General features: G+C 42.7%; 4 protein-coding genes across 8 annotated transcripts; all 4 read right to left on the bottom strand.

The window, feature by feature from the left end:
- Positions 1–270: 270 nt before the first annotated feature.
- LOC139066163 (uncharacterized) lies at positions 271–5,953 on the bottom strand. Of its 2 annotated transcripts, none has more exons than XM_070548286.1 (5): positions 4,131–5,953; positions 3,842–4,051; positions 3,604–3,695; positions 1,295–3,411; positions 271–938 (listed from the first exon to the last, which is right to left on the bottom strand). In XM_070548286.1, the coding sequence occupies exon 4, from the start codon at positions 3,280–3,282 to the stop codon at positions 1,900–1,902; it is 1,383 nt and encodes a 460-aa protein (XP_070404387.1). In that variant the 5' UTR covers positions 3,283–3,411; positions 3,604–3,695; positions 3,842–4,051; positions 4,131–5,953; the 3' UTR covers positions 271–938; positions 1,295–1,899. The 2 variants fall into 2 exon arrangements, with proteins under 2 accessions (XP_070404387.1, XP_070404388.1); XM_070548287.1 differs by having other exon boundaries at positions 3,604–3,688.
- A 751-nt stretch (positions 5,954–6,704) lies between these two features.
- Positions 6,705–49,538, bottom strand: LOC139066146 (zinc finger protein 585A-like). 2 transcript variants are annotated; one of them, XM_070548169.1, is made up of 4 exons: positions 49,262–49,538; positions 49,006–49,118; positions 38,832–39,320; positions 6,705–10,999 (listed from the first exon to the last, which is right to left on the bottom strand). In XM_070548169.1, exons 2-4 carry the CDS (start codon positions 49,013–49,015, stop codon positions 8,274–8,276), a joined length of 3,225 nt encoding a protein of 1,074 aa, XP_070404270.1. In that variant the 5' UTR covers positions 49,016–49,118; positions 49,262–49,538; the 3' UTR covers positions 6,705–8,273. The 2 variants fall into 2 exon arrangements, with proteins under 2 accessions (XP_070404270.1, XP_070404271.1); XM_070548170.1 differs by lacking the exons at positions 38,832–39,320; positions 49,006–49,118; positions 49,262–49,538 and adding an exon at positions 21,675–21,881.
- LOC139066186 (zinc finger MYM-type protein 5-like) lies at positions 21,969–23,074 on the bottom strand. 2 transcript variants are annotated; one of them, XM_070548374.1, is made up of 2 exons: positions 22,532–23,074; positions 21,969–22,408 (listed from the first exon to the last, which is right to left on the bottom strand). In XM_070548374.1, exons 1-2 carry the CDS (start codon positions 22,707–22,709, stop codon positions 22,200–22,202), a joined length of 387 nt encoding a protein of 128 aa, XP_070404475.1. In that variant the 5' UTR covers positions 22,710–23,074; the 3' UTR covers positions 21,969–22,199. The 2 variants fall into 2 exon arrangements, with proteins under 2 accessions (XP_070404475.1, XP_070404474.1); XM_070548373.1 differs by having other exon boundaries at positions 21,969–22,631; positions 22,704–23,074.
- LOC139066179 (E3 SUMO-protein ligase ZBED1-like) lies at positions 23,085–30,931 on the bottom strand. Of its 2 annotated transcripts, XM_070548362.1 has the most exons (3): positions 24,077–30,931; positions 23,816–23,980; positions 23,085–23,650 (listed from the first exon to the last, which is right to left on the bottom strand). In XM_070548362.1, exons 1-3 carry the CDS (start codon positions 24,245–24,247, stop codon positions 23,432–23,434), a joined length of 555 nt encoding a protein of 184 aa, XP_070404463.1. In that variant the 5' UTR covers positions 24,248–30,931; the 3' UTR covers positions 23,085–23,431. The 2 variants fall into 2 exon arrangements, with proteins under 2 accessions (XP_070404463.1, XP_070404462.1); XM_070548361.1 differs by having other exon boundaries at positions 23,816–30,931.
- Positions 49,539–54,471: the final 4,933 nt, after the last annotated feature.

The raw sequence follows: 54,471 nt of genomic DNA, 5'->3' as shown, positions 1-54,471 counted from the left end.
TTTTTTGCTCTTTTGTTGTGTGTGTGAAAGGATTTTTTTTTTACTATTTGACTTGAAGTTGGTTTAAGAAGATGCATATTCTTTGTGATATGAAAACATGGGAAACAAATGATCATTTAGCCATTTATTTATGGCGTGAAATTGCAAAATTATTATAAGTAACAAAGGTAGTTTTCTTAAACAGAAAACTGTTATGCTCAACTTTTTGTGCAAAATGACAAAAAATAAATAAATAAAGCAGGTCTCTTTCTTAAACGGTAGCCTGTTATGCTTTACTTTTTAGAATATAAATAGCTCTCTTTAAAACAACTCTGTTCTGCTTAACTTAAAATTGTATAAATTAATAGAAAACAACAGAAAGAGCAACGCTGTAACTGCACATTGAGTGCAATTAGAAAAGTGCAAACAGAAAGTCTGTGGAGAAGCTGTAAACATATTTGTTCCTCAAAGGCCTTGACTGTAGCCTACGGTTGAAGTAAAAAAAAAAAGTCCAAACTCATGAACTCAAAAGCTCAATGCTACATTATGTGAAAACAGACGATTTTCTCCATTTGTATTTCTTTTCAGATCTTGCTGCATTTAGGAGTTGTCTTTCAGTACTGCAGAGTAAAACTCTGAGCAAGATATGTCACATTTTAGAGTGACAATGAGCTCACATCTAATTATTTCAGTAGAACATTTGTTCCGCACATCAGTCCACTTATTCTTCATGAGAGAAAATCCTCTCTGCAAACCCAGTGGAAGATGGGATGCTGAGTACAAAGGATACAACAGGCTGGATGTTGGAGAGGTCAGCTGCCTGAAGAATTTCTATACACTTCTCTGCTGTTCCCTTGGACTGCCACTTTTCCTTCTCCTGAGGTCCTTTGGTGAGGTGCTCCAGAAGGCTGGCTGCAGTGACACACTCGTCATAAAGCTCATCCATAGAGATGTTTAACCTGCCAATGGAGATAAGAAGTAAACCTGGGTTATAAGCACCACATAGAACACTTACAGTGGTAAATAAATGGAAAACATTTATTGTATATTTATTGCATTGTATAGCGTTTATACAATACAATAGTTCACTTTATTTATTATGTATTTATCCATCCTTTTAGTTTAAAATTATCCAAACAACATGTAAACCAAGACAAGGCTACATCGAAACTAAACACCCAAGTTGAAAAAAAAAATAGAAAAACTAATGACAAAACAGAAACAGACAACAAAAATAATAGTAAACAAGCCCCAACACAGTAGTTTTTTTTCCTTCACTTTAACCAGAGGGTTTTAAAAAGCAATGTTTACTTACCATATCTGCTTCTGCCGTGGCCTTGTGGACGACAAACGGATCGAGGGTTCCCCGTGCTTTCACGTCCTTTATGTTTTTCATGTGGCTACTACTAGAAGCATGTTGCTTGAGGTCAGTCAGTCCACCATGCCCTATGGAAAAACTGCGCCGGTACACGGTGCAGTGCGCTTTATAGGTGTTATCGCGCAGTTTTTCCAGCCAGGAGTTTTCCTTTTCCCATTCCTCCCTGTATTTTTGAAGCCTTTTTTTCTTCTTTCTCGGAGGGGTACTGTCGTCCGAGACTTGTACAGCAGTGTCGGCGTTAGTTTCCCTGTTGGCCGTGCTGTTTGCTGTCGTCTGTTTTCTTCCGGTATCTTCTCCCCAAGCGACCGTTCCTCGACCAATGAAATAAGCGGTAATCTGTATCGTCATATTCGTGTGTAAGCATGCGGTCAGTTCATTGGTCACAGAGCAGGCGAAGGGCTGGCTTTCAAACAAAGCGTTAACTCCGGTAATAGACTACAGACTAATTTTGATCCATACTATATTACGGGACAAAGCGCGTCCCTTTTGAGTTCAATACGGGACGTGCACTTTTGTTTCTAAATACGGGACGATTCCGTTTTTCAAGGGATGGTTGGCAACCCTACTAATATCTCATGCCATGCCTGCATGTCATGACATGTGCTACATTTATCATTAGCATCAACATCCGTCTCCAAATAGTATAACTTGTCATGCACATGGATGTTAAAATTAGTACCATCTTTGTGGGTCAACATGTCCTGCCCTTGTTTAAAAGTGACTGTTGCTCCCAATGTGGTGGCTGACTTAACAGAGAAAATATTTTGGGGGTAGGATGGGATAAACAATGCGCCTCTCAGCGTAGCTTTACGTTGCTGGCCTGTGTCATCCACCAAGATCACCTCTGCATTTCCTCTCCGTTGAGCAATGCCTCTGCACATGGTGCCGTCTGCCAGTTCTACACAGTGTGTTTCCGGACTGAATGTGTCATCAAAACTCTTGAACCTTGTCATGTCGTTGATGATGTGCGAAGTAGCGCCGGTGTCAACCAACAGACCTCTCTCCTTAAGGTTGTGTGCTGGCTGCTGACCTCCGATGTCCGCGTCCTCCACCCTGAAAGCATAATCCTCTTCCTTTGCTGCATGTCCTCTTCCGCTTTCTTCTGCGACCTTATTTCCGCCATCTTGTTTAGCTCTGTGTCTGCACGTGGCCTCACAGTGAGTGCTGCTCTGGCAGTGACCACACCACGTCTTTCGCCTGCAAGCTTTTGCTCGGTGGCCCTTTATTCCACATTTGAAACAAACGATGTCCACATCACACTTGTCTCTGGCTCGTGTAATTGACCTGGTGTGCCTCTGCTCAGCCCCAGCATCAATTTTCATGACATTGTCGCTGGATTCAGCTACAGCAAACTTTTCAGTGTCTTCAAAACTTCGTAGCTTTGTTTTAAACTCTGTAAACGTGACATCATCTTTGTCGAGTGTCACATGTATTGCAAATGGTTTAAAATTTTCCAGCAGTCCCTTTAAAATCATAGCAATCAATAGGCCATCACTCAAAGTCTCACCCGCGTTGCGTAGAGCTGTAATGGCTGCCTCCGCCCTGATGATATATTCTGTGACCGTCTCTTCTCTCCTTTTCTGGAGCGATGTCAGCGTGGTGTACAGGGTGATAATTCGGGGCTTTCCTCTCCCCGCGTAGTAATCCCTCAGGATCTTTAATGCTCTCCTCCCGTTATCCGGGGCATCTCTCATAATCAATGAAAGGCTTTTATCGTCCAAAAATTGGATCATCTCAGCGTAGGCGTCTGCATTTTTCTTACCGTCTGCGGCTACTTCAGCCTCTCCGTTCGGTTCCCTCAGAATGGTGTTTTTCAATCCCAGTAAGTGCAGATGTCCTAGCACTTTTGTTTCCCAAAGCTCGTATTTGGTCTCGTCTCTGTCGAACATAAGTCGAGGCAGCCCGCTTGCTCCTCGCTGATCCATGTTGCTACTTTAGCCGTTAGCTCTCCGTCTCAACAAGCCTTTCTGGATCCTAATCAGACAAGAAAACAAAACGGCCCCTCCTCGAGCTGCTCCTGGGCCGATAACCTGTTGAGCGTTGCAGCATCAATTCTAAAACACAAAGGTTTCAGGTAAATCAAACCTTTCTGTGTTTTAAAAAGAACTAAAAGATGGAATTAGAATTTCAACACAGCAAGAATACACCAAAGATGATAAAACAACAATAACAACAATAAAGTCTCATTATTATTATTGGTATTCACAAATATTTGAAACAATAACATCCATCGTTATTAATCCTACCACATGAAGTTTCTTGGTCAGATTTTTGGCTGCATGCCAGACATCCAAGGAATGTATTATAGCTTTCTCTTTGTATCTTCCTTTTCTTGGATCTGCAATAAATAAGCACTTAGTAAGGTTTAATCATAGTATTCTTCAATTATGTTATTAAAATGTTGCCTTTTGTTCATTTATAAACTGTGGCATGCTCCATAATGTGGAACATAAAGTGTTGCAATCCTTATAAAGACATATTTACCCAACAGTGCAGAAATCTGCATGTGCGCATCTGTGACAATCTCAGTGATGTTCAGGTCCGCCAAAAGGTTGTCAAACGTTTGAATGAAGGCATGCTTCTCCATCATCACACTGCTGCGATTGGTTTGTCGTTTGTCAACAGTGACAACACTTATTATGTCCTTGGAGTCGTTCTCCATGGTCGTATAAGTGCAGAACTGGGCAGTGTGGCCTGTTACAATTTAAAAATTATTTTAGGTTGCATAAAACCTGTCAACAAAAATAAACGATTAGAAAATAATTAATATTACCTGGAGAGTCCATCCTTCCATCAGCTGAAACAGAGAAATGCAAGTATATGACATTCGAACCTGAACTCTTGGCTAGTAGCATACAGACGCAATCTGTCAAGAGTGTTTACCTCACCCAGTATCAGGAGACCCTCTTCTGGATCCAAGATGTCAGGTGGAGATGATGTCCTCCAGGCAAGAGGTTGGTAGAAGGGCCTTAGTGCGACCAAATTGGTCCTGAGATGTCTCCGTGGGTCACTCGACTGGTGAAACTATTTGCATCTCAAAATCAATAACTCTGAAGGAGTTTTGCGTCCGCTGGAAACAGATGCGTTTATTCGAAGCAAATCAATCGGCGTGACAGAATGCTTAGTAGAGATTCGGGTGGCCGTCCCTCTTCTCCTGGTATGGTTCAAGAACTGAACTTTTTGCTGCGGGATTCGGTTTTAACAAAACCCTCAGAACACGCCTGTTATGGCACAGAGCCATTTGGGTTTTTCCCTGTGTGTGTGTGTGTGTGTGTGTGTGTGTGAGTGAGAGAGGAGATGCAGCACCTGGCTCCAATCTCACTAGACTGCCTCCCGGTTAGATTCTCTCAGCTGATCCTGATGACCAGCAGCATAAAAGTCAGCCAGCCCTCAGTTCAGGGAGCAGCAGGCTAGGGAGGTTCTCTCTGGTCTGTTGTCTCCTCAGCAGCTTTTGTTTTTGTTTTGTTAAGATTTATGTAACAACTTTGAGAGCTTAACTCTCTGTGTTTAACCGTTCGCCTTTTAGGGGTAAAGGACACTTTACCCCTTCGCTTGCTTTTATAAGACATCACTCAGTAAAAGGGAAATCGTGATGGTCTTTCGTGGTTTTTGTATTAATTTGGTTAATATGAGAGTTTAGTTGTTACTCGTTTTGCGTTGCTGCTGATGTGTCTTGTTAATCTGTGTTTTGTGTGTATATTTATGTAAATAAATGTTGTTTTGTTACTTTTACCACGTGAACATGCGTCCTCATTGTTACCCCAGGCCCCCTAGACAGCCTGGAGCGTAACAACGCCCTCTCAGCGTCAGAAAGCTTGGTCATGAAGTAAAGACATGTGATGGTTTTACCCTTTACCCTGGATCCCTTCTGAATGAGGCTGGCTAACGAGCAAGATGACCTTCTGGTTTACTGAACACACATTAGGATTATCAACCATAATCATTATTATACCCAAGCATAATAAGTCATTCCAGTAATTAAAATACATTTATACTGAATTAAGAGATTATTTATGATGGTTGTAATAACAGTAATAAAGTCAAGAGTTTATTAAAATTATTATTTAAAATAATTATTGTGAAACTTGAAGTGTCCTTCATCTTGGGACGGAACAGCAGCAGATAAAGATGGTTTCAGCTAGGGATGAGCCGGATACTCCTTTCAGACGAGTATCCGGTACGGATAAAGCGTTTTTGACGAGTACGAGCATGAAACGAGTAAAACTCGTAAATATCTGTAATCGTGCTGAAGGAAAATCCCCATTGGGTAACTGACTGTCTTCACGCTCCGTGATTGGCCAGTCAAATAGAGCGCCCGCCCCTCCCAACACACAAAACTCTGCACCGGGAGCTCAGTCCGCTTCCGGTCCATCCACGCACACACAGACAGTAACGGATCTCTCTGTGCTTGCTTCACTGTTCACGTTTCTTTAGTACTCTCCCTAGGTTTACTTCGATTTGCTTCTTTTTAAAGTTACTTGAAAGTTATTTAAAGTATCTTTTTTCGTAACGTACGTGGCGCATTTGACAAGACAGAGCTGAAAACGGCTCGTGCTATGTCAGTCAGTGCCTCCTCTCCGGTCGTTTTTTTTCCCTCCCTCCCTCCTCAGGATCCACTCCCTCTTTCATTCTCTCTCTTTCTTTACATTTTTTAATCACAATTGTCTTTTTGTCTATTTTTTGCTCATTTTAAATATATTTTAATCATTTTCTAAATTCTTTTTTCTATTTTACATGTTTTGTTTTTTTGAAGCGCCTCGTGAATTTTTGAAGCGCCTCGTGAATTTTTTATCTTGAGAGACGCCATAGAAAAGATTTTTTTGTCTCTCTCTCTCTCTCTCTTAATTCATGCACTTAAATATTAATGTTCTGATTTTATTGACAAACTTGTTCTGTAATAGTTCCTTTACTATTGTGATCAAAAACATTTAATCTCAACTCTGAGGCTGCTCTGTAAATAGTTTTCAAATAAACAATACACATAGCAACTTCTGATCAGACTTAAAATAACGTATTGATGTAAACCACACCCACTTCCGGTTAAACCACACCCACTTCTGGGTTAGGCCACGCCCACTCAGAGTACAGATACAGATAATTTGGATGGTTGAACAGATACAGATACAGATAGTGGTGTACTCGCTCATCCCTAGTTTCAGCAGACATCACGGCTCCTGGCCTGGTTAATCAGTGGGGCAAAGTTACAGTCGACCCAGCTTGACCCAGCTGGGAAAATGTGACCTTTGTCACAAATTAGAGGCCATTCATGACGCTACACATAAGATAACACTCATTCATTCAGGACTGCAGATGTGAATTAGCTTCACATTAAATCTGGTACAATGCATCAAATTTCAATATGTATGTTTAATATTGTACATGGTCCTTAAATAAACAAACATTCATCACAACTGTTGCTACATTCCTACCAGCATTATAAAGATCAATAAGCCACATAAAAGGTAACATGTGAAAGTTAAACATTTCATGACATAAACTTAACTGATAAAATTCTGCACTCACCTAAATTTCTATTTTCAGCTAAATTAATATTTATTGTAAGTATAAATAATGCTGGAATGAAGCTGAATCATTTAGTAAATAGTTGAGTGTTCAAATAAAAACAAGTGTGATTGTAATTTGTCCATCGTGTCACCAACTACAGAAACTTCTGGGACACCTGACCAACCAGGTGGATTTTCTGTGTGACGTTTCCATAACGTTATAAAAGCTGATGCAGATGATCAGATTATCTCCAATGGGTCGTTCCTCTCTACCGTCGCGGTTCGCTCCGTTTCTGTCTGTGACGCTGCAAAGCCGGTTTCCCTCTAATAGCGATTTTTGGAGTAACATGAATTACATCGTTGGAAAGCGCATTTTATGTCCATTTTGAAACCGTTGGAATTATTTTAATTTGATCAGTCATTCAGAAGTTATGAGGCAGAGAATCTAGAGTGAGATATAACGTGGTTCTTGTGTTTCTCTAGTTTCACTTCAGAAGACGTCTCTCATGTTCACTTTTCTGTCTGATATGCTAACTCTGCGCGATAATGATAAATGATAAATGACCCACACTTGTACAGCACCTCTCAGAGTAAGGACTTCAAAGCGCTTTACACTACAGTGTATCATTCATCCATTCACACACTCATTCACACATTGATGGTGATGAGCTACAATGCAGCCACAGCTGCCCTGAGGCGCACTGACAGAGGCGAGGCTGCCGAGCACAGGCGCCACCGGTCCCTCCAACCACCATCAGAAGGCAAGGTGGGTTAAGCGTCTTGCCCAAGGACACAACAGCAGAATTCTCTGTCCGCAGCCGGGATCTAACCTGCAACCTTCCCATTACTGGACAACCTGCTCAACCTGTTGAACTACTGCTGCCCAACAGGGTTGTGCTCGACACACACACACACACACACACACACACACACACACACACACACACACACACACACACACACACACACACACACACACACACACACACACACGGACTCAAATGATAATGTAAACAAAAGCTCTAAGGTTAAAATCCATCCAGCTGATGTGATGCAGGCTGAATAAAAACTTACAGGTAGATGAACGAGACTCCTGCTGACAAGCAAAACACCGGTCTGTTGTCTCCATGGCAGTGAGTTAGAGGGACAGCCAATCATACGTTAGCTTGACGTGGCAGAGCCAATCAGTGAGCTTGTGGGCAGGTCTAAGGGAAAAAAGGCTTGGGCTTGAGGAGGCTGCCTCCGCATGGTCCTAGTGCCTCTACCGTATCCAAGTACTACAGTTTTGAATGGTAAAATCTGATGGAAGACCGGAAGAAGGGCGCTTTGGGCACTTCGAACAAAAGGGGCAGGTGCTCAAGCAAAAGGCTTCTGCCCTGTGTGAACACTCATGTGTCTATTTAAATTGGTCTTTAGGCTAAATCTCTTTTCACAGAGCTCACATCAAAAGGCTTTTCTCCTGTGTGGACTCTCATGTGTGCGTTTAAATTTGCCTTTTGGGTAATACATCTGTATCCACATAGCTCACAGACAAAAGGCTTCTCTCCTCTGTGGACTCTCATGTGTGTGGTTAAACTTGCCTTTTCGGTACATCTGTATCCACAGAGCTCACAGGCAAAAGGTTTATCTCCTGTGTGGACTCCCATGTGTGTGTTTAAACTATTTTTATGGCTAAATCTTTGTCCACAGAGCTCACGAGCAAAAGGCTTTTCTCCTGTGTGGACTCTCATGTGTGTGTTTAAACTATTTTTATGGCTAAATCTTTGTCCACAGAGCTCACATGCAAAAGGCTCATCTCCTGTGTGGACTCTCATGTGTCTGTTTAAATTTGCCTTTTGGGTACATCTGTATTCACAGAGCTCACAGGCAAAAGGCTTCTCTCCTGTGTGGACTCTCATGTGATCGTTTAAACTTGCCTTTAGGGTACATCTGTATCCACAGAGCTCACAGGAAAAAGGCTTATCTCCTGTGTGAACTCTCATGTGTGTGTTTAAACTTGTCTTATGGGTACATCTGTATCCACAGACCTCACAGACAAAAGGCTTCTCTCCTCTGTGGACTCTCATGTGTGTGTTTAAACTTGCCTTTTGGGTACATCTGTATCCACAGAGCTCACAGGCAAAAGGCTTCTCTCCTCTGTGGACTCTCATGTGTATGTTTAAACTTGCCTTTTGGGTACATCTGTATCCACAGAGCTCACAGGCAAAAGGCTTATCTCCTGTGTGGACTCTCATGTGTATGTTTAAACTTGCCTTATGGGTACATCTGTATCCACAGACCTCACAGACAAAAGGCTTCTGTCCTGTGTGGACACTCATGTGTCTATTTAAATTGGTCTTTAGGCTAAATCTCTTTTCACAGAGCTCACAAGCAAAAGGCTTTTCTCCTGTGTGGACTCTCATGTGTGCATTTAAATTAGCCTTTTGGGTACATCTGTATCCACAGAGCTCACAAACAAAAGGCTTCTCTCCTCTGTGGACTCTAATGTGTGTGTTTAAACTTGCCTTTTCGGTACATCTGTATCCACAGAGCTCACAGGCAAAAGGCTTATCTCCTGTATGGACTACCATGTGTGTGTTTAAACTATTTTTATGGCTAAATCTTTGTCCACAGAGCTCACATGCAAAAGGCTTCTCTCCTGTGTGGACTCTCATGTGTTTGTTTAAATTGGTCTTTAGGCTAAATCTCTTATCACAGAGCTCACAGGCAAAAGGCTTATCTCCTGTGTGGACTCTCATGTGTTTGTTTAAATTGGTCTTTAGGCTAAATCTCTTTTCACAGAGCTCACAGGAAAAAGGCTTATCTCCTGTGTGGACTCTCATGTGTTTGTTTAAAGTTGCCTTTTGGGAACATCTGTATTCACAGAGCTCACAGGCAAAAGGCTTCTCTCCTCTGTGGACTCTCATGTGTGTGTTTAAACTTGCCTTTTCGGTAAATCTGTATCCACAGAGCTCACAGGCAAAAGGCTTATCTCCTGTGTGGACTCCCATGTGTGTGTTTAAACTATTTTTATTGCTAAATCTTTGTCCACAGAGCTCACATGCAAAGGGCTTCTCTCCTGTGTGGACTCTCACGTGTTTGTTTAAATTGGTCTTTAGGCTAAATCTCTTTTCACAGAGCTCACAGGCAAAAGGCTTATCTCCTGTGTGGACTCTCATGTGTTTGTTTAAATTGGTCTTTAGGCTAAATCTCTTTTCACAGAGCTCACAGGCAAAAGGCTTATCTCCTGTGTGGACTCTCATGTGTATGTTTAAACTTGCCTTTTGGGTACATCTGTATCCACAGAGCTCACAGGCAAAAGGCTTATCTCCTGTGTGGACTCTCAAGTGTATGTTTAAACTTGCCTTATGGGTACATCTGTATCCACAGACCTCACAGACAAAAGGCTTCTCTCCTCTGTGGACTCTCATGTGTGTGTTTAAACCTGCCTTTTGGGTAAATCTGTATCCACAGAGCTCACAGACAAAAGGCTTCTCTCCTCTGTGGGCTCTCATGTGTGTGTTTAAACTTGCCTTTTGGGCACATCTGTACCCACAGAGCTCACAGGCAAAAGACTTCTCTCCTGTGTGGACTCTCATATGACAGGTTAAATTGGACGTTCGGCTAAATCTTTTCCCACAGTCATCACAACAAAATGATTTTGGTTTTTTCTGGACTTTTCTACATGAGCCTCCATGTTGCTTCTCTTTCACACATTTTGTATTAACCGAACACTTTGAAGACTTCACTGCTGAATGACTTGTCACTCTCACATGTTGCTGAAGAGACCACTTGTGGAGGAATCGTATACCACACACAGGGCAGCTAAATGATTTGTTGACAGTCTTAAAATCTGACTCCGAAGACTTGTTCTCATTACAGCCATGGTCTCCGTTTCCAGTTTCAGGCCCAGAGTGTGAAGGCTCAGAGTCTAGATTCACATCATCTTCATCTTCTCCACCCACTTCAATCTCTGAAGAATCGGATGTCTTTTCATTAGGGTCCAGATCTAGGTTCTTGATAGTTTCTGCTCCTCCACCAACTTTTGCTGTCATCTGCCCAGCCAAGCTGCTGGTTGGGACACCTCCGTCTTTCATTTGATGGTTGTGGAAATGTAAGAGCAGAGGTTTCTCATCCGTCTCTTCTCTCTTCCTTGAAACTGCAGTGAACCAAGCAGAAACATATAAAAGAAAAATATTCAGTAAAAAGAGAAGATAAAAGACCTAGGGGTATTTTTGCAATCAGTAACATACATAACCAATGTTGGCAAACACATTACTATTTGTGGTAATGCATTACTTTAACAAATAACTATGAATCTAATGAGTTGCTTTTAAGTCCAGACATCACTATGCGATTGGTAGAAGGAAAAAAACGCTATTTCCAAATTCTGATTTACGCCTCTCAGAGCCGGTCAAACCAGCCGTCCGTCGCTGCCACTGTTTTGCCTAGAGATACCCTGACAGCAGCATCGCGTCCGCCCCTCCCTTCCTTTCCCTAACACTGTAGACGCGCAGTGGCAAAAATGTCAACAAACATATCTGCCGAACGTTTACTCCGTGAGAGTGCTGTAAAGTTTGTTTCCAACAATGAAATCACGGCGCGGAGAAAGCTCGTTAAAATGCATCAAAACAGTAAATGTAATACGTGTTTTAACAAGAAACTGTGGGTGGAAAGAGGTGAGATTGTAAGGCTCGCTGAAGAAATAAAAACACAGGGCATCAACACTCGTTTGTAACCCATAAAATAATAATGAGCATCAGGCTGCTAGTTGGGATGCTGCCCCCGCGACCCGGACCCGGATAAGCGGAGGAAGACGAGAGAGAGACGAGAGGCTGCTAAATCAGCAGCTTGTGATGACAGTTAGTTCCGCTCACAAGGTCAGCTGACCTTAATCCACAAGATTGGACATATGGCACTAGAATTCCAGATAAAGAGCTAGGAGCAAGTTCATTAAACATTTGTAGGCCAGAACCAAAATCTTAAATTCAACAAAGAACTGAACTGGAATGTAATGCAGAGAGGCAACAACTGGAGTGATAAGATCAAATCGACCAGTGCCAGTCTAAAGACGGGCTGCAGCCTAGCAATACATCCACGATCAACACCCAAGTAAAGACTATTGCAGTAGTCTAAACAAAATGCATTAAATGCATAAATAAGCTTCTCAAAACGATTCCTCATCAAACAGACTTATAAAGATTCTTTAGGTGAAAAAAGCATACTTGAACCACATTATTGACTTGAACATCAAATTTAAGCTGAAAATCATTCTTAACACCCAAATTAGACAAAACATCCTATGCATCATATGAGACTGAGTAACTACAGGGGCACCACTTGGTGCAAACATAATAAACTCAGTCTTAGACTCACTAATCTGGAGAAAATTACAACCCATTTACAATCATTAACCTCACGAAGACAACTCAGAGCTAAATCCTTAGCTTTAACAGGAGCATAGACCTAACAGTCATCAGCATAAAGATGGAAGTCAAGCTCATATTTCCTAAAGATGGCCCCAAGAGGGAGCAAATATAAAATGAAAAGCAGAGGACCTACTAAAGAGCCCTGTGGGACCCCATATTTCAGGGGAGCATACCTTGAGCAGAAGCTACCAATCTTAACAGTCACATACCTGTCAGCCAGGTAGGAACTCATCCAGAAGAGCGCTGAACCAGAGACCAAAAAAATTCTCCAGTCGATTGAGAAGTGTAACATGATCAAGAGTATCAAAAGCAGCGGTCATATCTAAGAGTAATAAAACGACTGTCACCCCACATCAGTATATTGGTAAATATCATTGAACACTCTCACAAGCGCAGTTTCAGTACTATGCTTTGTTCTAAAAGCTGATTGAAAAACTTCTTAAACTTGTTATTATCTAAATGGTCTGACAACAGCTTAAAAACGACTTTCTCAAGAACCTTAGAAAGAAATAGCAGCGTAGAAATAAGTCGATGACATCAAGACTGGGTTTCTTAAAAAGGGGTTAGGGCTGCACGATTATGGCAAAAATGATAATCACCATTATTTTGAATGAAATTGATATCTCGATTATTTAACACGATTATTCTGTAACTTTGATTGAAGTAATTTATTGAACATAACATTGACTTTTTAACATTTATCATCTGTAGCTTTACAGACATTTAGCAAAACTGACTTTTAATTCTCCCAAACTAAAAGTGTAACTTTGTGTAAAGTGCAACAACAACTGAAATGTACAAAAACACACCGTATTAAAATAGAATATATATATAAAGAACATTTTGCCATGAACTTCCACAACCTACTGAAACTACTTTCAATAGTAAAAAAAAAATGAAATGTAAAAGCTATTTATTTTAAATCATCCTTCATGAATCAAGGTCAAACATCACACGTTATTTTGAGGTATTTAAATCTTAGTGTGTGGTACCTGGAAAAAAAATCCAGTAAGGCACCACTGATTGTAAACAATACTGTATACATAAAAAAGGCCTCAAATAGTAACTTTGTCTTGAAATATAAAATATAAAGTGCAACAACAACTGAAAAGTACACAGTGTATGAAAATAGAATAAACAGTGGCGGCTGGTGAAAATTATTTTTGGTGGGGCTGTGCTATTTTTAAACAAACTTGTGTTTTCTGAGCTTTGTGCACAACTCCACTATTTCCTGAATTAAGCACAGCTCTTTTATTTCCTGTCATACATCATTGGACAAACTGATTAATCCAGGTGTGTCTGACTATTGGCACGCTGCCTTGCGGACCAAGGTTGAAAAATACTGCATTAAATTGCACATAAAATAACAAGACCATAAATGGTAAATAGGCAATGCAAGAGGCAAGTAACAAAAACATTTTGTTTAATTTCAACATTTCAGTGAACACGAAAAATTATGAGCAGGTCACTGTTACAGTAAAATGGTAGTAAACACTACTTAGACAAAATGCCAGAAATTTACAGTTAAATATTTCTGGAGTGTTGTGCTAAGGTCAACTTTATACAAAGATCAAGTGGATGCATTTGTGTGTGTGTGATACCTCATTTGTACAGAACTTTTGCCCTTCTGTCCTTCTTAGTGGCAAAGCTCTCGATGACCTTTTTATTAAAGTCAGGAATGTTTGTGACAAGCTTTTTTTCCATGGAGAGCATGGCAAGAGCATTCAGCCGATCCTGTGTCATGGAGTTCCTCAGGAAAGTCTTACTCCTCTTTAAAGTAGAAAAGCACCTCTCTGATTCGGCTGTGGTCATGGGTGTGGTGACAAGAATCTTCAAAAGAGTGATAGTCTCTGTGAACATGCTTTGAAGATTGTTCTCCATGAAAAACTGGAAGAGAGTCAGTGTACCAGTGCAAGCCCTGAACTCATGTTTCTTATAGATGAGGGATAGCTCTGTTCTGAGCTTAACATTGTTCAGCATGGGGTAGGCCTCTACAGCGGTCGCCAGTGCTGCATCTGGGAACTGCGCTGTGTGTTGCACAAACAAGTCACTTTGTAGCAGAGTGGCAGTAACGAGGTGCTTGGTAAAAGAGAATTGCTCTTTTGCATGTGTAAGGTTATGAAGTTCATTATTTTCAGCTCCACACAGCTGCCCCCTGTGCACAATAACACCGTGTAGAAAAACCAAGGTCGGGTGTTCCTCAGACTGTTTACATTCCAGGAGAAGAGTCCGAAGGAGAAGAAGAAGCTTTACTTAATCAAAGTACTTTATTTGTGATTAAAATTATTAAGCAAAACAGATGTTGATCAACAATAATCAAGTGAATGATCTGTGAAATAAATATGTCATGAATTATGTTTAATGAAACCAGGACTACGGCACAGACATACTGATCCTCATCTCCATAGAAACGCATGACACATTGTTCCAACCAATCAGAGCTTTCGGCTGCCGCAGGAGAATCTGGTGTTGACTTCAAGTGTCCAATCCACTTTACTCCAACTTATCAACAATTCAGAGATATAAAACAAGGCAACGCCATTTTAAGGCAGTTCCATTTTGACCTCAGTTCTAGTCACCGTCATCCTAAAGAAAAGCACAGCCTGGCCAGATGTGTTTTCGTCTTTAAACTAAGAACTGTGAAGTTGGAGATTTTCGTCATTTAACAACCAGACGACGTCCTTTCAAAATAAGAGCACCTGCCAACGCCGCCGAACGGTACCGGGGTCGACCCTCCAGACGGGCTTTGAAACGTTGTGATCGCTGCACCGACAGCTCCAGCGTACATCCGAGGTCTCCAGACCTGGCATTTCCTGATCTACCTGGGAGACCCCCACTGGGTACGTACATGGCAAAATAGCGGCTCATGTCATCACTTTATAAGCCTCGTGATATCTAGTCATAACAAAGACAACCAGATTCATTGACGTCAGCCTAGAGAGTCTGAACCAGACACACACACACACACGCACCAACATCCGAATCCATTTTCATCCATCACAGAGTTAGTCCTGGTAGATTGTTTAGAATTTATAATTGAGAAATTAAAGATTCTCAAACGATCCCATCTCTCTCTTTTCTTGTCTCAAAGTCAATACAGAGTGTTTAATTAAACTCCCTGATGATAAAAACAGCCTATTCTTCCGTTTATAAAAAGTGAACTACTTACAGTGAATTAAAATACAACTCTAGATAGTTACATCACTTCAATTCCGTTACATATGGCGAGCCAGCCAGATATCTGCACAGTTTATTACACTTTGTGCCGACTCTGAGACATTTTGGGATTTTTGGTTCAGTCTGTGTGTTAGAGAAAGAAAAAGCGAGCGCTTCCTCATTCAGCTCTCAGAAAGGGGGGTGCACATTCATCACCCTCCGACAGGAGGCGCTGTTTCATCAAAACACCTTAAGTGCTGACGTGTGCTGGCGGCCATTTTGAGGCCTACATCTAAGGGTAAACATTTCTCCTGTTTTATTGCATTGGAACCGTCTGTTTATTGTTTGTCGCGGTGTTTGTGACACTGTGTGCATCCATTTGTGTAATCGGAGACAGAAGACTCCGTCGGAAATTTATTTCCGTTCGAAAAGCGCAGGATCCGCGCTGTTCTTTGTCGGAATTCTCATTAGCACCTACCGTAGCTTAACTTGCTCGGTAAACGCTGTCAGTCGAGAACAACCGCAGAGCGATACTGCATCCAGATTGCGTACGCTATTGAAACCCTTTTGATCACGGAGCGAGACGCCCGTTGGTTGATCGAGGCAATTTTGAGACCCTGGTCGCTACAGGGCGTTCGCTAGCATTAGCCGACGAGCTAACTAGCCACTCTCGGTGAGAAGGCTCGGGAACGCGTCCCGCGAAGCTTTCTAGCCGTTCCGACGCAGCGGAACTGCGTCCTTTAATCCGCTAAACCTTCCGGTACGGAGTACTTTAAGGTAACGTTAGCGGTGGTTCTAATAAACGCTACGGTGTTTAGAATCGTGAGATTGCTACGGGGATCAAAGCCGGGTGTCGGACGACGCATGCGCGGCGGTCCGCCATCTTAGGTGCCCGACACGTAGCTCGACCCGCCATCTTGGACAGGTCAAATGACAATGATATTTTTGGCATTATTGAACAATTTTGCCCAAAATATTCATTCACCAGCCTAGCTTCCCTGTAACTAATTCTTTAAAAAGTCTACAGGTAAGGTTGTTTCTAAATAAACATCTAATTAGAAAGCGAAATTCGAAGAGTAAATTAGTAAATAAAACAGGAAAAGACTATTTACTATTTTGGAAAATGGACTCAGAGGTAACGATGCAATTATCATCTCAACTTCAGGCGATGCAAAACGCTTTCCTTCCAATGATGACTAACATGATGAACATGATCTGCAATCTTCAGAAAGACGTCGAGGGCGTCAAACAATTTGTGCGTGATTCTCAGGAGACCTGGTCAGAGACTCCGTGTTTGCCTGAGAAGCCGCAAAATGAGACTGAAATGCTGCAGGTTGATGTTTTCACAGGTTCTGATTCACAGGAAAACAACAACACCTCAAAGGAAAGCGACGACACCTCACTGGTCGTTCCATCCGTGGCGATGTTAGGCGACGAACCCGCAGATGACGACCCCAGTACCACTACTGCTACCGCCGTGACTGAAAAAATTTTGCTTGCACCTCTGGTCGTGAGAAAGGGATCTAATAGGCCCGCGGTGGAGGTCACTGTAAATCAGAGACATCGCTGTGTCGCATTATTAGACACAGGAGCGGACATCTCGCTCATCAGCGGAGCTCTTTACAGCAGCATGTGCGAACAAAGGGGGGAGGACTTCTCACCCCCCACACTCATTTCGGGCCCAAAGGATTTTAACGAGTTCAATGGCGCTCCATCGCCCGCGGCTGCGACGACTGAGGTCAACATCTCGATAGGAGGCATGTCCTTTAAACACCTCGTGTACATCAGCGAGGAGATGACGATGCCCATGCTCATAGGGTTGGACTGTCTCCAACGCCTTGACGCTAGAATCAGCGGTGCGTCCGGACAACTGTTTGCACGTGTGCGGAAGCCAAAACCGTACAAACCGTGGCCTGACACAGGCGGACGCCCTTCTGTGGCAAGTCTTTCGCGGGGGGACGCGATTTTGACCTCACCGCCACTCTCGAAGCCACCGGGTAGACCCCCGGAACTTATGTTACAGATTGAGAAGGTCATAGACCAAGCGGATGCTCTCACCAACGATGTCGAGCGAGACCAGCTAAGACAACTTTTGCTAAAGTACCAGGATTTTCTTTCACTTGACTCCTTGGACTGTGGTCTGACCACTATCCATGAAGTCCGGATTCCTACCAGGCCAGATGCACCGCCGTCCTTTGTGCGGCAATACAAGATTCCCCTGGCGTCCATAGAACCAGTCCAGGAAATCATTGACAGCCTCTTGGCTAACGGGGTCATTCGACCCTGCAACAGCACCTACTCGGCTCCGTTGTGGCCGGTAATGAAGCCTAATGGTAAGTGGCGACTTACCATTGACTACCGGCAACTCAACAAACAGGTCCCCTTGTCTAGGTGGCCTATGGCACGCCTGGAGCAGGAGCTTCCAAAAGTGAAAGATGCTAAGTACTTTTCCACCCTTGACATTGCATCTGGATTTTGGACGATTCCCGTCCACGAATCGGACCAACACAAACTTGCTTTCTCCTTTGCCAACCGGCAGTACACCTTCACCCGGTGTCCTTTTGGTTATTCCAACTCTCCAGCTGAGTTCAACATCTTCTTGAACAAGGCCTGCCCCGATGCTCGAGAGCGTGGGACGCTCATCTATGTCGACGACATTCTTATTCGTCGGCGTACGTTGGAGGACCACCTGGCCGAGCTGGACCATGTCATGGGTCAGCTCGCGGAGGCGGGTGCTAAGATCTCTCTCGCCAAGGGACAGTGGTGCAGGTCGCAAGTTCAGTACGTTGGCGTCCTTGTGGGACCACAGGGAGTGCAGCCTCAGCTTGGCAGGATTCAGGGTGTTGCCACCATCACACCTCCGAAGAACGTCTCCGAACTTCGCAGCTTCTTGGGGGTCTGCAACTACTCGCGTCAGTTCGTGGAACATTACGCTGAGTTGGCACGACCTCTGACTAATCTGTTGAAGAAGGATGTGGCGTTCGAGTGGGCGGAGCAGCACCAGCAGGCCATGGATGACCTGAAGGCCGCCGTGTGCTCGGCTCCGTGCTTGGCGCTCCCCGACTGTGACAAGGAGTTCCATCTTGAGGTTGGTTTCTCAGCTCACTGTTTGAGTGCTGGTCTCTACCAGATTCATGACTGCGACTGGCGTGTCGTGGCCTATGCTAGTAAGCTCATGACTGGACCTGAGTTGAAATACTCGGACTGTGAAAAGGCTTTGCTTTCCACCATGTGGGCAGTTAAGTACTTTGCGAACTACATTGGCGGACAGAAAATCATCATTGAGACACAGCACCAGCCGGTGACCTTCCTTAACAGTCAGCGCATCAGAGATGGTGTGGTGACCAATTTGCGAATCGCTTTGTGGCTGCTGGCTCTTCAAAGTTTCGACATCGAGGTGCGCTACGCCCAGAACCGACGTAGCCCTCTTGGCATGGGTTTTGCTGCGTGCCAACACTGCTCGGACGACGCCATCGCGTCAGTCCCGCCAGCCAGGCCCCCTCAGACTCTTCTAAACCACGACTACTACGACCAGAACCTGAGAACTCACCTGCTTGCAACATTCTCGTTCGCACAGGCATCTCTGGAAAAGTCAGCTGAAGGCAGAAAAGCTTATTACGATAAGAAAGCCTCACATTCCGAACTCGATGTAGGTGATCAGGCCTGGTACTACATTTTCGCTCCCAAAACGGGTAACAACAATGGGACCTCGGGGAAGCTGGCTAAGAAACTTTTGCCCAGATGGTCGGGTCCATACCTGATTACAGATAAGATCTCTCCGGTCGTGTATCTGATCAAGATCGCCGACAAAAACAAGGCGCCCGTCTACAAATGGGTACACAGGGACCATATCAAACTGCACAAGGGTCCCACAGATTTGGCCGATGCCAACAACAACAATCCACTGACTTCAAAAGGGGGGTGATAAATACGTCCCGTTGGTTCCACAGATTTCTATCTCTGATTACACAAATTTGTTTGTTTGTGAGTGTACATGGTTGTCTTTCCTGTTATACGTCACGTGCAGACTTAAGGTGTGTTGAGACGGACGTGCTGTGGGCTCCTGGAGTCAGGTAAAAGGCCAGGTAACAGTGAGTGGGTTAGGTCACATAGTACTGTTGTCCAAACTTTTGCTTTTTTTAAATCTTTACTGATCACAATTCCTTAGGGGTACATTACCATGAACATGATTACTAACCACTGATTTACATTTTAGTACTGATTTACATTTCTGTTTTTTATAGTACCTTTGACCAGTTGATTTTAACAGTGAAAATTATGTTTGTGATTATCAATTCTTTGATTTAACCTACTGGGCTATAACCAATTTTGCCCCTGTCCTGACACAAGTATTTACAGTGAGGATTCACTGATACCAGTTAGGGTTTCTTTCATTTTTCTGCTTCTCGCATCATTCCTTTTTGCATCTTACACAGTCAGGGCTGCATCCATTTCTTCACTTAATGGGTAATTACACTTAAAACTAACACATAGTACAAAAGGCACTCATAGAGTTAGGTTTTTATTATTTTTATTTCTTTGATGACATGAAATGCACTTTTGTCGTGTCTACATTGAAGTGCCTACACTGTGCTCTCTCTCCTCTGCTGAGCTTGTGAGGATCCTGCGTCCTGGGGGTGGATCCGTGACTCGTCATCTGCATCGACTACTCCTGAGGGTGCTCCGGCTCGTTGGCCTTGGACGACTGTGGTTCCGGCATGGCTGCTGGGACACCTCATTCGTTGGGATTACTGTCACCTGCTCTTCCCTTTTTGTGGATTACGATAAGTACTCTTTCAAAGTTCAATTTTTATTTGGAATATTACCCTGCCTGCGGATACAACAATCGATTTTTAATTGGAATACTACCCTGTTCGTGGATACGTTCAAGATTTGCTCCTGCTTTGCTTTATTGCCCGTGAGGATATGACGTTGCTGTTGCTTCGTTTATGGCTTCCATGGGGAATAATTAATAACCTGCTGACTTGTGTTCTTCCTGAGGAGTATGCGAGACTGTTCTCCGGCGTGGGGTTCGTACCTCACCACAGATGGCTGTTCCCTTGGGATCGCATCCTGTTCTGTTGTCAAGATTCTTCATAACTTGGGTTTGTTCAACGACCAAGTGGTCTCTTGAAGGACCACATTGACCTTGAAAAGGGGGGATATGTAAGGTTATGAAGTTCATTATTTTCAGCTCCACACAGCTGCCCCCTGTGCACAATAACACCGTGTAGAAAAACCAAGGTCGGGTGTTCCTCAGACTGTTTACATTCCAGGAGAAGAGTCCGAAGGAGAAGAAGAAGCTTTACTTAATCAAAGTACTTTATTTGTGATTAAAATTATTAAGCAAAACAGATGTTGATCAACAATAATCAAGTGAATGATCTGTGAAATAAATATGTCATGAATTATGTTTAATGAAACCAGGACTACGGCACAGACATACTGATCCTCATCTCCATAGAAACGCATGACACATTGTTCCAACCAATCAGAGCTTTCGGCTGCCGCAGGAGAATCTGGTGTTGACTTCAAGTGTCCAATCCACTTTACTCCAACTTATCAACAATTCAGAGATATAAAACAAGGCAACGCCATTTTAAGGCAGTTCCATTTTGACCTCAGTTCTAGTCACCGTCATCCTAAAGAAAAGCACAGCCTGGCCAGATGTGTTTTCATCTTTAAACTAAGAACTGTGAAGTTGGAGATTTTCGTCGTTTAACAACCAGACGACGTCCTTTCAAAATAAGAGCACCTGCCAACGCCGCCGAACGGTACCGGGGTCGACCCTCCAGACGGGCTTTGAAACGTTGTGATCGCTGCACCGACAGCTCCAGCGTACATCCGAGGTCTCCAGACCTGGCATTTCCTGATCTACCTGGGAGACCCCCACTGGGTACGTACACGGCAAAATAGCGGCTCATGTCATCACTTTATAAGCCTCGTGATATCTAGTCATAACAAAGACGACCAGATTCATTGACGTCAGCCTAGAGAGTCTGAACCAGACACACACACACACACACACACACACACACACACACACACGCACCAACATCCGAATCCATTTTCATCCATCACAGAGTTAGTCCTGGTAGATTGTTTAGAATTTATAATTCAGAAATTAAAGATTCTCAAACGATCCCATCTCTCTCTTTTCTTGTCTCAAAGTCAATACAGAGTGTTTAATTAAACTCCCTGATGATAAAAACAGCCTATTCTTCTGTTTATAAAAAGTGAACTACTTACAGTGTATTAAAATACAACTCTAGATAGTTACATCACTTCAATTCCGTTACACATGGCTCAGGATGGTGTCACAAACCTGTCATATGATAAATAAAAAACAACAGATAAGTACATAGGAAACACTTTCATAGGAAATAATGTCATCAGTATCCTCTTACAAATGTCATATTTCCCAGTTTTTGGGACAATAAAACATTTCTGATTCTCAATCAGATGTTTTTACTTCAAATGTAAAAACATCTCATCGAGAATCAGAAATGTTTTATTGTCCCAAAAGCTGGGAAATTTGTTTGCTGCAGCAGAAGTGTAACAAGTAAAATGGAATCAGATTGATGTATGTACAAATTTACATGAAATACACATTTACATGATTAAATATGTATTATAAGTATGTGTGTTGAAATGAGTTTTTACAGTTATTGCACATTAAACAATGTACATGTTATTAAACAAATGTCCCTGTTTGTGGGACAACCAATGATTTCTGATTCTGATTGTCTTGTTCACAGAAATGTAATGTACAGCTTACCTCTGCACCCAGCTGCTGTTGTTCTCCCTGGCCAAACGTCCTCCGTTTCTTCCGTTTCCCTCGTCGAGCTGCATGGCAATGTTAGCTCTGCCTAGCATGGCTAGCTTCACCGTGTTGTCCATGTGTGCCCGGGATGACTCGTGTTTCTTCACTTTCTCAGAAAAATGTTTCATGTCTGTAACTCCTGACACAATCCATGCCTTATCTGTCCCAGTCGTTTTGAATAGCAAACACAGAAAGCAAAATAAAGCATTAGCGTGATTGCATCCAGCTAGCCAAGCCTTCCTGGTGTACCAATTTCGGGAGAAGCCACGTGTGTACAGTTTACCCTTCTCCTTGTCCTGCTGGCTTATCTTTACTTCGGGCTGATCTGGTCCAAGCTCTTTGACATTAAGTTTTTCAACCATTGTTCTCCTCTTGAACGGATACTGGAGAAGAGACCGAACTGAATTCAGTGGCTGCTGAGATCCGGTATCCATGCTCGTTGTAGGCGCACTCACGTCCATCACTGCATCTGCGTCACCACCTTGCTCCAGTAGTCGAGACTGTCAAGCTCAACCCGAACATCAACGAACAGCCTTGGGCAGTAGCTCTATCGCCCTTCGGGCTTCTGAATCGACGACGCTGATTGGATGCATTCCCATTCCTATGAGTTTGATTTTCTTGTCAGCAATTGGCTGGCTGCTTCACTGCCGTTTGGGCGATCTTTCTGTCGCCTCCACCGCTCGGCAAGGAGCTTCTCACCAATGATACAGATATATATATATGATTTGTTTTTGCTACAAAACACACAATTAACTTAGAATATGTGATTATTGTTAATTTGATTTATTTATTTTTTTAAATAAAAATTAAAAACAATGGGGAAATCGGGGGGGGGGGGGGGGGGCTATCGCCCTCTAGTGGCCAGCCGCCACTGAGAATAAATATAAAGAACATTTAGCCATGAAATTAACTCCACGACTTAAACTACTGATCTTTAAAAACTAAAATAGAAAACAAACGTGCATGCTCAAGTCCTTTACTTTTACACTCTTTCTTTATGTAAGGTTTTAGCCAGAACGACAAGCCTATTGACATGATCTGGCTTCAGAGATGCACGCAGACAGGTGACAATATTGCCAGCTGTGCTGAAGACCCGTTCCAAAGAGGCACTTGTGGCTGGGATGCAAAGATATTTCTTCGCAAGGAGGGACAACTTAGGAAAGAGCTTCTGGGATTGCTTCCATCACTCCAAGGGGTCTTCCTCAGTGTCAAGAGTCGCTACCTGGAGGTAGGCCTGCAGCTCAAAGGCTATGACCTCGTCTGGATGTAAAGCAGGCCCCGCACCACCTGGAGAAGTGCCCTCAGGGACCTTGAAGAAACTGCCGAGGCCCTTCTTCCTCCTCTTCTTCTTTGCTTCTTCTGTGTCATCAGATTCAGTAGGCATCTGCATCACTGGAGTCTCCTTTAAGGGAAAAATTAGAGGTCAGAGTGTGAAAGAAAAAAACATGTTTTGTCTGTGTAGTAAAACTATGATTTTAACATTAAAGCTTCAAATTAAATTATGATTTTACTACACACAAATCTGAATAAATGTATATTATAAATTATATTAGAATAGAATTATTACTGTCATCTCTTTCATCTCTCTTGTCAATCTGGCTTTCACTGACTCCTGGCTGACTTCACTGCTGTACTTCATCTTGAACCTCGGGCCGAGGGCAGTGGCAATGTCTAGCAGCTCCTGGGTTGGTAGGTCACTGTATTTTTCATTTAGGTAGTCCAGAATTTTTTTCTTGATTGATTTGGAAAGATCTGTGTCATCATTTTGGTCTGCCAGGATTGAGTTATTGAAGAGATGTAGTGTTGGTTTCACCAAGGACACACTCACATATTTATCACCAGAAAGAGCATCTGTGAAATCAACCAGAGGGCCCAGGGTCTTGCTGATGGCCTCAAGGACATCAGTGTCCTGCCATGTGGGGATGAAGAGCCGGGTTCCCCTGTCTTGAGAGAGGACCTGGGCAATAGCCTTCTGCTGCTCGAGGACTCTGGAAACCATTGCCTGCCTTGAACCCCATCTTGTTGGACACTCAGGGCCTTCTGCGCCTTGGCCAGCTCCTTCTTCTTTTTCCAACTGTAGGAGAAGGTGCTGAACACCTTCTTGTAGACCCCAATTGCCCAATCAATCCTAGCATCTTTCATGGCTCTCTCTGTGATTGGGAAAAAAAGAACATTCTGTTAAGATATTAATTTTAATTTATTTGTTATAATGTATATATATAATCCAATCCACAGATAGGACTATCATTTGTGTGTGTGAGAGAGAAATAATATCTTTCAGATTACGTATTCATTCATATAATTAATTCATAACGGATTCATTTTGAATAAATAAATTACTAAACAAACAGTAACTTTGTCTTGAGATACAAAGTTCAACTGAAAAGTACAAAAATACACTGTATAAAAATAAACAGAATAAATATAAAGAGCACTTTGCCACCTACTTAAACTACTACTGGCCTTTAGTTAAAGATTGAATAAAATGTCAAAGCAAGTTATATCACTCATGAATCAAAATCTCAAATATCACACTTATGTGGGAAAAATCAAAAAAGGTAGGTAATGACTGTAAACAATTAAACAATAAAAATGGGATGGCCTCTGCATTTTCATAAAGGTTTTTTTAGACATGCATAGCCTGAGGTTGTAAACACTGTATGGTAATTTTTTCATTCAATTCTAATAATTACATCCATAAATCATATCCAGCTTACCTATGGCCAAATGGAGTCTGTGTCCAAAGCACTGAAGCCTCATCCAGCCAGCCAGTGTTACGTTGCGGGCGTTGTCTGTGGTCAAGCAGATGAGTTTCCCCTCATCTAGGTTCCAAGCAGCTATCGCTTGTCTCAGTCCAGCAGCGATGTTCTGCCCTGTGTGATCCTCTGGGAAATAAGACGCCTGTAGACATCTAGTTTCCATGTTGAAATCGGCATCTATAAAATGAACCGTGAGGCTCATATACGGTTCCAATGTTTGGCCTGACCACAGGTTGGTAGTGGTGGCGAAATATTTAACATTAGCAAAGTCCTTTAGAACGCCCTGGTTACACTCATCATAAAGAGCAGGGAGACACACTCGACTGAAATGATTTCGAGATGGCAAGTCGTACCTTTTATCTAAAGTCTCGACAAGTTTCTTGAATCCCACATTAGCTACGGTGTTAATGGAGCACTGGTCTTTGGCAAGGAAAAAAGCAATGGCGTTATTTCTTTGTGTCTTTGAGAGCTTGTTGGGTATTTTGTTGTGTTGGACAGGGTGTCCTCAATGGATGTTTGGGAAGTGGAAGCTGTCGGGGTTGAGACGGTTTTCTTCTCTATTTGTTCTTTCATTGCCTGATCGTATATCACTTTGTGTGATTACTTTAAGTGGTTAAAAAGATTTGTTGTGTTGCTTTGTGGCACAAGCACTGCAATATTTACATATTATTGTTTGCAGGGCCGGCTTTGGCGACAGGCGACACAGGCGGCCGCCTGGGGCGCCATCTGTTGGATAGGGCGCAAAATTTCCAAAAAAAAAAAAAAAGTTTATTAAATTTATGTTTGTTATATGAAATGCACTCTCTACATACTCAAAATTCCCCTCTGAAATGACATGAAATTAAAACATCAATATTTAAATTCTAATGATCTGGCTGCATGACGAGCTCCCGCTTGGGCCACCGCTCCGACGCATTTGACCGTCAGGGGTGCCGTAGATCACGTGCGTGGGCAGCACTGTAGGACATCCTGTTGTCGTCGCGTTTAAACTTTTGATATTTTACGATGAAAAGAACACCTAAGCCACCGGGATCAGCATTCCGAAAGCGAAGGAAGGAGGAAGAAAAAAATGGGCCCAAAGCAGAGGTATGTAGACTTTATAAATTTGGCAAAGGAACTTTTTGCGTTCCAATTTTAGCTAACTGCCTCTCCTGCCACACACGGCCCACGGACGGACCCTCGCTAGCTGTTTACATTCACAATACATTATCTCATAACTTTAACCAATTAATTTTACTTTTGAATCGTCGTGTCCAGATGCAGTGAGACATATCTGCAGCCACACAGGCACCTCTTGACACCATGGGGGCGGGACTGTCTTTACACCTGTTGAGTCTCACTGTGATGATGAAGAATGTAAGATTATTTACCGTTTTTTGGAGTATGATTGCAGCCTTTTTATGAACTTCGATTCAAGTTTTAAGTACGCATACAATATGAATTTAATATTTTCATATCAGAAGAACGTTAGGTGTGTGTGTAGCAACATTTCAACTTTGTCAGACACATCGGGCGGGCGGCACCGCCGTGGCCATGGCGGGGACTCCCCCGCTGCCGCCGGTCCCGCATCGGTGTTTCCTTGTTTAATAAATGAAATCCTCAGAGTGCCTCAGATCACCGGTTCTTCTTCCTCATATTCTACATTTATTTGATGCTGAAGAGCACCTGAGAGTGAGACATATGTTTTTTCAACTATTCCCCATGGATGCAGTCACTTCCACCTGTTTTTGATCATTTTATTCATGTTTTCATAGAACAGATTAAAAAATATCAATAAAATAAAAAGTCCAGTAACATTAAAAATAATGAAAAGCATCACTGCACATGACTGAGGAATACAGAATGTGAAAGTGGCACTGTTCTTCATTCATGCATCAGAGGCTTAAGTTGCTGTGTGTGTGTGTGTGTGTGTGTGTGTGTGTGTGTGTGTGTGTGTGTGTGTGTGTGTGTGTGTGTGTGTGTGTGTGTGTGTGTGTGTGTGTGTGTGTGTGTATTTTCTCACAGAAGAACACACCAGCAGACTCAGTGCTCCAATCCAACAGCCTGAAGAGACATCATCAGCTTCAACAGATGTCTGTGAACATGTAGGAGCTGCTGGCCCCATGGATCCTGCTGACTGGCCACAGCAGTAGAACATAATGGAAAGTAGAACTTTCTTTATGATGACACTGATATTTGAGTTTTGCTTTTGATTGCACAGTTTAATGCTGCTTTTGATTTTGCATCCTCCAATGACATTTGCACGACATTTTGAGTCGTTGGTTATTGTAATATTCTCAGGTTACTTATTGTTCAAGCTTACAGTTATTCTTCAGGCTGTTGACTTTAAAGAGTTGCTGTGTGAATATTTAAAATAAAAATTAGTAACTAAGGAATAACTGTGGAGTTGCTTTTTCCAATGTGTGGTGGGTGGGTGGACTTGGGTTTGGGTGAGAGGCGTGCGTGCGGGGGGGGGGGGGGGGCGGGGGCGCAAATGGGCAGTCTCGCCTTGGGCACCAAATTACCTAGAGCCGGCCCTGATTGTTTGCTGACACACATCTGCTTCCTCGAACCCGAAGTGTTTCCACACCACAGAAGCAATTTTTCCTTTTTTCTCCACCAGCGGTTGTCTTTCTTCAGCCATTATCTCCCCCTTATCTTTTCTGTGTGACTGCTAACACACTAGCCTTGCTTGAAACTTTAGCACCACTGCTGAAGACGAGCACACATGGGGGTGGCTGTGGGGAGAGCAGTCTAACATAGTCTCCCGGGCTTCCAGCGCTTTGTTATGTTGTGCCTCACACAACGTGGCTAATGTGAGAGAGTGTCATCACAGGCTTACATGCGGTGCTGCGCTGTACTACACACAAAGCAGCACGGGGGAAACAAATGAACGAACAAAAAAATCGGATTTTTTTTCTTTTCATGATCATTAAAAATCCATATCGTAATTGAGATTAAAATTCAATTACCGTATTTTCACGACCATAGGGCGCACCATGTTATAGGGAGCAGCTTCAGTTAAGGGTGTCTTTTTGGTATTTAACACATAAAAAAGGCGGTTATAGGGCGCGGGCACGGTAAAACATCTGTGCGGGCTCGGGACTCGGAACATATCAGTGCAAACCAGACATTGTGAAAATTATAAACAGCCAAAAGCATGCTTCACTTTACTGGTCTAGTCCTGGTTCAGACCTGGTTCAGAGCGCACGTGCACTTCCTCATTGCGTGCGCTGACGGCTCGTGCTCTTCTAATGGGCTCGACACACGGGAGGCAACTTCGCCTCTCCTCCATTCATTTTCAATGAGATAAGCGCGACAAAGCAATAATCGCGGGTCTCCCTCTTACTAAAGCCGGGCGTACACCGGGAGTGCTGCAAGAGGACACACAGGGATTTATGGGGTTGGATGAGGAAAACGAAATAAAGAAAGTAAATCTGTGTTTTGTGATCAGTTTAATTTGACATCAACACGACAAACACGCTTTCTTGACAATCTTTGTGAGTAAAAAACGTGTAGAAATAAAAACGAACAGCGTGTGTTATTAGGGAAATAGCGGGCGAGCAGTGTTGATGCATGATTGCGCATGCGCCGTGAGCGGTTCTGGTACTTTTTGTGTCGCAGCTGCTCGCAGCGCCGCTTCAAGTGCTGATGCGCTGTGTTGAAGTTCAGAATGTGTTTACCGGTAGTTGGTGGATTTAACCACATAAACTTTCCACATGATCAAAATCATATGTGTGTTATTAATAGGCCCAAGAAAATAGTGTGATTTTAATTGTGTTTAATGAACCCTCTGGGATCCATGGACGCGTATCCGCGTCTTTTGAACAGGTCTGATTTGGTACGCTGTAGCAGCAAGACTCCGCCTCCCTGAGTTTCGTTTTCAATTCAGCTTTAAAAAGGAGATTATAAACTACACCCCCGTTTTTAAATTTTTTTAATAGGCAACATAAAAGCGGAGTTATACTAAACTAAAAAACGACCTATTTTTAGACAATCTGATAACTTGTCAAAACAGCAGTTTAGTAATCCGTGAGAGGGAATGTGCTTGTGAACATAAAAAACCCACAAAAACATGAGATCCTCTTGCTGTTGGTGGAAGTCTCACATATTCAATTGATAAAAAGTATCATTATGTAGCTGAGAGAGAGAGGAAGGCTGCACGAGTAACGAGATGTGCCTCAAAAAGGAGCCGCTACGCGGGGAAAGGAGTGGCGCGAACGGAGTAACAACAAACAATTAGACTGATATGGACGGTAAACTTCATATTTTGGAGCGATCCAGACAGATATATTGTCGCTGCAGTTTAGTAAGCTTTTATTAGGCTTTAATAAAGGATGATGAGAAGGATAAATGTCCACCAGGCAGTTCAGATAGTACGGCTATTTTTTGAACTGGAAGCAGAGGAAGTGGACGGAGACTCACAGCCGGAGTCTGAGGCAAATAGCGAGGATGTTGATGACGGTGTGGCAGATCCACAGGTTTGTCTTCGCTCACGTTCGCGTCTCACAACAACTTAATAAGCGCACTGCACCATAGGGCGCAGCGTACATTTTGGAGAAAATTTAAGACTTTTAGGTGCGCATTATGGTCGTGAAAATACGGTAATCGCCCAGCCTTAGAAGGGGTTTGATTACAGCTCCTTTCAGACTCTTTGGAACTTGCCCACACTGCAGACTAGAGTTGATTACATTATGAACCATATTTGAAATAGCTGGCCAAACATTTTTAACAATAGAGGATGGAATGATGTCGAGTGCAGAGCTGGATGGTTTCATCCCTCCAACAATTTCATCCAACATATCTGGGGGCACAGAGTCAAAGGAATTCATAGTAGTTGAATCAAAACAGATTTCTTCATCAATAAAACTAAATTGCTGGGGAATTTGAGCTTGAATAGTTTCAGTTTTGCCTATAAATTATGCCAGAAACCTCTCAGCAGTAGTCGAGGAGACTTTAAGTCCACCTGCACACAAAGGATTTCAAATCTCATCCACGGTAGAAAATAGTACTCTTAGGTTATGCTCATTAGAGCTAATAATATCAGATTTAAACGTGGATTTTGCATTTTTTACAGCCATTTGATGTCACGTTGCGTGTTAGGAGGAGGTTAGGACCCAAGAAGTAGATACCCCAGATGACACGAGGCAGGAGCGTTTAAAATTAAATTGAGGAAGATGTGCCCAAAAAATCCCAAAGGGGCAGGAAACCAAAAATCAAAAGTCCAGGAACTCAGGACACTGAAAGCTCACCAAGAGCACCAAAATCTGGAAACGTAAAGCTCAACATAGAGCACGAACAAATGCTGACAATAATACAAACAACAATGAACCAACAAACACAGAGTGACTAGACAGGGCTTAAATAGACTGGGAAGATGAGAGGGAGATGAGTTGCAGGTGTGTGGGGTGAGAACCAGGTGAAGGCAATAGCTAATCAGGGAGGAGGAGGAGGAAGGGACACCGGACCTGACGGGAATAACACACACACACACACACACACACACACACACACACACACACACAAATAGCTGGAGAAGGACATACACACAAAACAGAAATAATAGACCTATAGAGATATGGTGGGGAGACCAAGAGAACATGAAGCAAACCAGTAGGGAGCTGGGGACAAAAAGGCTGGAGCTACAAACAGAAGACACGCATAATAAGACGTAGACAAAGGACACATGAGGGTGCTATAATGAGACACAAAAGGGGAATCTAGAGAGGGATGGAGGACATCAGGAGACAGATGGGGAAAGATGCAGACACAGACCATGACAGAGATGGACCGGGCTGCGGGGAGGGGATAAGGGTGGAAAACATCGGTCTCCCGAGAGCTCCACAAGCCGATAGTCGGAACCCAGCTCCACCAACATGTTATATTTCAACCCATTTTCTAAAGTGCAGCATTATGTTAAATGCACTGGGTTTTACCCTATTACATTTAAATTTCATGGTTAAACAGTACATGTTAAAATCTAAGCTCAGCTCGGCAGTGACCTAAAATACATAAACATAATTTTACTTACTGAAAAAAATGAAGTGGAGACTCCTTGGACGCTCTATTAGTGCAATTAATGTCACAGCAAGTCATTTTGTCCAACAATTGCACAAAAAATATCCAAAAAAAATACACAAACACAGAGACTCAAAATCCCGGAGCAGTTTCCAAGCCAGACCGAGGCTCTACTGAGGCCTTTCCATGGAGCTAGCTCTGTGGTCACGTGGGTCTGATGCGCATTAATTATACAGAATTTTAGGCTTTTAATACACTTAAACAGAAGAGTGAGAGAAAAAATTCACCCCCCTCCGAGTTATCATGAGTGTAAATTAGATCATTTAAACAAAAAACATGTTTTGGAACCAGGCTGTAAACATGTTTATTTCTGCTGTGAAATTGGTATTTTTAACATGGGAGTCAATGAGGATTTGCTCGCTTCTGACACCAGCCCCCAGCGGATGAGGGTGGAACTGCAATTTTTGGTACTTCCGGGTTGAGACCAATTTTAAAGCCGCATTGTGGGGGCCTGGGTGAACCTCATGATCCAGCTAAATTCCCCCACCAGAGGGAGCCATTATCTGGAACCCTTTGGCCTGCTGCTGCTCCCCACAGGGCAGCTGGTGCACATCAGCTGATTAAGAGGTCTGCACAAACAGCTGAAAAGCCAGATTGAGAGGAGCTGGAGAAAGAAGCGCAGTGAATCGAGAGGTTTTGAAGCTGAGTAAAGAAGGAGCTGGAGAGAGGAGCTGGCATATAGAGGAATCGGTTGCGGCTGAACTGCTGAGCTGGAGAGCTGTGACTGAGACCAGACTGAGAGGTGCCGAGAGGGAAAAGCTGCTGCTTTTCTGGTTGGAACGCGAGTTTCCTAGGATCCCTGAGCAGGGCATTCTCCAAGTGGTTGGGTTCTCCACCCTATTGGCTGGAGTCAGAGCGAGTGATGAGTACCACTTTTGGGCCATTCCCATCTGTACCGGGTCGGCCCGGGCCGGGTAGCGTAGGTTGTTGACATATCTGGGTGGTCTGGCATTTTTCCGGGCAAACCAAGGCTCATTCTCAGCCCTCGTCTTGAAGGGGTCTGCTTCAGGCCGACCCGGCCCAACACGCCCACTCTTCACCGATTGGTCAAGTCATGCCCCCCCCCCCCCCCCCAATAAAATATACTCATTGGCCCTGCGGTGTTATTTGTAGTGATGTCACAGAATCGCACCAAACTCAATCTTGAGCATCCATTTTTTGACTGTGTTCTCCAGCGTCGACATCATGTCTTCTCCCTGCTCTCAGACCTCATCTTCTAACCCCGGGAGCAATGAAGAGGTTAAATTCTTCCTCTCCTTGCTCGCTGACGAAAGAGTCCAGCGCGAACTGGACGGCTCAGTGCGGAATGAAAATTTTTTTCAGGGGCCCGCAATGTTTCCCCTAGGAATTTTTCCAGCTGTGGCGGGGGGGGGGCTTGTGGAGAAATTATGACAAGTCTCTAAATACAGTAAAATTTTCCAGTGTAGATTGGAGACAACCCATAGAAGCACTGATTTGATCTCATTTCAGAGAAAAATAGAACAGGTTAGATGCACCTAATAAATAAAATTACTAACAAACTCAGGAATCTTTCTTTGTTTCACTGTTCTGGTGCTGAAAATATCACCAATGCGGATCAAAGGAGATACACAGATGAATGCACCTCTTATTTATTATTTGGAGACTACATTTACTGCAGCTGACAGAGGCACAGATTTTTTTCTATTGAAACACGGAATTTACAGAATCATTGTAAATTTTAATAGGGGAAGACTGCAGGAGGGAGCGGTAAAATACAGGGGGTCCCCAGCAAAAACAAGAAACTTTACGAGTCTGATGAAACCCGCTGGTTTTCCATCAGGCAGTCACGGGGCAGCTCCAACGACCCGGTGGCTGTGCTGGGTCAGTGTCATCGAGCTCAGTCCGGTTCGGCCGTGAACGAGCCGAGGCAACGTCGTGCTCTGCTTAAGAAGAGGTGTTATTTTCCCGCTTCAGAAGAAGCATCTAACGTGTTTTTACGCGCGCTAACACGTCAATAGTGCAGCGTAGCCTGCTGGAGGTTTTAAGGGTTCAGATGAAAACACCCGACCTCTCAGGCTGCTCACACATCGATCTTAAGTTGTCGCTGTTGCGCTCACATCGTAATACAGTTGTGACAGTTAGTTAAGACATGAAAAAATAAATAAATTTTACATGAATAAGTGATGCTTAGCCTGGTGGGGGGAGGAAAACCTGGCCTAATAAGCACTGGAGGAAACCCTGTCAAGATCGTCAACACTCATTTGCTATTGAAACATGTAAACCAAAAGGCATTATATCCGCTGCTACCTTTCTAATTTTAAACTCAGTAACTTATGCTGTAACTTCACCTTGCCCTGCCTGCTCCTTGCTGCCCGCCGGTGGCTGTGATCACAAGCGACAACATAGTAGTTCCCGCTGCTTCTTTGGGAAACAGCGCAAAAAAAAAAAAAAAAAACTTGGGATCTTGTAGGCGTGGCGGTGGGATTTCAGCCTTGACGGGCCACCACGGCTACGCCTATGTAAGAGAAACCCTGGGCTCGCACTGGCAATGTCCACCCATGGCTTTGAACGCACCTCTAAGCAGTGCCGCGAAAAAGTAAAAAAACTAAAAGCTGAGTACAGGTCCGTCAAGGACCACAACAGCAGGAGTGGGGCAGACTGGTGGCACTGGAAGTGGTTTGCCAAAATGGACGCCATTTATGGTGAGAGGCCAGTGAGTAATGGCCGAGAGAGCGGCGTGGACACAGCCACTCCAGCTTACACTGGCCCTCAGGACAACGGTGAGTGAGTACTTATCATAATAATTAATAATATGACCTCCGTTTGTGCTACACTGTACTATAGTGTGGACAAAATGCTGTGCTAGCTTCGGGTAGCGCTGATGTGCGAACAAAAGTCTAGGCTAACTCCAGGCAGTGTTGCCAACTCTTTTTGACTGAAAGTAGCTGAAGTCCCCCCCAAAAGTCACTGATGTCGCCAAATGACGTCACGTGCTAATTTGCATACGACACAATGACGTCATCTGGTTTGCGTGATGACGTCACCACGTTTGCGTCATGATGTCACCGGTCTTGTACAGTAAATCATATAAAACCCATGTGATTTTATTAAAAAAATTATTTAATTTCTTTTTTAATACTTTATTAAAATAAAAAACCCATAGAATACAAAACAGCAGCCTTTAAAACATCAAGGAAAGATGGCACAAAAAATGGAAGGAATCAGGCTTGGGCAGTATTACGGTATTACCGTATACACGCGGTATTACAAAATAGCGACCGTCATGAAAAACAGCTGTGCGACTGACCAGTTCCTCTATCCTCCCCATACTCCAGCTCTGCAGGGAGAGCGTGTTGGCTGTGTCAGAAAACGACCTCCAGCTTACAAAGTCAATAAAAACCACAATTTTAAAAAAGCTGGAGGCCAAGTATGAATCTGATTCAGTGCGCAAATTAATGCGAAAATGCACTTTCCTCGATCCTCGTTATCGTGGCAGATATGAGCTTGAGGACAACGCACTGGCTGAAATCAAAGCTGAATTACAGGCTGAGATCGTGAGCTTAGAGGGGCAAACAGCACCAGAAGCAGTGGCCATCCGAACCATAGAGGAACGAGCACAACCTGAATCCCCACGCAAAAAGATGCGTCTGGGAGCTCTCCTGCAAAAACGAGCCACTGACGCTGCGCCGGAGAGTCTCGTCAGCGCAGAGCAACGAGCTGGAGCTGAAATAACAGCGTAATGTTTGGAACCTGTTATTCAAGGGGACAAAGACCCTCTTCTCTGCTCACAACCCAAGGTTTAGAGCTGAAAATGTCTCTTGGATGAGAGTTAATAACCAGAAACGTCCAGATGTTTTCATTAAATCTCTTAGGTTGATGGTGTCCAGGATGACTGAGAATCTACACCTACATGCTGAAGCATGACTCATCACTAAAGTCAAAAGGAAAACTGAAACACTTAAATGTAGCTGCTATCAGTAACAATCTAACAGATTTAAACTATTAAAAGCTCTAAACACTCTAAATATTTCAGGAAAGCAAAAATCACAACTTTGTGTGTGAGATTTATCATTATTAATAGGGCTGCAACAACGAATCGATAAATTCGATGAAAATCGATTACTAAAAGCGTTGGCAACGAATTGCGTCATCGATTCGTTGTGTCGCACAACTCTTCCAAAAGCCCCCCCCCCCCCCCCCCCCTTCCCGCCCGCCGTTGCGCGCAGACCAGAGCAAGTCAGATCAGCGCGAGGGAGAGCCGCAGATCAGCGCGAGGGAGAGCCGCAGATCAGCGCGAGGGAGAGCCGCAGATCAGCGTGAGGGAGAGCCGGCAGACTTGCGCTGCTGCGAACCGGTTCCGCATTGTTGCGCAGCGATCCAGGCAGCTGCTTCCAGCGCACGGTCCATTCTCAAAGTGACGCAACCAAAAAACTATAATTAGCACACGATCGTTCATGTCCGCACATGTTCTCTATTTTCTGTCTTATTTGTGCCTGAAGCGCGCTACTGCGGAGCTCATCACCTGTGTTGTGGTGATGTCACCTCACGCAGCATCGAAAACGCGCTCTGCGCTTTTCGGTCAGGAGATCCCTTTGATCTGCTCAAAAGTAACTGGTGAGGTGAAAAGGTAAGAATCCAGGCAACAGATTTTCTGGAGAATTAAGAGGAGATGCAGGAAGATGAGAGACAGACAGGACAGGAAAATAGTTCAATAAAAACAAGAAAACAAAACAAAGTGTTGAAAAGTAAAATGTAGGTAGATTTATCTCCACTACACGTTTTTACCAGTAAAAAACAATAAGTTCTACACATGTAATATTTATACATCTGATACAATTCGGATCACCTTCAAAACTCAGTCACACACCCAGGGCCGTTTCAAGACATTTTGGGGGCCAAGGCAAAATGCCACCCCCCACCCCCCCCAATAACTGGGCTCCCCAGAAGCCTCTGTGTAATTCATACCCTCTCCAGTAGTGTTAGTTATATGGTGTTTATAAAAGCTCCTCAGACATTACTGACATGTTCTAATATTATCAGATGAAAAACTAAATTATCAGACATGCTGTCTCATCTGCTGCTTTTCTAAACTTGCAAAAAGTAACAAAATCATTTGAAAGCCACTATTTGTGGATTCTCTGAAAGTTTCCATGGAGTGTGGGACAACTTATTTTTTCATTGATCCTATCGTCTAATCTCACAGCTGAAACAAGCATCCTTAATAATCTGTGCACAGGAAGCTTACCGATGCTGTAGTAAAACAAAAGGTATAATAATTTATTATTAATAAAACCTTGTCGCAGCACTAAAGCAGAAAAATGAGATTTTGCATTAAATATGCAAAATATTTACATATGAATTGTTTTAGAGCCCTTTAATTGGCAGAATCTGATATTAATTTAGTTCTTACAAAAAATGGGTCCCAACATGGTTTGTGTGGCATTGCCATAGTGTGACGTCATCGGCACAGATCCCCTGTCCTCTTATTTGGAAATGGAAATATGGTCACCCTACATTAAACAAACTGTCCACCCGGGCTTTTGCGCTGCACAGAGACGCTTCGCTGCCTACGACTGAATGTCAGTTGAGAGTCAGTCTCATGCAGACGGACCAATGAAGAGAGGGCCTCAAGTTAAGACCCTCTTCTCATTGGTCAGTCCACACGAGGTGGGTCAAAGGTTACTCTGGGCGGGTTACGTGTTGTCAGGCATTCAAGTATTGAGTATATTTACTGCATATTACAGTAATATATTCTGTATGTGACCACATTATGGTGATCCTTGGGTCGTGATGATGGAGCCCTTGAATATTGTTGCCCAGGGTACAACAAAGTGTTAATCTGGCCCTGGTTCTGCCGTCACATTCCCGCAGAAACTGGTTGATCACACCGGGGCCAGACTACTAGCATGTGGTTTTACAACCACAATGTCCTCAGAAGCAAAAACGCTTTTAAAAGGGAGGGAGGAGTCCTAACTGTTGCTGCAGGCGTGTTGTGTGAGAGTGCAGTTATATACTGGTTAATATATTTTTGGGTTCAGTTGCTTTCATGTGGCCTAATGTGAGTCTATTTGGGATCATTGGAATGATCAGCAGCATTTCTTGATGTGACTTTATGGCAGTTGCCCAGGGCATCATCGCAAGGAGGATGGCATTCATTTACTTTTGTTTTGTTTGGTATTTTTTCAGTCATTTTTGGAAATAGTGATCAATTTTGATTAATTCACAGCCTATGTTTAATTACATTTAAAATAAATGTCAACAGATGAGATCAAACAAAACAGATGAGAACTGCCCTTAAGCTGTTTAACTTGGACCAAGCATTTTAGGTCACAGATAGATGTAGCTTAGGGTCTCTGTCTATACACCTTATAAGACAATTTAGGTGATGGCATGTTGTTTTTCTGCTATTGAACTGTTTTCTAATAATGTTGTGTTAAATAAAGTGAAGGAAGGAGAGAAATAACGTTTCCCTAGCAGTTTTCAAAAATTTCCCCATGTAATCCGATTAATCGATTAATCGTGTCGAGACCCCATCCGATTAATCGATTATCCAAATAATCGTTTGTTGCAGCCCTAATTATTAACATTATTATTATTATTACATGACAACATAACCTGCGCCCACCTTGGCTGAAGACCACCTGGACACAACTACGACAGGACACAGCGAAGAAGAGACGCTGGAAAAGGAGAACTACTTCAATCACCTGCACCCAATCTCCAACCTGGTTTCACGGTCAAAGGATCAGAAGGGCTTTTCGGGGACAAGATCAGCTCCCTGACAGGTGGACAACCACCTCAACACACCATGGAAGGACCCAGACGTCTCCCTACTGAGAAGTTGAACTGTGCGCTCTCACATCCCAAACTCCATTCTTGCATTCCAGACCTGGACTTCAAGGAACTCATAAACTTAAGACTGAAACCATCCTGATCAACGGACGAGGACTCTAACCGTTCCAAACCGTTCTTCAACCGGGACTCTCAGTCCACGGACAAGCCCTTTGATGAAGAACGCCTGGCTTGCCTCAGCTTCTGCCATAGTTAGAGCTGCATGAATTGATACTACCTGTTCCTCATTCACAGAAACAGCCGTGTGCGACCTGTAGCTTTAAATTCATCTGATGTTTCAATAAACTCTACTGATGTTTTCTGTGTATTATATGGTCTTGCTAATCCTTCCCAATCTCTTTACAGGAACTGCTCTAAATTGTAGAATTGTTGCATCACAGTAAATTCACATCAACATGTATGAAATAGCTCTTCTTTAGTTTATGATGGTGTTGATTTCACTGATTTCCATTATCTCACTTATGTCTCTGTAAGCTGCTGTTTGTTATTGTCAGTTGTGTTTGTCTTATCATGTTTTATTATTTTATTCTTTATTTTATTTTACTTTATTTGTTCTTTGTTTTCTTTTTGTTTGGTAATTTTATTCGGATAAACAGAAGGGATTATGTTACTGTATGTTTATTAACTGAATGTACACACACACACACACCCCTTGTTAGCGGCCAGAAGCAGAGTATGGGTGGGATGAGGCTGGCCCATACTCTGGAACAGCAGCTGCTATGTGTGGACTCTCATGTGATTTGTTTATTTACATTTGTAGTAAACCTTTCTCCACACTCATCATGACTAAATGATTTAGGTTTCTTCTGGACTTTCCTGCACGAGTCTACATGTTGCTTCACTCTAACACATTTCTTATGAACCAAACAGCCTGAAGACCTTATTGCTGGATGACTTGTCTCCCTCACGTGTCTCTGGAGAGACCACTTGTGAAGAACTTGTTGACAGACTTACCATCTGACTCAGAAGACCTGCTCTCATTCCAGTCATCATCTTCATCTCCAGTTTCAGACCCAGAGTCTGACAGCTCAGAGTCCAGATTCACACCATCTTCATCTCCACTAACTTCAGTCTCTGAAGAATCAGATGTTTGTTCATGAGGGTTCAGATCTGGGTTCCTGCTAGTTCCTGCTCCTCCACCAGTTTCTGCTGCCATCTGGTCAGCTGAGCTGCTGGTTGGAACATCTCTGTCTTCTATTTGCTGCTGATGAAGCTGTGAGACCAGAGGTTTCTCTTCATCATCCTCACTCTTTATAGAAACAGCAGTAACAGGAAACCCGACAGCTTCAGTCTCCTCCTTCAAACAGAGATGCTCTCCCTCCAGACTGGTCCAGAGCTCCTCCTGTTCCTCCTTTATGTGGAGGTGTTCTGGGTCCTGCTGGTCCACACCAGCACTCTGTTCTTCAGGAGCTTCTTCTTTAACCAGCGCCAGCTGTGGAACATCTGTAGGAAACACAGACACATGATGTTACAGACCACCATACCTTTATATTTACACCATGAGTGATACTGGCTACATGATGTGGGAAAAAGGACCAAGAACATGAACTTCATTTAGATAAAAACAGATTTCTACTTTAGGAACAATAAAAACTTCCATCACAATCAGCGTGTTTGTTTCTGACCAGAACTTCTAAGCCTCCTACTCACAACCCAAGCTTTAGATCTGAAGCTGATGTGAGGAGAAACGTCTCCAAGATAAAATCAGCAACTATTCAGTCAAAAGGAAAATGAATAAACACTTAGATGTAGCTGCTGTCAGTAACAATCTTTCACTTTAAAGCTCTCAGCAGGCTAGAGCACTACAAAGCAAAGGAATCTTACTAAATAGCATTTTGGGAGATTTTTTGTTGAGTATATATATATATATATACACTCAACAAAAATATAAACGCAACACCTTTGTTTCTGCTCCGATTTTTCATGAAATGGACTTAAAGATCTAAAATTCATTCCAGATACACAATATTACCATTTCTCTCAAACATTGTTCACAAATCAGTCTAAATGTGTGATAGTGAGCCCTTCTGCTTTGCTGAGATAATCCATCCCACCTCACAGGTGTGCCATATCAAGATGCTGATCTGACATCATGAGAAGTGCACAGGTGTACCTTATACTGCCCACAATAAAAGGCCACCCTGGAATGTGTAGTTTTTTTGCTTTATTGGTGGTCTGGGGACTCAGAACCGGTCAGTATCTGGTGTGACCACCATTTGCCTCATGCAGTGCAACACATCTTCTTCGCATAGTTTATCAGATTGTCAATTGTGGCCTTTGGAATGTTGGTCCACTCCTCTTCAATGGCTGTGTGAAGTTGTTGGATATTAGTGAGAACTGGTACACCCTGTCGTATACGCCGGTCAAGCACATCCCAAACATGCTGAACGGGTGACATGTCCGGTGAGTTTGCTGGCCATGCAAGAACTCTGACATTTTCAGCTTCCAAGAATTGTATACAGATCCTTGCAACAAGGGGCCGTGCATTATCTTGCTGAAACATGAGGTGATGTTCATGGATGTACGGCACAACAATGGGCCTCAGGATCTCATCACGGTATCTCTGTGCATTCAAAATGTCATCAATAAAATGCACCTGTGTTCTTCGTCCATAACAGATGCCTGCCCATACCATAACCCCACCACCACCATGGGCCACTCGATCCACAACATTGACATAAACAAAGCGCTCACCCACATGATGCCACACACGCTGTCTGCCATCTGCCCTGAACAATGTAAACCGAGATTCATCCGTGAAGAGAACACCTCTCCAACGTGCCAGATGCCATCGAATGTGAGCATTTGCCCACTCAAGTCTGTTATGGTGACGAGCTGGAGTAAGGTCAAGACCCCGATGAGGACGACGAGCATGCAGATGAGCTTCCCTGAGATTGTTTCTGACAGTTTGTGCAGAAATTGTTTGGTTATGCAAACCAATTGTTTCAACAGCTGTCTGAGTGGCTGGTCTCAGACGATCTTGGAGGTGAGCCTGCTGGATGTGGAGGTCCTGGGCTGGTGTGGTTACACGTCGTCTGCGGTTGTGAGGCCGTTTGGATGTACTGCCATATTCTCTGAAATGCCTTTGGAGATGGCTTATGATGGAGAAATGAACATTCAATGCATGAGCAACTAGGGCTGCAACAACGAATCGATAAATTCGATGAAAATCGATTACTAAAAGCGTTGGCAACGAATTGCGTCATCGATTCGTTGTGTCGCACAACTCTTCCAGACCAGAGCAAGTCAGATCAGAGCGAGGGAGAGCCAGCAGATCAGCGCAAGGGAGAGCCGCAGATCAGCGCAAGGGAGAGCCGGTACCGGCAGATCAGCGCGAGGGAGAGGCGGCAGACTTGCGCTGCTGCGAACCGGTTCCGCCCAAGGCCGGATTAATTGCCCAGGGCCCAGGGCACGAGCAAAATACTGTATCTATAATTTCCTGCTTTATGAGGACTATGGTGACCGTACGTTCCGTTTTCCCCGGACATGTCCACTTTTCACTCTCTGTCCGTGCGTCCGGACTGCGGGTTCTTGTATTGATGAAAATGTCCGGCTTTTCATCCAGGAGCAGGGATAGAATTATGGGGGAGCTGTATATCCTACACATCCGGGGAGCCGGAAAAAAGTTTTCTATATTATATCATTTTTGGACTCTTTTGAGCAGAGAGCGGCACAGCGCAATGTTGCGCAGCGATCCAGGCAGCTGCTTCCAGCGCACGGTCCATTCTCAAAGTGGCGCAACCAAAAAACTATAATTAGCACACGATCGTTCATGTCCGCACATGTTCTCTACTTTCTGTCTTATTTGTGCCTGAAGCGCGCTACTGCGGAGCTCATCACCTGTGCTGTGGTGATGTCACCTCACGCAGCATCGAAAACGCGCTCTGCGCTTTTCGGTCAGGAGATCCCTTTGATCTGCTCAAAAGTAACTGGTGAGGTGAAAAAGTAAGAATCCAGGCAACAGATTTTCTGGAGAATTAAGAGGAGATGCAGGAAGATGAGAGACAGACAGGACAGGAAAATAGTTAAATAAAAACAAGAAAACAAAACAAAGTGTTGAAAAGTAAAATGTAGGTAGATTTATCTCCACTACACGTTTTTACCAGTAAAAAACAATAAGTTACACACATGTAATATTTATACATCTGATACAATTCAGATCACCTTCAAAACTCAGTCACACACCCAGGGCCGTTTCAAGACATTTTGGGGGCCAAGGCAAAATGCCCCCCCCCCTAACTGGGCTCCCCAGAAGTCTCTGTGTAATCCATACCCTCTCCAGTAGTGTTAGTTATACAGTGTTTGTAAAAGCTCCTCAGACATTACTGACATGTTCTAATATTATCAGATGAAAAACTAAATTATCAGACACGCTGTCTCATCTGCTGCTTTTCTAAACTTGCAAAAAGTAACAAAACCGTTTGAAAGCTACTATTTGTGGATTCTCTGAAAGTTTCCATGGAGTGTGTGATAACTTATTTTTTCATTGATCCTATCGTCTAATCTCACAGCTGAAACAAGCATCCTTAATAATCTGTGCACAGGAAGCTTACCAATGCTGTAGTAAAACAAAAGGTATAATAATTTATTATTATTAAAACCTTGTTGCAGCACTAAAGCAGAAAAATGAGATTTTGCATTAAATATGCAAAATATTTACATATGAATTGTTTTAGAGCCCTTTTATTGGCAGAATCTGATATTAATTTAGTTCTTACAAAAAATGGGTCCCAACATGGTTTGTGTGGCGTTGCCATAGTGTGACGTCATAGGCACAGATCCCCTGTCCTCTTTTTTGGAAATGGAAATATGATCACCCTACATTAAACAAACTGTCCACCCGGGCTTTTGCGCTGCACAGAGACGCTTCGCTGCCTATGACTGAACGTCAGTTGAGAGTCAGTCTCATGCAGACTGACCAATGAAGAGACGGCCTCAAGTTAAGACCCTTTCCTCATTGGTCAGTCCACACATGGTGGGTCAAAGGTTACTCTGGGCGGGTTACATGTTGTCAGGCATTCAAGTATTGAGTATATTTACTGCATATTACAGTAAAATATTCTGTATGTGACCATATTATGGTGATCCTTGGGTCGTGATGATGGGGCCCTTGAAAATTGTTGCCCAGGGTACAACAAAGTCTTAATCTGGCCCTGGTTCCGCCGTCACATTCCCGCAGAAACTGGTTGATCACACCGGGGCCAGACTACTAGCATGTGGTTTTACAACCACAATGTCCTCGGAAGCAAAAACGCTTTTAAAAGGGAGGGAGGAGTCCTAACTGTTGCTGCAGGCGTGCTGTGTAAGAGTGCAGTTATATACTGGTTAATATATTTTTGGGTTCAGTTGCTTTCATGTGGCCTAATGTGAGTCTATTTGGGATCATTGGAATGATCAGCAGCATTTCTTGATGCGACTTTATGGCAGTTGCCCAGGGCATCATCACAAGGAGGATGGCATTCATTTACTTTTGTTTTATTTGGTATTTTTTCAGTCATTTTTGGAAATAGTGATCAATTTTGATTAATTCACAGCCTATGTTTAATTACATTTAAAAATTAGTTGTTTGACATCCCCAGTTATAATAAATATCAACAGATGAGATCAAACAAAACAGATGAGAATTGCCCTTAAGCTGTTTAACTTGGACCAAGCATTTTAGGTCACAGATAGGTGTAGCTTAGGGTCTCTGTCTATACACCTTATAAGACAATTTAGGTGATGGCATGTTGTTTTTCTGCTATTGAACTGTTTTCTAATAATGTTGTGTTAAATAAAGTGAAGGAAGGAGAGAAATAACATTTCCCTAGCAGTTTTTAAAAATTTCCCCATGTAATCCGATTAATCGATTAATCGTGTCGAGACCCCATCCGATTAATCGATTATCCAAATAATCGTTTGTTGCAGCCCTATGAGCAACAGATCTGGTTGACATTCCTGCTGTCAGCATGCCAATTGCACGCTCCCTCAATACTTGTGGCATCTGTGGCATCTTGCTGAGACAAAACTGCACATTCCAGGGTGGCCTTTTATTATGGGCAGTATAAGGTACACCTGTGCACTACTCATGATGTCGGACACTTGTAATTCTCTTGATATGGCACACCTGTGAGGTGGGATGGATTATCTCAGCAAAGCAGAAGTGCTCACTATCACACATTTAGACTGATTTGTGAACAATGTTTGAGAGAAATGGTAATATTGTGTATCTAGAATGAATTTTAGATCTTTAAGTCCATTTCATGAAAAATCGGAGCAGAAACAAAGGTGTTGCATTTATATTTTTGTTGAGTGTATATATATATATACATATATATAACCATTATTATTGTTATTATGATTATGATTATTGTAGTAGTTATTATTATATGTCCAGTAGAGGGTTACTTAGTGACTGAGCAGTGGGCGGAGCCTGTTGTTTTCTACTCATTGTATTATTTTTCAGCGTTTTATTGTGATTCCTTTCGTGACCTCGGTCTGGGACACGTGCTGTATGAATAAACTTGGTTCTTCTTCCACCACAGAGAAAGGCTGCTCTTCCAGCATCATGAACTTCCTTATGGTCCGGTTATTAGCTGAGCCGTCTGACGCTCATACAGACGGGTGTTGGTGAGCGTAGCTGCGTCTGACTGGGAGGTGTTTATCTCTGCAGCCATCCCTGGAAACTCACCTCACTCCACCCAGACTTTGTTCTTTACGTCGTATTAAACCAGCTGTAATCAGCTTCCCCAGGAGCTGAAGCTTTTCATTGCAGGACTCAAAGCTTACATCACTCTCGCAGACGGAGTTACAGTTAGGCGGACATGTTGTTTTACATTGTTGCTGCTGTCCTGCACAGCATGAAGGAAAAGGGGAAGAACCCCAAGTGCTGCACACAGGGTTCACACAGGTGTTGCTGGTATGATCAGAACATCCCAAACTAACACCAACGTAGATACACAATAAACAACTTGTATTAAGTACTGATGAGCTATCTGCAGTGGAACAGGACCAGCTGGCATCCTCACACCAAAAGGAGGAACGGGTGTCTTTTATAAACCAGCCAGGCACTAACTGGTGTGTTTCCATTACCGAAACTTCCCAGTATGACCGTCTCCACTTCACCGGAGCCAGCCGAACCGGTCGTTTTCCAGACCTTTTGAGAGTCTTTGCAGGTTCTGTGGCCTCACCCAGATCACCCGCGGGCAAACCGAGTTCTAACCAGAAGCATCTGTCAGCATTCATTCTGGACAGTTTTACTTATTTTATGCTTCTTTGTGAGAAATGTCCTCATGTCCCCATGTCTGTGGAGGGATCAGACATGGACACTGCTTATTATGGGATAGTAATGGCACTGACTCCTCCTCCAGCTTCGACAAGCCTGTAGTTTCACTTTGGTTCGTTCGGTTGTTTATTTTCTAACTTTGTTGACAACCATGTCAGTCAAGTCCACCATGCGTGCAGCAGAGCAACCAGGAAAACGTGGAACGGACTTCTAATGAATCAAGTGGAATGGATTTCTTTGAGAAAAATCGAAAGAGCAAAAGGTGAACTAAATGTGTGTGTGTGTGTGTGTGTGTGTGTGTGTGTGTGTGTGTGTGTGTGTGTGTGTGTGTGTGTGTGTGTGTGTGTGTGTGTGGTCCAAATGCATACTTTTAAAAAGTGGGAGGGGCATTCCCTTCTGACATAATGGTTGCGACATCTATGAACCACCTCCACTCAGTCAGCCAATTTAGTAGTTTGCTCGTAGTTTAACTCTTGATCAGGGATTGAAGCAAAAAATTCTCATCTGACTGAAAAGTATTGAGGGGGGGAGGGGTTCACATCGTTTACACACAGCCACTATTCAGGTTTATTTTTCCAACAATATTATTATTTTTTTACATTTTAGTAACTTGCAAACAGTCCAACACTCTAAATACTACATGAACATACTCTCCTCTCAGACATCTAGGGATGGGTACCGAATTTGGTACTTTTGAAGGTACCGACCGAATTCCACAGTACCGACCGAGCACCGATTCACTTCAATTGAAACGGTGCCTCGTTTCGGTACCCGTCCTTCACAACGAGAACTTGCCTAGACAGCTACGCATGCGCAAGAGCATTATTTCATCGGTCGCTGCGAGCGAGTTGTGAGATCATTATCTCATCTTAATCTGCTCCGGTAGGTAAATAAAATGTAAGATAACGTTAGCTTGATTTGTTAGCTTCCGTTTCACTAATGGTGCGTTCGCTTTCTCCTCGGAACTCCGAAACTCCGACTAGAAGAACACGAACGCGCTCTAAAGTTTGGCTTCACTTTACTAAATGCAACGGGTGATTGGGTGAAGATGAAACCAGTGACAACAATTTAAGTGTGACGCATCATCGTTTAAATCTGCTCCAGCAGTTAAATAAACTGTTTAAGATAACGTTAGCTTGATATGTTAGCTTCCTATGCCACCATTGTTATCATCTAATGGTGCGTTCGCTTTCTCCTCGGAAATTCTAACTTCCCAGTAGGAAAAATCAAATGAAAAAGGACGGTAAAAGGAATGAAGATACACAGTAAATTTAGTTCACAGTAAAGATGTTTGCTTCAGTTTAATTATCAGCTTATAAAACTACAAGGACGATGTTAAAATACAAACAGTTGTATGTTATTTATCGTGATACTTATCAAATATGGTTATATATCGAGAAAAATATATATCTAATTATAAAAGAGAATTAAAATATTAAACACTCAAAAGTATCGAAAATTGGTACCGTTAAGTACCGGTATCAATTCCTAGGTACCGGGAATTAGTACCGGATCGATTCAAATGTCAAAGGTACTCATCCCTACCAAAAAGAAAGAAAAAAAAAGACGTCAGATTTATCACTCCGTTAAAGGCCTAAATTTGTCATTATCTCAAATCAAATGTCATTGTCCTCAGTCCTCGTCCTCCTCAGATAATACAAATCCTTCTACAAAATTCACAAATGGTCTCCATACCTTCTCAAAAACATCCAATTTCTTTTTCAGTATACATGTTATCCGCTCCAATGGCAAAGCCACCATCATTTGTTTTATCCACTGTGTGATACTCTGCTCCCTTGTTCTTTTCCATTTTAATGCAATTAATCTTTTTGCTTTTAACAAACCCATATCAATAAACATTCTATCACTTTTTGTGGTAGATGTGGGATGGAGGAAGAAGCATCTAATGTAAGTAATAAGAAGCCTTGTGAAACAAATCCAAGCAAATACTACCATGTAATTGATCTCTCTCTCACACACACACACACACACACATATTTTGGTGAAGTCTGATCTGAATTAGTTGAAAGCTAATGTTGCCTATTTTCTGAAATCATCCTATTAAACCTGGTTTTCACAACATGTTATTGGTTTTATTCTTATTTGTATATTTTTCATTTTAGTTTTCATTTATTCTTTCATATTTACTTAGTAGTAGTACCTTAGTTGAGTGTTACTAGGTTAGTGAGTTTGTTGATAGAAGTATATTAACTGAAATGTTTAATTACATTTGTTAAACTCTTACCTATCAGGGAGAAGTTGTTTGTGTTTATTCCAATTATAAATGTGCAGTTTCTTACTGTTCAGAAACACATGTTTTCATATTTTTATTTTTAAATATTTAAATATTTGATCATATTTTAAATCTCAGCCTGAGCAGGCAGGTATTCATAGATGACAGAATTTACTCCGATTAATCACACAGTGGGGAAATTAACTCGCTACAGCAGCACATATCAAATAATGAGATTACACTTAAATACACAAGGCAGTAAGCTATTGTAACCTTCAAAAATACACAACTCTAAGAGCCAAGACTGAACACTTTTCCTGATATCCAAGTGCTTGTCTGACTTGATAGTTTAGATCAAAATGACAGATTTATGTTATGTTAAGTTATTCATAGCCAAACCAAAGCCTATTGTTGCACAACAACACATAGAAGTATTTCTTCTCTCACGCAGCAAGATGAAGTTGATGAAATGGAGGAAGAGGAGGAAAACAACCCCCCTGCACCTAACCCCAAGCAACCCAGTGCTTTGGAGTCTCTCCTTGGGGAAGCCTACATACCAAGAGAGGAGAGGGGACATGCAAAGAAAACTCTTGCAGAGGTGGCAGAAGATGAGATCAAGAGGTGCAGGGTGAGGAGACCTGCAGGACTGCAGGACAATCCTCTGGTCGGGTGGAGAGAGAATGAAAAAGAGTATCCTCTTTTGGCTCGCATGGCTAAGCGATATCTCCGTGTCCCTGGGACCAGTGTCGCGTCTGAGAGGGTTTTTTCAACTGCAGGTGATGTAATCACTGCAAAAAGAAGCTGTCTCACCCCTGGTCATGTGGATCAGCTACTTTTCCTGCAGAAGAATCTTACCGTTCCCAAGTGATGTTCATAAGAGGACAGTTTACTCAGTCTGTCTTTAGTCAAGTTTCATTTCCTGTTCAGTTTTGTTTGTACATTAATATGGAATACCTTTCAGTTTTCACGAGTTAACATTTTTGTACTTTAACGGCATTTGAATGTTTCTGGATACTTGAAGTGTTTAAAGTTTTTGCACAAGACTGTGAAACTGTTGTTTAAGGTTCTGTACCTTTTAACTTCTATTTGCACAAAGTAAAACGAAAGCAGTTAAATTTAACCTTTCTGTCTCTGTTTACATTTGCACTGGCAAATAATGTCTTTTTTCATTTGGTTAAACTTATTAGAATAAAAATGGCATTTGCTTTCAACAGCAATAGCTTTTGGCTGAATTCCTAACGTCTGAATTTAATGATGTCCTAGAAAACACTGGAAACACTTGACATTCTGGGAGAGGCACTCGTCCTAATAGCCATTTTTAATAGCCAATATTTGATTAATTTATCAATGAATGTCAATATTATCAATATACTGCACAACTATGCAGTCATGGAATTACGGTAACTGCAAAAATGTTTTTAAATTGATGACCTGAATTGAATCGATCCGATTACATAGTGATAATCGTTTCTAAATCTCAAGAATCTGAATCGAATCGATTCTGGAAATTTGAATCGATACCCAGCACCACTAGAGTCTGGCCTATTTATTATTATTATTGAATAAGTGGTAACTTAATCTGACGCCAGGGTTACAATAGACTGACAATATATTCATTCATCCACCAGTACCTGTGTCCATGCTGTCCAGGTCCAGGTGGTGAAGAACACACGATGAATCAGTCCCAGCTGATGGATGATCCTGAAGTGGTAGCAGGTTTTCTTTAGCCGTGTTTAGCTAACAGCTGCAATAGAAACAAAGCAGGAGAGCTGATTAAGATGCTGCTTCAGAACAACGCAGGAGATTAAAGATCCAACGCTTTGGTTCTGGCCAAAGGAACAGCAGCAGATCCAGAGGGCAGGAAGTCTAGAGAAAAGCTTTTCTCACCCACAACCTGATTCTGGAGCTCCGATTGTCACGAAGACCGCAGAATATCTTCTCTGGTTCTGGAAAGAACTCCACCAAGTTGTTGAGGAGGAGAAGAAAGTTTCCACAGCCTGGTGAGAAGATTTCTGCAGCAGCAGCAGTTAGTCGCTTTAGCTGATCAACTCTCCCAGAGACTGAAGTGAAGACATTTTTACTGCAGAGCCTCAAATATTCTCCTCACACACCAGAACAACAAGCTAGCTCTGTTAGCAGCTTCTGGTTTCTGCTTTTTCCGGTGGTCGGTGACCAGCGTAAAGGTGCACTACCGCCACCTGCTGGAGTAGAATAAAACACACCTGGCTCTCACACAACTTGGTGGTTTTTAAGACAAAATATTTGTCGTAATGTTTTTATTTTATTTTTTTAACGGTGTCGTCAAAATCCCCGAAAAAACAGGTACACTACATTTTGTTAGGGTTAGGGTTAGTAAGGGTTAGTAAGGATTTACTAAAGCAAGTTAGTGAACAGAAAATGGCCATCTCAAGGTTTTACTCGGATGTCCCTCAGCAGGGTGCAGCACAGTTGAAAGTCATCTGAATGAAAGCTTGATATGCAGCTTCTTTATGAAAGTGTGTAAATATACAGTGTGGTTGCCGTACATATGTTGAGGTTCTCAGACATCACTGTTCACTAACTTGCTTTAGTAAATCCATACTTTGGTTAAATAAATCAGTTGTTGAACCCCCACTCCTCTGTTTGGTCTCCTTTCTTATTACAACCCACCACTTCCAGTCTGGGTTGTAACAATATGCAGACAGACTTTCTCATCTTTGGACCAGAAATCCAGAAAAGGAAATTGCTTAGCCAATCGCCTGACCTTAATGGCATTACATTAATCTCCGAGAACAAAGCAAGGAACCTTGGTGTTATCTTTGACCAGGACATGTCATTCAAATCCCAGGTTTCACACGTTTGTCGGATTTCCTTTTTCCACCTTCGGAATATTGCTAAGATTAGAAGCATCCTTTCCAGAAGTGATGCTGAAAAACTAGTTCATGCATTTATTACATCAAGACTGGATTACTGTAATTCCTTACTCTCAGGAAGTCCACAGAATGTAGTTAAAAGTCTTCAGCTTGTCCAAAATGCTGCAGCTAGAGTTCTGATGAGAATTAAAAAGAGAGATCATATCTCTCCTGTCTTAGCTTCCCTACATTGGCTACCTGTTAAATTCAGAATAGATTTTAAGATCCTTCTTCTCACATATAAAGCTCTTAATAATCAAGGTCCATCATACATCAGTAATCTGATTGTTCCATATGTTCCTAACCGAGCACTTCGCTCTCAGACTGCAGGTCTACTGGTGGTTCCAAGAATATCTAAACTTAGGATGGGAGGCAGATCTTTTAGTTATCAGGCTCCTCTCTTGTGGAACCAGCTCCCAGCCTTAGTCCGTGAGGCAGACACTTTGTCTACTTTTAAGAATAGGCTTAAAACATTTTTATTTGATAGGGCCTATGGTTAAAATCTGATGTTAGCCTAAATCTGGACAAGTGGGGGAGTACAGGGAGGTGGAGTGTACAGTCGGTAAAGACGGCTCTCCCTTGCCCTGCCTCCAACATGCCTACATCTAAATAGGATAGATTATCCAGAGTTATCTCTGTAGTTATGCTGCTATAGGCTTAGACTGCTGGAGGACACAATGACCACTTTTCACACTCTACTGCTTTCTTCTACAATCTGCTCTTTAACTGTACTATTTTGAGCAATTTCAGCTGTTAACTTTATTTTCTCTGTAAGTGTTTTTCTCCCCAGAAGAAGCTACAATGACGTTCTGCCGAGCTGTAGTGGCCTCATGGAGGGGGCCATCGACTAGCACACTGCTGCTAACCACTAATACATTCTCTCTCTCCTGATAATAACTTTTGTTTTCATTGACTTTTGATGTGCTAATACTAGTTTATCCGTTTAATTATAGATCCACTAGGATAAATACAATAAAGTTTATCTTTCACCAAATACAATTTTACTAAGACATCACAATCTAACTATGGACACATTACTTGTCTGTGTGTGTGTGTGTGTGTGTGTGTGTGTGTGTGTGTGTGTGTGTGTGTGTGTGTGTGTGTGTGTGTGTGTGTGTGTGCGTGTGTGTGCGTCTGCTCTGTCTTCTCGATCCCCGGTGAGTCATGGAGGATGGCTGCTTATACTGAGCCAGGATTCTCTGGAGGTTTCTTCCTGTTAAAAGGGAGTTTTCCTCTCCACTGTCGCTTTATGCTTGCTTAGTATGAGGATTGCTGTATAGTCACTGACACTAGTCAGTGACTTGATGCAATTTGCTGGGTTCCTTATATAGGAAATATTATTTCTGATTGGCTTAATGAACTGTGAATTGGAATGTTTATTATGTGAAGTGCCTTGAGATGACTCTTGTCGTGATTTGGCGCTATATAAATAAACTTGAATTGAATTGAATTGAATTAAGTATCTCCTCCTTTGGTATACAGATCCTCACTGAGCCAAGTACTGTGAACAAATAGTTTCTCCATGATATTATCCAGCAAGGTCCCGTTTTTGTCAAAACAAGGGTGAGGTAATGAAAAAATAGAAATATTTCATTAAATTAACATTTAAATTATTTATATGCATCATTAAAATAAAAAAAACATGTTTTGAAATATATAAAGTGCACCAAACTTGACTCAGTCCATTCAACAATTCTAAATGGACAATTATGTAACTCATCAATTAATTATTTGAAAGGATAATTTGTCAATTAAATGCTGAAAAAAATAAACAATACATTAATGAGGCAAGAACTTTTTAAACTTGAAAACTTGAACATACCTACACCCACAAGTCTATTTTTACCTGGAGTCTCCTCTCAAGAGTGGCTGAAGTAATATTACAACTTTGACAGAATACAAATTCTCTCTCTCTCTCTCTCTCTCTCTCTCTCTCTCTCTCTCTCTCTCTCTCTCTCTCTCTCTCTCTCTCTCTCTCTCTCTCTCTCTCTCTCTCTCTCTCTCTCTCTCTCTCTCTCTCTCTCTCTCTCTCTCTCTCTCTCTCTCTCTCTCTCTCTCTCTCTCTCTCTCTCTCTGGAAGCCCCACTCTAAGGGCCTTTGCAGTGTATTAGTGAGTCATATATTGTACAACCACAGTCATAAAGTTTTCAATCAGTAGTTTTATTTCAGTATGTATTTTTCCAGTATCACAAAAAATATAATTTTATATGGTTAAAACCATCTAGCTTATGTGCACTTTTTAAAACACTGCCCAGCAAACATTCGGACGTTTAATGACAGTTGAACGGTCACAACTGTAAAATAATATCACAGGAATTAGGAAAAAATAACATGACATCTACTCTATTTTCCTTGCCCGGACTCGAACCTGGATCCTCCGGGGGAGAGTCACCCACTCTCCCAGCTGAGCTATGACAAGAACTACTGAATATCAGATTTTTTTATATAGATATAGCTCCCATCATTTTGGTCCGACAGGAAGCCAATGGGCCAATGAGGTAGAGGGTGAAGTGTGGGGTAAACTAACCAATCAGAGGACAGAGAAGATCTGCCACAGGCCACGCCTCCAGAGTGCCAAAACCCCTTCACAGCCGAGCGAGCGGAGTCAGAAACCGAGCGCGCAGAGAGGCTGCCGCGCGCGCACGTTTTCCTCTGCCGTGTGCTCGTTGGCAACGCGCACACGCAGGTTTGTCACTTGTGCACATCCTTGTGCGCTCATAGACACAGTTTGCTCCATCTCAGTGCACAAATGACCTCTCGCCATGTATATTTTCACTCGCGAGTCTCGTTCACACGCGCGATGTGGACCCAATCCGCGTGCACGGGTTGTGGCACGGGTCTGACGCCATACTCTGATGCATGAATTAAGAACAGTGCCACTTACACATTCAGTATTCCTCAGTCATTTGCAGTGATGCTTTTCATTATTTTTAATGTTACTGGACTTTTTATTTTATTGATCTTTTTTTTAATCTGTTCTATGAAAACATGAATAAAATGATCAAAAACAGGTGGAAGTGAGCGCATCCATGGAGTATATTTGAAAAAACTTATGTCTCACTCTCAGGTGCTCTTCAGCATCAAATAAATTGTAGAACATGAGGAAGAAGAACCGGTGATCTGAGGCACTCTGAGGATTTCATTTATTAAACAAGGAAACGCCGACGCGTTTCGGTACGACCTTCTTCAGGGCATAAACCTTTATGCCTTGAAGATGACTCACTATGTCACAAAAACTAATGTCCATCCTTTTTTTTTTTCTTTTTTTTTTTTTTTTACAAATTTACAGCCTAACTGACAATAACATCTTAAGGAGACAATTTCAGATGTGTATGTTCAGATTATTTAATATTCTCAATGCTAAATCAATGCTGCACTGATTGTGCCAAAAACACGTGTCTGGTGTGGATTTAAATTAATTAATTTTGCATATCGATATATGTGATAAGCCGTTTAATTTGAAAAAGTCTGTTTCTACTGCTGATTACAAATAGCCTAACAAGTAACTTACTCACCTGGTTCTAGATGCTGAGATTGTAGCTCAGTGCTGCGTGATGCCTGGATGAAGACGCTGCAGCGCAAACAAGAAAGAGACGGTATAAGATGTCATGCTGTGTTTAGGCAGTTCTCACTTCCCGCCGGGCCCGGCGGCAGCAGGGCAGTCCCCGCCACGGCCGCGGTGGTGCCGCTCGCCCGATGTGAAGGACAAACTTGAAATTTTGCTACACCCACACCTAACGTTCTTCTGATATACAAATATTAAATTCATATTGTATGCGTACTTAAAACTTGAAAGAAAGTTCATAAAAAGGCTGCAATCATACTCAAAAACCCAGTAAAAAATCTTACATTCTTCATCATCACAGTGAGACTCAACAGGTGTAGAAGACAGTCCCGCCCCCGTGGTGTCAACAGGTGCCTGTGTGGCTGCAGACATTGTCTCACTGCATCTGGACACGACGATTCAAAAGTAAAATTAATTGGTTAAAGTTTATGAGATACTGTATTGTGTATGTAAACAGCTAGCGAGGGTCCGTCCGTGGACCGTGCGTGGCAGGAGAGGCAGTTAGCTACAATGGTAACGCAAAAAGTTCCTTTGCCAAATTTATAAAGTCTACATACCTCTGATTTGGGCCCGTTTTTATTCTTCCTCCTTCCTTCGCTTCCAGAATGCTGATCCCGATGGCTTAGGTGTTCTTTTCATCG

This window comes from Nothobranchius furzeri, chromosome 2 (assembly GCF_043380555.1).
Source record: "Nothobranchius furzeri strain GRZ-AD chromosome 2, NfurGRZ-RIMD1, whole genome shotgun sequence".
Taxonomy (NCBI): domain Eukaryota; kingdom Metazoa; phylum Chordata; class Actinopteri; order Cyprinodontiformes; family Nothobranchiidae; genus Nothobranchius; species Nothobranchius furzeri.
Note: the sequence above shows the minus strand (reverse complement) of the source record. Positions and strands in the feature narration are given on the sequence as shown.

Coding starts and splice junctions, on each gene's coding strand:
- LOC139066179 (XM_070548361.1), bottom strand. CDS start 24,247: ATGGTTTCCAGAGTCCTCGAGCAGCAGAAGGCTATTGCCCAGGTCCTC. Junction 23,651..23,815: donor GAGAGATGAAAGAGATGACA/GTAATAATTCTA, acceptor TTTCCCTTAAAG/GAGACTCCAGTGATGCAGAT.
- LOC139066163 (XM_070548286.1), bottom strand. CDS start 3,282: ATGGATCAGCGAGGAGCAAGCGGGCTGCCTCGACTTATGTTCGACAGA.
- LOC139066146 (XM_070548169.1), bottom strand. Junction 11,000..38,831: donor CAGGTCTTCTGAGTCAGATG/GTAAGTCTGTCA, acceptor GGTTCACTGCAG/TTTCAAGGAAGAGAGAAGAG.